Source organism: Anoplolepis gracilipes, chromosome 10 (genome assembly GCF_047496725.1).
Source record: "Anoplolepis gracilipes chromosome 10, ASM4749672v1, whole genome shotgun sequence".
Classification (NCBI taxonomy): domain Eukaryota; kingdom Metazoa; phylum Arthropoda; class Insecta; order Hymenoptera; family Formicidae; genus Anoplolepis; species Anoplolepis gracilipes.
The window spans coordinates 8,773,428-8,840,000 of NC_132979.1; the positions used below are offsets into that span (position 1 = coordinate 8,773,428).

Genomic DNA, 66,573 nt, shown 5'->3' on the forward strand with positions numbered 1-66,573 from the left:
AAAAACGATAGGATCATTTTAAAACACTAACTTTTCTCTTGAAATTGCTTTTTTAATGATTATTGTACCATCATTTTTTTCACTAGTTATAAGCGTTTAAAGTCAATAGCTCAATTTTGCTTTAATAATGAATATCTTGGCGAGAAAAAATCATAGGCCGGTATTCATAGTCCGTTCTTATATTCAAGCTCGTCTTAAGTAAAATCTTAAAATTCTATTCGGCCATCTGATTGGCTGAACGTAGTCTTAAGTCGACCAAAAACATGTCTTAAGAATGGACTATAAATACTGGCCATAGAGCATTCATTAGAAAGAGAAATTAAAGCTAAAACTCTTTAACATCAAATAAATAAAATCGTAGGATTTTTTTTTAATTCGATGTTCTTATTGTTGGACAAACTTTTGAAAAATTTGTTCAATCGATGAACGTCGTTTTCTTACAATGTAATTTTGTAACAAATAGAAAGAATTAAAATTCATTTAAAGATTCTAAAACTAGAAACATCAAGTCTCGAAAAGCCTTTTTATTGATTTTATTCTGATTATTTTTAAGGAAGTTGCACCTATTTGAAAATTGGCCTTTTTTATATGAAAGAAAATAGCGCTTAAATCTTTTTACGTAGTGCATGTAAGTATACTTCAGATACCTGAGTGTTTAACAAAATTTCATCCAATCTCCATCAGAACCTTTCGTCGGCCGAGCCGCTCTATATGAAGGAGAAAAAAAAATAAAAATTGCGCAGATACAATTGGTTTTGTGTGACATCGATCAAGTCCCTGGATTTGCTTTCATCCTACGATTGTGGGCGGTCACGCGACGTTGTTTTGATATTGATCTCGAGGATAGGAGGACAGCGTCGTCGTCTAAGCATTCTAATGGTAAGGGATCGGGATTCTGCGCGCTGCGAGGCGCACGTGCTCCTAATGATTTTAGTGTGTACCCTCGTGGTACAGTATACCCTCTCCGGCGACGTATATAGTCATGTATAGTCATAGGCGGGCATATATAGCCGCGTATCGTATCCGCATTACCGGGACGCGATGTGTAATATGTCCCGGAGAGAAGCCCGAGGGAGAACGAGGGTGGCCAAAGAATGGGGGGAGGACCCCTTTCCACCTCCTCCCCCTCTTTCTCTTGCGGGATTCTTAATGGCGAAGGGCCTCTGAGGTAACACTACGGCTATTAAACGCAGACTCTACCACTTCGTCTTCTCTTCTAACGTCACCATCCCTCCTCTTTCCTCTCCTCATGTAGATATCCTTCTTCGCCCTTTTCAGCAACACCCGATAGTTTCGCTGTGCGATCGAAATTTTAGTAAGAAACTTGTGAAAGAATATCTGTGTGTATTCGCCGAGAGAATTTAATTTCGAAACACACGATTTCGCAAATCTATTCGCCCCTGATTATAATCTGATTTTATGTTAATCCAAATTATGTGCGATACAAGATTATGTTGAATTAAATTATATGGACGCACGGTTAATAGTGTGATATATGAAAAATTGTGATCTTGATGATTTATATCTGCTCTTTATTATTACGTGATATATGTATGTAATGTAATTATAAATACTAAAATATAATAAATAATATATAATTATACTAGCAACATCCCAGACAGCACACAATATTTATGATAATATATATTTTGAAATATTATATATAAATATTTTATAAAAATCTTTATTTGACATATTTTTAAAATATAGATGAAACATTTTATATTACGATAAATATAAAATAAATATTTATAGTAATTATTTTGTAAATATTGCTCAAATATTTGCTAAAATATTTATGGTAAATATTTATGATCTATTTAATCTAAAATCTTAAAAATATTTATAAAATATTTAAATAACTATTATAAATTAAGAACGATAAATAACAAACGGCCTTAGAAAGCAAACCTGTGTACTGATAAACGAGTTAGGTGATAATTAACAAACCATATAATTAATCGACAAAGTAAAATGTATTATAATTAATATCAAAAACTTCAACTTTATCATACATATGTCGTGAAATCACCAATAATAAATCTATAATATCACAAATATATATCGCACTATCGCATCATTACCTAATCTTATATTAAACGATAAATGTTTAGAGATTAAATTAACAATTAAATATAATTCGAGTGCGTACGTTTCGAGCTCATTTTCGAGTCTTCTTCAGCACAATAGTAAAAATACAAATTTACAATTTTAATAGAACGAGAATTATTAGTAATAATTTATAAATGTAAGTGTAATAAAGTTGTTAACTTAGTTGTTAAGACCGTCTCCGATGTGTTTTTTAAAAAATTTTTTTGGTAGACAACAGAGTCAACATTACAAAAATCACTGATCTTATAATATTGTATGTGAATAGCAATGATCGTTGAAATTCGTTAACAATATATAGTGACGGTTGATATTAAATTGTTGACTCGTGTACTGTGGAGTTCACTCGGATAATGACTATTATAAATATTTTGTGCTCTCTGGGATATAATATATAATAGTATAATGATAAATTATGTATAATTATATATTATAATTTTAAGATATATGGAAAAAAATAAAAGTAATTTAAAACAAAATACACATCTAGACTGTTTTATATTCTTGTATTAAAATATTTTTAGTGTTTTTCTAAATCTTATCATGCGTGGTAGATAAGATAAGTATATATCATAGATATAAAGAGATAGCTATAATTATTAAAGTAAGAAATAAAAAATTATTTTTATAAAGTTGTCTGTAATCTATACAACTTTCTATTAAACAAAAATTTCATAAGACAGATTACATCAAATGAATCATTTTTACAAATAAGTCGTAAGATTAATTGTAAATATTATAGGCCAAATTCATGAAAAAATTACCAAAAGGAAGAAATTATGAGTAATAAGACGCGAATAAAATTAAAATCACACGTGAAGTACCGTTTGTAAAGGAACGGAGGATTAGAGAGTGTAGTCCCGCTACCGGGAGTGAGTATAAGGAAAATGTAAGCCCGGATCAACCGCGCTCATCCTCTTTAGCGTCGGCGTTTGACGCGACCGCTGAAATTTTTACTTGCTTCGATTTGGCCTTTCGGTGAGATTCTCTCCCCGTCCTCTGATTGGTGGACCCTGACCACGCCCTGCACGTAAGGGTGACTCGTTCGCTCGAGCACTATCAACCCTTATGTATATGCCCGATGCGAGCACACATTTATATATATATGTCGATACGCGTTTGTTTGCGTATACTCGTATGTGTACAGAATACCACAGATACATAGATGAATATATACGGCCAATACATAGACACATATATATATATATATATATAGGGACGTGTGGTATATACCGGGTGGGGTTCCGTTCAGGAGACGCTCAGTGGGCTTTCGATACGACACGGTCGATCGAACGGCTCGCATTTTCGATATCGGGGGTGTTATCTCGCGGGAAGATAAGCGCGCACCGCAGGATGCCTGAAAAATATTTCGACACCGTTTTGCCGGTGGCTGTATGTACTTAAATACATATACGCAATGTTGCACGCGAAAAAAACTATGTGTTTATGTCACAAGGATTTTCGATAAAACAGAATTTCGCGACAAATGTGATTGCATTTTTTTTCTACTATTAGTTTATTCAGATCCATTTGAATTTAAAAATTTCTATATATATAGCTAAAAAAGAATCATTTCTCTCGCGCATGTAACGATTACATTATATTTATATTGTAGAATTAAATAAATCATAATATGACAAATTAATTATTCTATTAAGAATTTAATTTGTCTTGCGCATGATAAAAATAAATTTAAGTGTTTAACACATATTATATCCTTAAAAAATTACCTTCTTAAAGAAAGATAAAAAAAAATTGCTTTTTGTATAATATTATTTTTTGTGGTAATAGTTTTTGATAACCGGTGTATAAATTTGGCGCCTTTTTTTATCTTTTTCATGAAAATACGAGGATCGTATCTTTGCTTATTACATATATCCAGGGTTTTCAAACTTATTTGCTATTCTTATTATAAAACTAACTACAAATCAATATGCCAGAAATATATATAAATTAATATCAACAATATATTCTTTTAATTTTCTTAGTACACATTGAACGTTATAATAACTTTATAAATTTAATATTTGGTGAAAACAATTAAAACGTAGAGCTCTCTTTTTCATTATTCTTCTAGAGTATAATAAAAATTAATATAAATGATGATAAATTAATATAAATAATAATTTCTTTTGTATAATATGGATATGTAATCCATTAATGAACTATTGTTGCTGCTTCTTTAATTTATCATTAAATATAAATAAAACGGAAAGAATAAGTTATATAATTCTACTTTTAATAGTAAAGATCAAAAGACAAATTATTAAAGACGATTTAAAAAACGATTTATCTAATTGTAAGTATTTTTTTCACACTTCACAAAATAGCTTGCAAAATTGCTGATTTATTACGAAACAGTTTTTTATATGAAACTGATTAAAATACAATTATTAAATATTAATCACAAGTTTGACATTACAAAAATATATAAGAACTTTTTTAACTAACTTTATTTTATAACATCCAATATATATTGTCTTTTATTTCTTATTAGATACTTATTCACATACACGCACGCACACACACACACACATACACACGCAATATATATAGGAATCTGACAAAAATACTTAATAGTTTTCAAATAAATACCGTGAAACAAATTTTCGCATATTAACAAATTTCTTTATATAACTGCATATATGTGTGTCATTTATAACATAAGTAAAACGCAGTTTAATAGTAAGTAACCGTTTATTTAATTTGAAAATTAGTTTATGCAATTTGTCAGGATTATTAGCAATTTCTTTCGATTAAATAAAGCAAAAAATATATAGTAAAAAAACGAAAAATTTTTTTAGGAAGATTATTATTTTGAGAGATTATTATTCTCTAGATATAGCATCTAAAAGTAAATAGAATATAATATAATAATATCTTAATCAATATAATCGAAGTCATTTTATAAGCACTCAGAAAAAACTTTTGCATTTATAATTCTAATAATAATTAAGAAATATATTAAATATAAATATTATATCCATACTTGTAGAATATTTCTTGATTATATCAATGTGAAATAACGTAAGACTACCGCTTGTTAAATCTATAAGAATTTCGTTGTATATTTATTTAGAGACTCATTTGGTGACATTGACAATGAAATATATGTATTTGAAGACTTTTTCTTTTTTTCCCGCTATTAAGGATGTCATGTATAATAAAAAAATGATATTAAAATATTTGACAAAAAATTATATTGTAATTTGTATTGTAAGTGTAAGTTTTCGTTTATCTATTCACCTATGTAAGATATTTCGATATTTGTGTCTCTTTGCGAAAGAAACCCTCATATTTTTATATAAATTGCCCGCTGTATTTTCTTCTAAAATAATATCGAATTTAGACGATACTTTTCCGTTATTTTCTAGTGCTTTTTATCTTAATACTCAGGAAGATCTCGCCAGAATGTCCATTTCGGAATTTCTTTCATCGCTTTCAACATTGTTGACCACTCAATAATTTACTTTTCGCTTCTAAAAAATATTATATATACAACTTTTTTTTATAGACATAAACACTTTCGCTTTTATCTGTCAATAGCTTTGTTTAGCAAAAGGTTATTTGTCAAAAGACAATATAATTAACTGTCAGTATATCACAGAGTATCATTAGCATACTCTTATGTTGAATACCTCAACCGTACACTTTTCTGTGTAAATGCTTTGGAGTTGATAACGTTTCTTAAATATATGCATAGTAAAAGTAAAGATCTTTTAATATAAAACAAACTTATGTATACACAATGTTGCGTACGAAAACTAGGTCACAAAAATTTTTGATAGAACAAAATTTCATGACAAGTTCTCTCTTTTATGTCTATTATTATAAATTCAGATCTATTTTAATTTAAAAAAATTCTATAAATATAAAAGAAAATTGTCTCTCTCCCGTATGTAACAATTATATTACATTTATATTATAGAATAATTAAAATAAGTCACAACATTAATTAATATGGCATATTAATTATGCTAAGAATTTAATTTGTCTTGTGCATGATAAATAAAATTATATTATGTTTAATACTTACTATATCTATTACACAATTATAATTTTTTACGTACACAAAGGCAAATAAATTAAAAATGGGATATAATGATAAAAATAGACATGTGTAATACAAATATAAAAATAGACAGAATATATGTGATGTTTTTCTAAAAAAATATCAAATTTAAAAGAGAGATGGACAGCAAGTCTTTGAAATATCTTATTGTTATCTCAAATAAAATAGAAGATTCATGTAATGCAAACAAAATAAATTTTATTATTTAATTTTCGATTACACTAAAGTAGGAAACAACTAATAATTCGTACATATAACGTCATAAATGGCAATAATAACGATGATAACATACAAGCAATGGTAATAGACATATTGAGCGGATGCGTGATGACACCGCGTTGTGTTGGCATATGTATTTCGAGACAAATACCAGACGCAAATGAATTCCGCATGCAAGAATGGGAAGCCGTGGATCCAGATCGCATGACTGAATTTTCAAGTATTTCCTCTCGATGTTTGTTACGCTAAATTTAGTCTCTCTCTCTCTCTCTCTCTCTCTCTCTCTCTCTCTCTCTCTACATTTAATAACGTCACATATGCTGTCTCATTCATAGCCATTATCTCGTGTCACATGAGAACCGTATGATATACTTAATATTGTTTCCATATCTCTCCTATCTATATTCGTCCGGTTCACAGATCTATTTATACTTCCCAAAATTAAATATATAAGGACAATGTTGAGTACAAAGCAAAAAATCAAGAACCTACATTATTGATAATAGTATAAAAGTATAGTATAATTATTTTTATATTATTTTTATTAAAATAATTAATTTTTAAATAATAATGATGAACAAGTGAGTGTAATACTATCATATTTTACAATTTTATAAGATTTTACAACAATAAACTATGTTTAAAAAATTATTTATCTTATTTTCTAGTTATTTCAAAATTGTTTTATAATTAAAAAATATTTATAATTATTAATTTTTTAAATTAATTTTTGCAATTCGTATTGTTAATGCAAGTAACAGTTTCTGTTCTTTCTCGGAATAATTTTTTAGGCAAAACACTACGATCTAATATTATAACTGCTCATTTATAGTTAGTGAGTCTTGTTATTTTATTAAATGATATTTTAATATTAACATTGATCTTATTGATATATTACATATTAACAATTATTGATATATTATATATTAACATATAAATATTATTTTTACAAATGTCATTCTATGCTTTGATTGTGTAAGAACGAACATCAATTACTGTTTATAAATCTACTGTAAAAAAAAGCGCTATCACCAAAAGATAAAAGTAATAAAAGTTCTCGCGGAACTAACTGATTATGTCAAAGATATATAACATCACTTCGTTAAACTGCGCACAATTAGCACTACGCATGCGTAACAGTAAGTGAATGAATTAGCGAGTATTCGAGAAAGAGAAAAAAAGCAAAACCTTGTGATAGCTAAAATTTCAACTAAATAAAATAGGTCACGGCTAAGATGTTTATAGAGAAAAAAATTAAGTGTCAAATTAAAACTTATACACTCATATGAACGCGTTTATTGTTTTATATATACGCAACAATTTATAATCTTTTTAGAAACCCTAAATTTCAACAATATTATAATCTTTTTTCAATATTACAATTGTCATTTCAAGAATAAAATAATTATTTTAACTTTAAGAAAATTATAATCTCCGATTTGAACATGTGTTATTTTCTATCCAACATTTTTCCTCTCCATCCAACGATTCCCCTTATATATTGTCGTTAAAATATCAAAGCTTAAGGGGCAAATAATAAATCAATCAATTAATGTAAATCAATATTAATTATTCAAGAAAATTATTCTTAAATAATGAGAATATATTTTTCTTGGTTGAACTATATAAAATGTCTTCATCCAAGCAAATTTTCTTTGTTTGACGCAATATAATCTCATTTCAAGATTTATATTTTGAAACTAAAGATATTGTCAAAATAAGAATATTCTTTTTTTCTATGTACACATTACAACGGAAGTTTAGTTACCATACGCAATTTTTAACTACGGCAGCTAATTTTATTTCCGTGATATATTTTTTTGCAGTACTTTTCAGTTAAAACGAATTTAGATTTCTGTAAAAACAATTAGCACAATTTTTGTAAATCTTGTAAAACTTATGTGTTTTGATAAATTGAACAAAAAATTAATCTCAATACATTTTTTCTCACGATCAGTAGAGAATGTATAAGAATTATTTCATTTCAATAGCAGTCAAATATATTAAAGTATAACCATTGTATCAAATGTACAACTTATTTGTACGGCTGCATGCTGTGCATTCAAAAACTAGGGCGACGACTACGAGGACGTTTCTTTTAGTGAAAAGTGTTCATATTTTGACTTTTGATCACAATAAACTTTAAACGCGTTTTTCTCAAAACCATGTTTTCTGAGTTTGGGTACACGATAGAGAAAAATCTAATTGATCGATCGAATTATTTCTAGGCTTGTTTTGTAGATAATTAGTGCCTCTTCTATATGAACTAAAAAAATTTTGGAAAAAGTTAAATTAAACTAATTTTTTGTTAAAAAAGATCAAAATTTTTTCGCAAAAATTGTAATTTTTTATAAAATCGTATACAAATTTTTCAATTTTTGCTTTTCTTTGAATTTTTTTAGTTCAAATAGAAGGTAATTATATACAATTAAAGAAAATATTTGGTTTTTTCGTTTCAGATAAAAATTACGACCGCCAGAGTGTACCCAAAAATCATTTGGCGCTACAAACACGGCTCCATCTTTCAATTAAAAAATTAATATTTTTTAATGAAAAAATATTTTTTATTATGTTGAAATATGTAATAAAGCACCCTTAAAATTTTGAAATGATTGATTGTATAGTTATTTAGAAAAAAATTACGCAAAATAGAGCCTTCCAAATCAGGTTCCTCCTTAAGCCTTGCCGATGTTTTGTTTATTTTCATCGAAGTCTTTTGTTTTATTATTATTATTTTCTTCGTAATCTGCTGAAAAAATTACATAATAATTTCATGCACCGACAAATAGTGTTTATAAAGTTAATGTGTGAAAATTTTATTTATAATACACTTTTTTATATAAAAAATTGTTATAAACAATATATACTTATTATATATATATATATATACTTATTATATATATATATACACCCTCCATAAGTTTGAAAACACTCTAAATATTTTTAATATAAAGAAAATACATAATAAAATCAATTAATTTTTGTTTGTAAATGTTTATTTACTAATTATATTAATTATCTTGACTCGTGATTTATACGGAATCTGACGCGTCGGAGTCATTTTCAGTAATTGTGATTAATTTTATCAATTTTACAAAAACTTAAATTAAATTACATTTACAAATGACTTCTTATCACTCTGACGTGTAGTTATAATTCGTGCACACATTACAGGCGCCACTACATCTAATACGCTGCACTAGCTGTAATTATAGCAGAGTACGTGCTATAACAGATCAACACGCAAAATTCAACTTTCAGCGCTTTGGTATTATGAAATAATAACCGATATATTTTTGGCATGTAAAAGTGTTACAAGTGTCCTAGATGGAATTATTTGTTGTCGTATGATATGTTTATATCAAAAACCTGCATAGATCACTGCCGTACACCTGTTTATCTGTAAAATATAGGATGTTTCCACACTTATGGAGGATAGTGTATAATAGATTTCTTTACATCATCATCTGCTACTATTCAGTTTTTTTACAATTGATTCGGTAACAGATCTTGCAATCAATTTGTAATCAGATAAATCATAAGCAATTCATGCAATCAATGCATCAATATCTTTTGTCCTTGACGCATTTAATTGCAGCAGATTTATAGAAAGGGATTATAAGGTTTTTCTCTCTCAGAAAGATAAAAAGGAAAAGAGTCAATGTGCCGTCAGCCAAAAACAGTATACTCATCGTTTAGACGTTTATTTAATAAGCTTGCCTATTATCGATCTATTATAAATACGAGAAATTACAATTTACATACGCGAGAGAAGTGTGCTATACTCTATATCCTGTGAATCATTTTCAATACAGCTTATGTAAGTCCAATTAAAACAATTTTAACGTGTTTAGTGCTCAATAACAAATAAAAGTGTCTTATTGTTAGATCTCTTTTAAATCATACAAGTGTTTCGACATGTAATAATCTCAAACGTTATTTCACATTAGATACTGATCGTCCAGATTACAAATCGTGTAAAGTGAAACATTACACAATGGAATGCATTATATACATTGTGCAGATTGTGGTTTCAATTATTCACGCATGGATGTGTTTTTGGTTTAATAAAAGCATAAAAAGCCTGTCACATTATCTTGGTTTAGGTAAGACATTTTCAGACAAATAATCTTTACATAATTCTTGCTCTTCGTGTCTAGAATAATAATACAATTTAGCAGTCTCATACAAATTGATTGTTAATTTTGAGATAATCGACTTAACGAAGAATTTGTATATATATCTTTAAAAATTAGAAATTATGTTTTTTTAGATGTACTGTTTGTTCTAAAACGATGGTGGGCTCTTTGGTACATCTCAAAACAGAACAAAACTCAAAACAAAAATAAGGAAGTTTTCGATATAGAAGAAATTTTAAAACTATGCACAGATAATCCAAAGATTATTATGAATGAAAATGTGAGTAATAGTGCGTAATACTTTGCTTTAATCATATGTTAAAAATTTTTTATTATTTATTTATCTTATACAAAGTTGCGATAGCATATCTTTCTATGATACTGACCAGAAAGGCAATTCATTATCCATTAAAATGAGTCACAGAGAATGTCACATAGTGGAATTAATCTTGCAATTAATCTTATCGGATGGTCGAGCTTATGTGCTGCCTAGTGAAATTTAATTAATATCATATGTATAATATAATTAATAATAATAGAGAATAAACTGACACATATGTGTATGTGTGTAGATTATCCTGATAAATCTATGACAAAAAATACAAATAAAAAATGGTCGGCATTGGGTCTAAAAATTGAATCGTTACAACCACGACGTTGGAGAATCACTTAAAATGGTCTTCTCTGGAAACAATGTCAAGAAGACACATGCAACGAAGACAATGAGGAATAAAAATATATAAATAAGTAAATACACAAATTATGTGTTTTCTTTACACCAATTGATTCGTCTCATTATTCTGTGCATAAAAGTATTAGAATAAGATAATCAAAAAATGAATATTTTACGAGATATCTTGTATTTTATGTCAAAATACTGCAACTTTGAAGCCTTATAACTCAAAAAATACTTAATGAAAAATACTTTGTCATAAGTGTTTTAGGAAGCTTTCGAGATGAGCTACAAGAATATGTAAAAATATATAGGGTGTTCCATTTAAAAAACTTGAAGTGACCTTTAAGTGACCTTCAAATGACTTTTCAAGGTCAAACCAATAGTATCATCTTATGGCCCCCTCGAAATTATACAACTTTTGTCTGAAACATTTTTCTCTCCCGGGCTTGGTTTTCGAGATATTCGACTGGATGGATTAAAATGGTCTACCCTGTATATATGTGTGTGTGTGTGTGTATATATATATATAGGGTGTCCCGAAAATTTTGGTAAATATTTTAATGGCAGGTTCTTTAGAACATTAAAGGCGAAAAATTTAATACAAAAATGTCGAGGCTACAATAGTTTTCAAATTAGAAAGATTTAAAGATTACGAATGACAGGACTAGAATTTCGCGCGCTCAGGTATATATATATATATATATATATATATATATATATATATATATATATATATATATATATATATATAAGGGTGTCTCATAACTAACGAGCCAACGCTCGTGAACGGATAGAGTACAGTGAACTGAACAAAAAAGTATTAGGTCATTTTGCGATTTTCGCAATAATTATTAAAATATTAATTAAAAACGCTTAGCAAACAATATTCTACATATGTACGAGATGTCCGGTAATAATCGCCCCACCTCTTTAGGGCTGATAGAGCAGGTCAAACTGAACATAAAAGTCCTGTATCATTTTGCGATTTTCGCAATAATTATTAAAATATTAATTAAAAACGCTTAGCAAACAATATTCTACATATGTACGAGATGTCCGGTAATAATCGCCCCACTTCTTTAGGGCTGATAGAGCAGGTCAAACTGAACATAAAAGTCCTGTATCATTTTGCGATTTTCGCAATAATTATTAAAATATTAATTTAAAACGCTCAGCGTAGGAGCGCGCGCCGCATATAGCGTACCCTCAGCATACCCTGAGCGTTTTTAATTAATAGTTCAATAATTATTGCGCTAATCGCAAAATGATACAGGACTTTTATGTTCAGTTGGACCTGCTCTATCTGCCCTAGAGAGTTAAGACGATTATTACCAGACATCTTGTAGATATGTATAATATTATTCGCTAAGCGTTTTTAATTAATATTTTAATAATTATTATAAAAATCGCAAAATGACAATACTTTTTTGTTTAGTTCACTGTACTCTACCCACTCACGAGCGTTGGCTCATTAATTATGAGACACCCTGTATACGTACGTATACAGGATGAAGAAAAGTATCGAAACCTTGAAAAATCTCAAAAAAAATAAATTTTAGAGAAAAATGTTTCAGAAAAAGTTGTATGGTTTCAAGAGCGTCATAAGATGATACCATTGGTTTGACTTTGGATAGTCATTTGAAGGTCATGTGAAGGTTATCTTTAATTTCTTAAATGAAATGACTTATTTTAATTGCATATTCTTGTAGCTTATCTCAAGAGCTCTTTCCAAAATTATACCAAAATATTTTTTTATTAAGAACTTTTCGAGTTATAAGACTTGAAAGTTCCAGTACTTTGATATAAAATGTAACATATCTTTCCGTTCTCAACAACTGATTTTGAGTAACCGTGAAAACAAATGATTTAAGATAGCTGTGAAAACAACTGATTTTGAGTAGCCGTGAAACCCTTGAAACCATACACTTTTGTCTAAACCATTTTCCTATAAAATTTATATTTTTCGAGATTTTTCAGGGTTTCAATACTTTTTCCTCACTCTTTATGAACTATTTACAACTTCTTGTATTTAAATAATATGAAATAAAGTGTCCTAATATTTCTTACAGACAGTAGTATCAGGAATGGTTGAGCCTAACCTAACCTGATACTCTGACTACACGTAGGAAATTGAACAACACTTTAGCTATAGGCGCCTCTGTGATAGGGAGTAAGCAACAGAAGATATCGCTGAAAGATGATGTTGTGACTAGGTGCACTCTGAACGAATAGAAAAGTAAGAGGATATCGATATCTAATACTATCGCTCTGAAATTAACTAAAATAGGATTGCATTTGGAATGATTTTTTGGATCCGCTCGAGATATGGAATGGGCGGTTGTCGGTGAGCAAATTTTCCTTTTGCAAGCATGACCCATCACTACTATTAACGCATGGACAGACTTTGAGCTAATGCACGAGTTAGACTCGGAGGTTCCTTCCGATGTTGACTTAATAACTTTTGCCAACATCGAGGAAGTGCTTCCACATCCCATTAGTCCTTTGTCGAACTCTACCATTGTAAAAATAATAAACTTGTCAGTTGGCGCTAGATATAATCTTGATTACACGGTTATTCATATGGTCAATATGAGAGGTGCAATAAATTACTCGGCGTAAGTATTTGCATCTATCACATTTGTGAGATGAGTAAACTGATTGATAGTTCTTTTTCTTTTTATTAAGTGTGTTTTACGAGAGCTTGACAAAGAGATAACTCTATTGAATAAAATGATAGAGCCATGGCCGGACGCATAGTAATTACGCCTGAAATATACCAGTCCGCGGTAGAAAAATATGGTACCACAAGTAGATGGCGGAAAATGTATTTAATGTATGAATTGTTTAAAAAACAGGATGGGTAATGCTATAATAAAAGTAGCGACCGACGTATTTAAGAAATTTGTTTGGAACGCCAGCAAATTTGATACATCTCGTAATCTGTACAATGTCCTAGATAAGAAATATAAAGAAATCTTCTTAGTAAGATATTTCATTAAATTAAAAAAATAATAAATGTCTTCATTGAGAAGAAATGTTGAATTTAACATCCCTTAAATTGTTAACGGATTACAAAAAGTATCTTTATTATTATTAAAACATTTATATATTTCAGTTAGCACAGTGCCACAACATAGTATCTATGACGAGCATCTCTTACCAGATGATAGCAATGTCGTTTCTAATAAAGAGAAGTGACAATATTACATCCGATCATCTTGCGGATATCCCTGTTTTGATAAGTTTGTGTACCAATGTCATCAGCACCGAAGTACCCATAATCCTGGCTAAAATAGCATCGTGCATCAGAAAAACCGGCAAAGCGAAAAAGTTTAGTAAAATCGAACTCGCGAAAGCTATAGATTGGTTGAAATGCAGAAGAACTGCGTGCCTTCTTTGACAAGCACGGTCACAGAGGCTTTCATGAATTAGATTTAATCTCCGAACCTTGGATATTTAAGTACGATTATATTATTAGCACGATTCAGGTATGAAATACATATTTCAAAGAAATATCACATCGAAAAATGATTAAGAAATATTTTAATAAAATTTCTGTGTATATGTATAATATATATTCCATCCACACTGTTTTCAGACACAAGCAATGTCTGTCGAAAAGAATTATGAGAGCAAAACGCTTAATATACAGGAAACTTTTGCAGCTTTGAGGACGCCCATGTCATCGTTCACCAAATGGCTTCTGCAACAAGTGACACCTCTTTGCCGAAAAGCGGTTACACGCAGAGAAATGTCAAAAAACATACTTGTATCTACTGTACATACATTGAGATTAGCATACAAACGTCTCGGTACCTTAATGATTGCAGAAAGTTGCATACCTGATGAAAATCTTATATTTTTTTTTACGCACGAAGAGATCGGGCAACTTTTGAATGATCACAATTTGTCACTCGTGCGAAAGTGAGTCTAAATTTGATCGTTTACTTATTATATTATGCTCGTAGAATATCATATTACAATACTCATTACTGCATGAGTTTATTTGAAATCTTTCAGAACACTACGTAGAAGAAAGATTTATCAGCAAGCAGCAAAATTAAAATTTCCAGAATTCAGTAATGGCATGCCTATACCAGTACAGGTATGTATAATTGTTGTATAATTATTTCCATTGTATGTGTTATCTAGATTGAATAATTTGTCAATCTATTTTCTTGTGTCTATGTTTGTTATTAATATTTCTAAGATTATAACATGTACAATATCTCTCATTGCAGAAGACGCTCGACACCTCACTTTATGAAGGATGTACAAAGATTGAGGGTACTTCAATTTGTAACGGTTCTGTGGAAGGGCGTGCGTGATAACCGATCTGTCCGAGGCGAAAAATATACAAGATGGAGATATTTTGATCACACATTGCATCGACATTGGTTGGAGTCCATACTTCCCATTATTAGGTGGAATCGTGACAGAATTGGGCGGTCTTATAAGTCATGGTGCCGTCGTGGCGAGAGAATACGGTCTTCCTTGTATTGTTGGTGCTAAAAACGCAACTCAAATTTTTCACATAGGTTTGTACATATTTCTTATTATGTCACGCAGTGAACTCTACACTATACTGGAATGTTTACTCGAATGGGAAAAAAGCGCTGATTGTGAGCAAGAGGAAAAATGAATACTATATGTACATTTCTATCTTTCCTATTCTTGACCTTTTCTGTCCAATAGTAGAAAAATGTGCTATGTGTGCATGGAAAAAAAATAAGAAAAATAGAAAATCGTTGGTCAATCAGAAAACAATTTGACAGAAAAAAATAGTACTTATCTATATCTACCTTTGTGGTAGACAGACTCTTTTAACACGATACCATTCCAATATAATATAAAGTTTACTGATGTCATCTGATAAAAGCAATACACATAACTTGAGATTATTTATTATTATTACTATTATTTATCAACTTTAATTAATGTGAATTCCTCTATTTAGGCGACACTGTATTATTAGCTGGAGATGTTGGTGTATTACAATTAATTGAAAAAGCCTAATCGAGTAATAATAAAATATAAATAGATTTCCATTATTGTATTGAAACACTTAACATTCTCTCTCTCCCTCGTGAAACTTTGCACTTTTTTTGGAGAGAAAAAAAGAGAAAATAATCAATGATCATTTTTATGTAACACATACAAAAGAGAGTTCAAAGGAAAATGAAATAAATGACTTATTGTAGATGAAACCTTATTTTACAATGCAATAAAGCAAGGATTGCAAATTTTTGCGTTTCACCTTCACTGTATGATTATAGCTTATATATACATATTTATTACGATTATAATCTGACTAACAATAAGTTCTATCGTTCTTTATTTTAAATATGTACATCAGAGAGACTGTGCATTGACTAGAACAAGTGATAATCACTTAGCACAATATCTTAAAAATACTGGATGAAGAAAGATTTCGGTTTGTTGGAGCAAACTGACTTCACATCGTGTAAAGACACGCCCGCAATCATATTTTCTTTAAGTGCTTATTTCAAACGGTTTAATTGATGCATGTGTAGCATTGTGACTGTTTGATCAGGTGAGGAGCTCATAATAAAGTATTTGTTCATCTATGATAAGGTCCTTTTCTGTATCTGCTGGAATTCATTTATATATATGCTAGTATTTTAACAAAATTTAAAACATTGGACAAAATATACATATATATATATATATATGACTCCCCCTCCTCTCTCTCCCCCCTCTCTCTCTCCCCCCTCTTTCTCTCCCCCCTCTCTCTCTCTCTCTCTCTCTCTCTCTTTTATATTAAGCAAATATATTGTTATGTTAGGTTAAATTTTGTCAATAATATAGAACAACTTTTGGATCTCTTTAAAAGCGGAGGAAACATCCATAAAAGATTCTTTGAATATCCTAGGCCTTCTTATTTCATAGATAGATCTCGATTTTTCCTTCTAAGAGGAAGGAATATTTTAGGGATTTTTATTAGTGATTTTTAGCAGCACAGTTTATCATAAAACTTTTATGGTACCCGCAACTAATTTCAAATGTATGCAAACTCTTGAATTTAATGATTAATTAAATAATAATTAATAATAAGAAGATGTGGTACAAAAGCGTGAATGATCCATACACGTATGATCTAAATTATATAAATTATTTAATGCAAAGTCAAAAAAAATGCCATAAATTAAAAGTCGGAGCACAATGTAAACGTGGTTGTAATCGTGACGGTAGTAACCAAGAAGTATAAATTAAAATTGAACGTAACTAATAAATTAAAATACAGTAACATAAAAATTATAATAAAATACATAATAAGAAATAAAAGATAAAAACAAAAAAAAATTATGAAATACATAATACAAAATAAAAATTAATAAAATAATAACATGTATCGAACGTTATGGATTGATTTTTCGAGCCTTCTTCAGCGCAAGTATTCAAATATTAAAAATTAGTTATTGTATAATAAGAGTAATGCAAAAAATATGAAGTCAAAGTTTAAGATATTTATAGTCTACCGTCTTGAATCAACAAATAGAGGGGACTAGTTTCTCGGAGTGTTCTGCAGTAACGTACCTCTCTAGTTAGTCGATTAAGAGGAATATACTGTGAATATTACTTTGTTTATATGACGTTTCTTAGTGAAAATTGTTCATATTTTAACTTTTGATCATAATATTACCGTTTACGATATTGTATGATCGAAAGTCAAAATATGAACAATTTTCACTAAGACGTATAGAGTGAGTATAAAAATTTTCTTTATAATCAAACACAAGCTTTCAATTAAGCCTAGTTAGAACTTGACATCTTAAATTCCTTTCATCCTAGGCTAAAATTCACCATAGAAATCAATTTGAATAACACTCTCAATTTTTTAGACTTAAGAATAATAATTAATAATGATGGTCACCTTATTTTTGATTGGTTTCAAAAACCTACATTTTCAAGGAGATACTTAAACTTTCACTCCCAACATCCGATGTGCCAAAAGAAAGGCATTAGTATTGGTTTAGTGTTTAGTGGACAAAGTGTTCCGTCTATCGCATCCATTCTTCCACCAAAAAAATCTATGTTACATCATTGACATTTTATAGCAGAATGGGTATCTCATTAGTTTTATTTTTGACACAATCAATCATACATTAAAGTTTTTATTTTTTAACGCAGAAAATAATCCCATAATAAGCAACCATAATCCCATAATATAAGCAACATCTCAGAAAAATTTTTACCTCTCATAAAAAAAATTTTATTAAAGCACACAAACACCCGCTTCCCAAAGATAACATTAAATACAAAGTTGTCTACAAAATAGAATGCACATCATGTGACGCATCGTATGAGACAAACAAAAAGATTATTAAAAACACGCATTAACGAACATAAAAGACAAATTAACTCAGTTTCACAAGAAGCATCGGTAATCACGGAGCACAGAATCTTAAATGACCATGATTTTAGGTGGGATAATATACACATACTTGACAGGGAGCCGGATTACATAAAAAGACTAACATCTGAAATGATCAATATCAAGAAACAAAAAAATAGCCTTAATCTACAGAGCGACACTGAAACATTAAGCCTTGCCGATGTTTTGTTGATTTTTATCAAAGTTTTTTGTTTTATTATTATCACTTTCTTCTCGGTTTGCTGAAAAAATTACATAATAATTTCATGCACCGATAAATAGTGTTTATAAAGTTAATGTGTAAAAATTTTATTTATAATATACTTTTTTATATAAAAAAATTGTTATAAAAGATATATATTTATATATATTTATATATATATATATTTATATATATATATATATATATATATATATATATTCATTTATTATTAAAGTTTTTGTTAAAAATATATATAAAATACATTTCTTTATATCAACATCTGCTACCATTCAGTTTTCTTACAAATGATTCGGTAACAGATTTTGTAATAAATTTGTAATCAGATAAATCATAAGCAACTCATGCAATCAATGCATCAATATCTCTTGTCCTTGACGCATTTAATAGCAGCAGATTTATAGAAGGGGATTATATAACAGGTTTCCCTCTCTCGGGGAGATAACAGGAAAAGAGTCAATTTGCCGTCAGACAAAAACAGTATACTCGTCGTTTGGACGTTTATTTAACAAGCTCGCCTATTATCGGTCTATTCTAAATACGAGTGATTACAATTTACATACGCGAGAGAGGTGTGCTATGTTTTATATCCTGTGAATCATTTACAATATAGCTTATGTAAATCCAATAAAAACAATTTTAACGTGTTAGTGCTTGATAACAGACAAAAGTGTCTTAGATATCTTTTAAATCATATTAGTGTTTCGACATGTAATAATCTCAAACGTTATTTCACATTAGATACTGATCGTCCAGATTACAAATCGTGTAAAGTGAAACATTACACAATGGAATGCGTTATATATATTGTGCAGATTGTGGTTTCAATTATTCTCGCTACATGGATATATTTTTGGTTTAATAAACGTATAAAAGGACAACTGTCACATTATCTTGGTTTAGGTAAGACATTTTCAGACAAATAATCTTTACATAATTTTTGTTCTGCGTGTCTAGAGTAATAATAAAATTTAGCAGTCTCATAAAAATTGATTCTGTTAATTTTGAGATAATCGACTTAACGAAGAATTTGTATATATATATCTTTAAAAATTAAAAATCATGTTTTTTTAGATGTACTGTTTGTTCTAAAACGATGGTGGGTTCTTTGGTGTATCTCGAAACAGAACAGAGCTCAAAACAAAAATAGAGAAGTTTTCGATATAGAAGAAATTTTAAAATCATGCATGGATAATCCAAAGATTACTGTGAATGAAAATGTAAGTAATAGTGCGTAATGCTTTGCTTTAATCATATGTTAAAAATTTTTTATTATTTATTTTATTATTTATTTATTTTATACAGAGTTGCGATAGCATATCTTTCTATGGTACTGACCAAAAAGGCAATTCATTATTTATTAAAATGAGTCACAGAGGATGTCACATAGTGGAATTAATCTTGCAATTAATCTTATCGGATGGTCGAGTTTATGTGCTGCCTAGTAAGATTCAATTAATATCATATGTATAATATAATTAATAATAATAGAGAATAAACTCACACTTATGTGTATGTGTGTAGATTATCCTGATAAATCTATGACAAAAAATACAAATCAAAAATGGTCGGCATTGGGTCTAAAAATTGAATCGTTACAACCACGACGTTGGAGAATCACTTATAATGGTCTTCTCTGGAAACAATGTCAAGAAGACACATGTAACGAAGACAATGTGGAACATATTCGTTTAAATTTCATGTGAGTAAAAGTAAACAGTTATGTGAAAAATACGAATTACCTATATGAAAAGATCACCTCATTTTTCAGATTTATAGGAAAGTCTCAATCATCAGAATGGCCAGGTGACTGGAGTACTTATTTGCATGCAGACGCTTTGGCACGTGAACCATGGAAAAATCCCAATTGGATACATAAAATGTAAAATTTTATTAATATAATAATGTGAATTACTATTTTAACAATATGTTAACAATAAATCTTCTTTTTCTTTTTTTTTTTTCTTTTTCCGATATTACAGTAAATTAATGGACCATACAGGTTTTGATCATTGGGGATCCACTATTGGGCAGATAACATTTAAAAATTCAAAAACGGATGCATTTTATTTACGAGGGCTGTACCAGCGACGCTGGGGTAAACACGAATCTTATCAATTTCGGCAAACCATAACATTTTTTGGTGTAACAAGGCATGGAGCGATGTACTATCTTGGTGTGAGCGAGACCAAACATAGTTTCTCACAGTAAGATGAACAAACTATAACACGTTATAATAAAATATATATTTGTATATCTGAATGCAGTGGAGTAGCCAGACTTAGGTTTTTTGGGGGCGGAGGGGGGGGTGGCTAAAAATATTTCTATGGCTGTAATTCATAGACTTTTCTCAAGAAAAGTCACTGAGACTTAAAATCTTTGGGGGGAAGGGGGGGGGGCTCGAGCCCCTATAGCCCCCCCTGGCTACGCCACTGTCTGAATGTATGTGTGTGTGCGTATGTGTTTGTGTCGGTGTATGTGCGTACGCACGCGAGTGTACAGATACATATACATACTATATGTGTATACATATATAGAGTAGTCATTTTAATGTGTATATATATATATATATATATATATATATATATATATATATTTAGTAAATAAAATGAAATAGTTTAAAAAGGCATAAAGAACTGTACAATTATAAGAAAGTAAAAATGAAAAGTAAGAAAAAAAGGTTATTTAAAAAGTATAATAATTTAATAATTGTAAATAAAGTAACGTGTTACATCGAGAATTTGACAGTTTAATTGTGAGTGTGGGCGGACATTTCGACTGATTTTTATGTCATCCTCAGCGCCTACTATTGTATATTCCAGTTAAAATTACGAAATAAAGTACGCAAAAGAACGCAAAAAAATTTTTTAGTAGAAAATTATGCATCTACATGTTACAGTTAAGTAGGAGTGATATCAACGCAATAAGATAATTAAAATCTATATATGATGGTCGCAACAGTTATATCTAAAGCTATTTTTAGCCATCCTTGAATTTTGAACATTGTCGTTGACAAAGTTCAAATTGTGGACAAGCTTGATTGTTGCCTGTAAACGTATAACAGTTATGCGCAGATGTAGGCGTGGTTGAATTAACGCAGTTATGTCACAATGAAATAATTTAGACAAAAATTTTAAGTTAAATGAATTAGCATGGAATAAGCAATCAAGCAAAGTATTGAACGATTAAAACGAAGTTAATGAAACGTTAATGTGAGTCAATAGTATAAAATTTAAATAAAGAAGTCAACGAAAAATACATCAATATATAAAAGAAATTTTAAATCAAATATGAAAAATAGAATAAAAATATATAAATAAGTAAATACACAAATTTATATATGGTTTCAAAAAATAAAAAGTATAAATTAAAAATAGATAAGAGAAAGAAATAAAAATATATAAATGTAGTAATTTAAAATAAATAACTGTATACTATAACTGTATACTATATATACAAGAAAGAGTAAGAATAGTAGGCGCTGAGCACGACTTAAAAATGAGTCGAAACGTCCGCCCACACTCACAGTTAAACTGTCAAATTTATTTAAAATTCTCCATGTAACATGTTACTTTATTTACGATTATTAAATTATTATACTTTTTAAATAACTTTTTATTCTTACTTTTCATTTTCACTTTCTTATAGTTGTACAGCTCCTTATGCCTTTTTAAACTATTTCATTTTATTTAATTAAAGAAGGCTTTCCTACTTGATTAATATAGATTTTATATATATTTCTTAAAATACGAGATTTTATCAGAGAACAAATTTTACATGAATATAACAATGAATTTTTTCTAATTAAAACAACATAAAGCGAGAAATAAAATATTAATGCTACAAAATTTGTTACAGCATGCAGTTTGGCCATCTTGAGGAAGCGAATGGAACGTTATCTAAAATTGATTGGACTGATTTAAAATTGAGCGACTTTGAAAAAGGAGATACTGTTCCTATGAATTACAAGATTGCGTTTACAGGTATATTTTCAAATACAATATTATTTTGTCATATTATTATATAAGTATCACATACGTACTGGCAAATTATACGTATAGAGCGTCTATAAAAAAAAATCTCAAAATCTTAAAATATCGTGAAAAATAAAGATTTTTCGAAAAAAATGTTTAATATAAAAGTTGTAAGATTTTAAGTAACGTAAAAAATTTGTATATATAATCAGACAAAATTATACAATCTAATTATACAAATTTATATACGAAATTTGTCCATTTTATACATAATTTTATATATAATTATATATAATTGCAGCATTGTGTATAAGTATGTATAAGCTTACATATACATAATTCTAATTGCAGCTATCAATCCATTTATATATAAATATACGTAACATTTTATATGACATTTATTCGGTGTCATCTATAATTATACATATTTTTACACAATTGTGTAGAATCCTGTATAATTATATTCAATTCTGCATAACTATACATAAAAATTTTTATCGGGATTATATCACAATATTAGTATGATCTTGGATAACATTGTCAAGAGAGAGAGAAGTCATTTAAAACCCTACTTTTAAAATAAATATTTTTTTCAAAAATACTTAATTTTCAAAATATTCAAGGATTCCGGAACTTTTTACACACTTTGTATATTTATACATAAAAGAATTATATATATAATATGATATAATATAACATAATATGATACTTTATTTATTTCTTTAAAAATTACAATTAAATTTCACAAAAATTAATTTTTCTATGAAACTGACACACGACTATCCTATATCTGACTTTTTTAATCTTCGAGATTTAAATTTATTGTTTCTATAATTATCAACCAGTACCTTACAAACTAACTTTTACAGAAAATATATTTATATATATATTTATATTATAATTAAATATATTTTTATATCTTGTATGATATATATATATATATATATAATGCAACATTATTAATATTTATGCGACTGTTTTAGCGGCTGGAAAAAATTATAACGCAATTATCAATTACACAGTAAGCGATGCAATTACCTATTACGATGATCAATCCTGGGCGTATACAACCCGTAATCTGCATGTAGAACTAAACGGAAGCAGAGGTATATTAACGTAATGATTCAGAAGCCCTGTAACTGTGCTAAATTGAGACTTACATTTCTCGAAAGAACAATCTTAAATCTATCTTGTTTAAGAAATTATACGAATGTATAGGTACTGGATTAATGATTGTATGCTGTCCATATACTGGATCGAAGCAAATCAAGAACTCAGTAACCAAAGTTCAATATTTGACACAACCTAACACATTTGAACAAAAGGATAAATATATTTTACATTTTGCTGATAAACAATGTCAAAATGAGAACATTGTCGGAGGAAAGGCATATTCCCTTGCAGTTCTGACATCTATTATCACTGATGATGTACGAATATATATTTATAATGCACTTGAAAAGCGACAAATTCATCATAATGAAAATATAAACTTTTATTTTCTTTTCTAGTTTATAGTACCCCAAGGTTTCTGTGTAACGAGCCTCGCTCTGGAGCGACAATTGCAACATCACAAACAATTGCAGGATTTGATCAATGATATAATAGATATCAGTCGTGGCAAAAAGAAGGAGGATCTTAAAACTTATTGTGAAAAGTATGCGTTTAATGTTTCTACTTTTGAAAGTGTATTGTGGCTGTAAATCTTCTTTGTTTCTCAGGACAGTGTCCGTTATTCAAACTACTCCGGTTGAAGAACAAATTAAGCAAGCAATATTAGAGGGCTTAGAGGAATTAGAAATGTCTGTAAATGAAAAAGATGTATGCAACCTGTACGCTGTAAGATCGAGCGCTGTTGGAGAAGATAGCGAGGAAACTTCGGCCGCTGGTCAAAACTCGACATATTTAGGTGTGAAGGATGCAAATGACATTATCAAATGCGTTGCTAAATGTTGGGCAAGCTTATTCTCATATCAAAGCGTCGAATACAGGTAATTTACTTTTCTATCCTGCCCAGAGAATGAGAGAACGAGCAGATTTATTTTTTTGATGATGATGATTGCATATACAGACGGCAGAATGGACTACCTATAAAAGTATCTATGGGTGTTTGCATTCAGAAAATGATCGACGCGGAAACAGCTGGCGTTATGTTTACTAGACATCCTACAACCGGTGATCCATCTAGCATCATTATCACAGCTAATTATGGTTTAGGAGAGGTATGTCCAATTGATGTCAAATAGATATACTACTCTGCATAGTTATAATATATATATATATATATATATATATATATATATATAATTTGTGTTTACATCTTATGATTCCGGCATACTGGATTTTTCTTAAATATTAAATTGCAGAATGAGCAATATCCAATGAGAGCTCTGTTTTCGAATGTAATACCTAAAAAAACAAAGCTCTCGTTGAATATCGCTTATTGCGTCCAATGTGCAGAGAACCATTAATTTGCTTATTCTGCTATTTACTACTGAAATTTTATAGCACTGGTCTAATTTGTTAACTGTGAGATGCGCGACTCCAGGAAAAAAGTTTTTCTTCTATTCCTTTGTGCTCTTTTTCTCATTCCACAATTAACGAATAAGGTGGACCCAGTGTGTATGTAATAGTATAGATTGTCAATACTGGCAGTGAATATTGGAATATCTTTAATAACGGCAAAAAACTAACAAAAAAGTAACGAAAAAGTAACGAATCGTTACTTTCTTAGTAACGGTAACGGTAACGCGTTACTTTTTAGAATTATAGTAACAAGTAACGGTAACAGTAACGCTTTACTTTTATGAAGTAACGTTCCCAAGTCTGCTCTGTATGTACTATTTATAATTTCTCGTATTTAAATAATATGAAATAAAGTGTCCTAATATTTCTTACAGACAGTAGTATCAGGGACGGTTGAGCCTGATACTCTAACTATTCATAGGAAGTTGAACAACACTTTAGCTATAGGCGCCTCTGTGATAGGGAGTAAGGAACAGAAGATATCGCTGAAGGATGATGTTGTGACTAGGTACACTCTGAACGAACAGGAAAGTAAGAGGATATCGATATCTAATGCCATCGCTCTGAAATTAGCTAAAATAGGGTTGCATTTGGAATCGTTTTTTGGATCCGCTCGAGATGTAGAATGGGCGGTTATCGGCGAGCAAATTTTCCTTTTGCAAGCACGACCCATCACTACTATTAACGCATGGACAGACTTTGAGCTAATGCACGAGTTAGACTCGGAAGTTCCGTCCGATGTCGACTTAATGACTTTTGCCAACATCGAGGAAGTGCTTCCACATCCCATTAGTCCTTTGTCGAACTCTACCATTATAAAAATAATAAACTTGTCAGTTGGCATTAGATATAATCTTGATTGCACGTTTATTCATGTGGTCAATATGAGAGGTGCAATAAATTACTCCAGCGTAAGTATTTGCATCTATCACATTTGTGAGATGAGTAAACTGATTGATAATTCTTTTTCTTTTTTTTAAGTGTGTTTTACGAGAGCTTGACAAAGAGATAACGCTATCAAATAAAATGACAGACCTAGCCATGTCCGGACGCGTAGTAATGACGCCCGAAATACACCGGTCCGCGGTAGAAAAATACGGTACCACAAGCAGATGGCGGAAAATGTATTTGATGTATGAATTGTTTAAAACAGCATGGATGAGTGATGCGATAATAAAAGTAGCGACCGACGCATTTAAGAAATTTGTTTGGAACGCCAACGAATTTGATACATCTCGTAATCTGTACAATGTTCTAAATAAAAAATATAAAGAAATCTTCTTAGTAAGTTATCTCAGCAAATTTAAAAAAATAATAAATGTCTTCATCTAGAAGAAATGTTGAATTTAACATCCCTTAAATTGTTAACGGATTACAAAAAATATTTGTATTATTATTAAAACATTTATATATTTTAGATAGTACAGTGCCACAACATAACATCTATGACGAGCATCTCTTACCAGATGATAGCGATGTCGCTTCTAACAAAGGGTAGTGACAATATTACATCCGATCATCTTGCGGATATCGCTGTTTTGCTAAGTTCGTGTACCAATGTCATCAGCACCGAAGTACCCATAATCCTGGGTAAAATAGCATCGTGCATCAGAAAAACCGGCAAAGCGGAAGAGTTTAGTAAAATCGAACCCGCGAAAGCTATAGATTGGTTGAAATCGAATTGTTTACCGGCTGCAGAAGAACTGCGTGCCTTCTTTGACAAGCACGGTCACAGAGGCATTCATGAATTAGATTTAATCTCCGAACCTTGGATATTTAAGTACGATTATATTATTAACACGATTCAGGTATGAAATACATATTTCAAAGGAATATCGCATCGAAAAATATTTAAGAAATATTTTAATAAAATTTCTGTGTATATGTATAATATATATTCCATCCACACTGTTTTCAGACACAAGCAATGTCTGTCGAAAAGAATTATGAGAGCAAAACGCTTAATATACAGGAAACTATCGCAGCTTTGAGAACGCCCATGTCATCGTCCACCAAATGGCTTCTGCAACAAGTGACACCTCTTTGCCGAAAAGCGGTTACACGCAGAGAAATGTCAAAAAACATATTTGTATCTACTGTACATACATTGAGATTAGCATACAAACGTCTCGCTACCTTAATGGTTGCAGAAAGTTACATACCTGATGAAAATCTTATATTTTTTTTTACGCACGAAGAGATCGGGCAACTTTTGAATGATCACAATTTGTCACTCGTACGAAAGTGAGTTTAAATTTGATCGTTTACGTATTATATTATGCTCGTAGAATATTATATTACAATACTCATTACTGCATGAATTTATTTAAAATCTTTCAGAACACTACGTAGAAGAAAGATTTATCAGCAAGCAGCAAAATTAAAATTTCCAGAATTCAGTAATGGCATGCCTATACCAGTACAGGTATGTATAATTGTTGTATAATTATTTCCATTGTATGTGTTATCTAGATTGAATAATTTGTCAATATATTTTCTTGTGTCTATGTTTGTTATTAATATTTCTAATGATTATAACATGTACAATATCTCTCATTGCAGAAGACGCTCGACACCTCACTTTATGAAGGATGTACAAAGATTGAGGGTACTTCAATTTGTAACGGTTCTGTGGAAGGCAGAGCGTGCGTGATAACTGATCTGTCCGAGGCGAAAAATATACAAGATGGAGATATTTTGATCACACATTGCACCGACATTGGTTGGAGTCCATACTTCCCATTATTAGGTGGAATCGTGACAGAATTGGGCGGTCTTATAAGTCATGGTGCCGTCGTGGCGAGAGAATACGGTCTTCCTTGTATTGTTGGTGCTAAAAACGCAACTCAAATTTTTCAGACAGGTTTGTACATATTTCTATGTCACGCAGTGAACTCTACGCTATACTGGAATGTTTACTCGAATGGGAAAAAAGCGCTGATTGTGAGCAAGAAGAAAAATGAGTACTATATGTACATTTTTATCTTTCCTATTTTTGGCCTTTTCTGTCCAATAGTAGAAAAATGTGCTATATGTGCATGGATCAAAAATAAGAAAGATAGAAAATCGTTGATCAATCAGAAAACAATTTGACAGAAAAAAATAGTACTTATCTATGTCTACCTCTGTGGTAGACAGACTCTTTTAACACGATACCATTCCAATATAATATAAAGTTTACTGATGTCATCTGATAAAAGCAATACACATAACTTGAGATTATTTATTATTATTACTATTATTTATCAACTTTAATTAATGTGAATTCCTCTATTTAGGCGACACTGTATTATTAGCTGGAGATGTTGGTGTATTACAATTAATTGAAAAAGCCTAATCGAGTAATAATAAAATATAAATAGATTTCCATTATTGTATTGAAACACTTAACATTCTCTCTCTCCCTCGTGAAACTTTGCACTTTTTTTGGAGAGAAAAAAAGAGAAAATAATCAATGATCATTTTTATGTAACACATACAAAAGAGAGTTCAAAGGAAAATGAAATAAATGACTTACTGTAGATGAAACCTTATTTTACAATGCAATAAAGCAAGGATTGCAAATTTTTGCGTTTCACCTTCACTATATGATTATAGCTTATATATACATATTTATTACGATTATAAACTGACTAACAATAAGTTCTATCGTTCTTTATTTTAAATATGTACATCAGAGAGACTGTGCATTGACTAGAACAAGTGATAATCACTTAGCACAATATCTTAAAAATACTGGATGAAGAAAGATTTCGGTTTGTTGGAGCAAACTGACTTCACATCGTTTAAAGACACGCCCGCAATCATATTTTCTTAAAGTGTTTAGTTCAAACGATTTAATTGGTGTAGGTATGTAGTGTTCCATTGTGACTGTTTGATCAGGTAAGGAGCTCATAATGAAGTATTTGTTCATCTGATGATAAGGTCCTTTTCTGTATCTGCTGGAATTAATTTATGCTCGTATTTTAGCAAAATTTAAAACTGGACAAAATATATATACATATATATGACTCTCTCTCTCTATATATATATGTATATATATTTATATATATATATATATATATATATATATATATATATATATATATATATATATATATATATATTGTTAGAGAAATATGTATATTATTCATCATAAGAATTAATAATAATAATATCATAATTTAACGATAATTTAGAATAACTTTTATTCTGATTGCTTTAATTTTTATTTGCAATAATAATCGTGTTTGGATAATTTATCGTTGCGATATAGTTTTATGTCGTTTATTAAAAGATAATTAATTATTAACTGTAGTCATATAGTGAATTTTAATTTTGATATATGTCACAATCGCGTTTAGGAAAAAATTCAACAGAAGCGTTCATATCTTTACTAATATTTTACTACTAATTGTAAGTACGAACAATAACAAGACAAACGATATAATAAAGTCTTTTATATTCCGCCAAGAATCAAACAATATTAATTCATCGCTAAAACATTTTATTACGACACACACACACACACACACACACACACACATATATATATATATATATATATATATATATATATATATATATATATACAGTGTTGCGCTTAGATAATTTAAAATAATGTAGATATAGATAAGATAAAATATATGCATCTGTATTTGAAATAAGATAAAGATAATCTTAATTTATATATATCTAGATGAAAGATAAATTAGTTGAATGTTTTATCTAGATACCTTTAAGATAATATTCAAAATTACAATTTATATAAAAATAATACACTTCAGAAAACTATAAAAAATATAAGCATATATTTCAGTATTAATACATTAAAGGTTTAGAGTTAAATTACAAGTTTTTATTTTTTAAGAACAATAGTTTTTCGAACGATCGTTGGATAAACGATTTCTCCGAGGTACAAATCTCTATTACCCATAACTGAAAAGACGCTCCACTGGCGCGAATGATGATGGTAATGTTGTGTTATACTTTAAGAAAATGTTTTTCACATTTGGATATTGATTAAGAGAATCTAAATTCTTGGATTTAGTTATATGAGATATGATTGAACGCAGAATGAGAAAAATGGCACTGATTACATTACCTTAGATATTTTGTAAAAAATACTACTTTTTTTAATCTGAGATACAGATAAAGATGTCATATACTTTAATTATATAAATAAAAGATAAAATAAACAATAAAGACATTTAGATAATTTTATTTAGATAACGAAAAACACTGTATATATATATATATATTGTATATATGTTTCTATAATATTAAATTATACAAATGATCAAAGAAGTAAAGATTTGTCTTCTAGAAATAAAATTTTATTTCATGAATTTTTATATAATTACTATAATTTTTGTTAATTATACTAAATTTTCATGACATAGTCACTATATAAAAAAGTTAATTTAATATAAGATAATATTTATGATATTTTAATAATTTAATTTAAGATAATATATATGATATACAGTCGGACCTCTTATCCTACGACATTTTCGGTCCGGAATCTTCCCTTTAAACCTCTGATCCTACGACAAAAAGTTGAGAGTGGGGGTATAATTCCCCTTTCGCGGTCGTAGCATGAGAGGATTTTTTGTCGTAGGATAAGAGGTTTCGTAGCATAAGAAGGTCGTAGGATAAGAGGTCCGACTCTAATTCATAAATAATCTCACGACCGTCTTGGATAGGCTTCTATTCTAATAGAAGTCTGTGGTCTGTGGTAGATAGGTAGGAGGGGGCTGGAAGGAGGATGTTATGCAATAAAAAAAAACAGATCGCTGCCAGCGCCTCTAGCAGATTAATCAGCGTGACATCAGGTCAGGCTTCTCTCTGATAATATAAATGATAGTCTGTTGAAAGTAGCAGTTAATAGCAGTTCATAGCAGTGTCAAATCATAAAAAAATATCAATTCTACTGAATTCTACATTCCGTGAGACAACATGGAACATGTGGCCGTAGTGCGTATAATTAGGCATAAATAGTAAAATAAAGAATAAAACTTTCTTGCATGTCTATTATTAATTATTTTTAATAGAGAAATTTTCATAAACTGCAAGTAATTGTTATCTCATTATTAGGTAACAGGTGGGAACAAAGGTATCGGTTATGCCATTGTCAAGTCCCTCTGTCAAAAATACAATGGGCATGTTTACTTAACGGCTCGTGATGTCACTCGCGGTTTGAATGCTGTCAGTGAATTGGAGAAGCAAGGTTTGAAACCGAAATTCCATCAATTGGATATTACCGATGACGAGAGCGTCACGAAATTGCGGGATTACTTGAAAAACACATATGGTGGTTTGGATGTATTAATTAACAATGCAGCCATAGCATTTAGAGTAATTAAAATATTAAAATTTATTATAATTTTTAAAATCAATTTTAAAGAATAATTTGCTTATTTTATCTTTTTTTTTTGGCTAAACATACATGTGGATCTTTTATATACTTTTATCTTATCAAAGATTTTATCTTATCTTATGAAAGATTAGGATTGATATCTTATGAAAATTTATACGTTGAGCAATACTGCTAAACTAAAATAAAATATCGCAAAATTGATATTTTTTTCAATTTTAAATTGCAAGAGATTTCAAAGTTATTTTTGTTGCATCAAACTTATGTATGCAAAAATTCAATAGTTTCCAAGATATTTTATAATTTTGGCAAATTAAGATGTATGTGAAATATATTTTATAAAAGTATTTACTCTTTCACTAAAGTTCGTTAAGTTTGTCATAGAATATAAAATAATCAGTTATAAACTCGATTAATGGCCTTATTTTTATAACAAATATGGCATTGCATCTGCAATATGTAATTATATATTTCTTTGAGTGTAATTGATTTTTTCAATTCATATTATTCTTTTTATAAAAGAGATAAAAAAACAGTACAAAATTATTTAAAAATTAATATTTTATATTACATACTTTATATTATAAAATGTCAATTATGTCATAAGACATCTCATAAGATATAGATTTTTTTATTTTTTTTTGTAATATTTTTATATACAGAAGCAATATAAGAGAATTTATGTAAATAAAATATGGAATTCTATTTAGAAAAGAACACTTGTAGAACTAAAACTAGTCAATAACAAGTATATTAACATTCGATTATATATTACAGAGTAATGCTACGGAACCTTTCGGGATTCAAGCTGAAGAAACAATACGAGTAAATTATTTCAGTTTACTTAGAGTGTGTACTGCACTATATCCATTACTTAGACCACATGCTCGAGTAGTTCATGTTTCTAGTAGTAACGGACGCCTTTGCAACATTACTGGCAATGCATTGAAACAGAAATTATCTGATCCAAATCTAACTGAAGCAGAATTAAATGAAATTATGCACGAATTTGTCAAGTAAGTAATTATATAATTTTAATTATTTGTGTAGAGGCTCATACGTTAGTAAAAAAAATCTTTTAAAATATATTCGCACGCATACGTATACCTTCGTTTCTAGTGCTGCAAAATCTGGTACTCATCTACAAGCTGGTTGGTCAAACTCAGCATATACTGCAAGTAAAATTGCAGTATCTGCTTTGGCTGGGATTCATCAATCTATATTTAATAAGGATTCCCGAAAAGATATTGCAGTGAATGCAGTACATCCTGGTTACGTAGACACAGATATGACCAGCCATAAAGGATCTTTGACACCAGATGAAGGAGCTGTTGCACCTGTTTATTGTGCTTTATTACCAGAAAATACAGAAATAAAAGGAAAGTATATCTGGTATGATACAACTTTATCAGACTGGAAATAATATGATGAACAGATAAATCCTGATTATGTGATTTCTAATTATTTTTATAAAGTATAACAAATGAACAAATAAATGTGATTAATTGTACAATTTATCTTCATTATATTACATACTAATTTTTCAAAGATTTTTAATATAGCTATTCGTTAGCTATTCGTAACTTAATTTTGAATATAGTTGAATAAAGATTCATATATATATATTAAAGTTATATAGAAAGGTAATACATTATTCACATTTTCCACAATTGTAAAAAAAGCAAAATAATTTTATATCTTATTTTTACATAGAATGTAAATGTATGTATTAAAGAGAAGAAAAAAAAATCTTCATATAAATGATACTTAATATAACTATAAACTATCTTGCTTGAGCATTCATTGCTTCTCTGCGTGCCGCTTCAGTTAAGAGGTGGATATCTACTTCGTCTACTGGAAGTTGTACGTATCGTACCACAGATCCACGAATAAAACAGTTTTTTACCGATAACTGAAATTAACATACGATTCAGTTATATTTGGTTATATATATTATATAGTTTTTAATAACCATATTTGAATGGTATATTAAAAATAGAAAATTCTGTACGTACCATATGAGGATACTTTTCGGAATCTGTTACGCTAATGTCGGCCAATTTTATGTTCAGGTACTGATCGACGGAATATAATGTGCCACAAATACTAAAACAAAAAATATCAAGTTAATGATTTCTACTGTCATTTGAAGTTATATTTTACTATTGCATAATATACTTTACCTAAGGTCATTTTTTAACTCAACAACTACGTCCTTTCCGATCAAGGATTTGAAGAAGGAATAGAATAACTGAAATTAAAAATATATTTGATTAGGTTTAACGTAATCAAAACACAGAGAAAAAGCCGGGGATGTGGTATATACTTGCTATATCATATGATGGACTTTTATACTAAACCTTACCATGGCTAATTCGTGGAAATCGCTATATGTAATCGTATATTTAATATATTTAATATATCTATGTTAATTTATAATTATTTACAATGAAATACACGTTAGAATAAATCTCATAACGTAGAATTACAATGATTACAAAGCATCAAAATTGACGACTCGTTAGAAACAATTTAGAGACTCCAATCAGTGCTGCCAGATCACCACAGGTACTAAACAGTAGTACCAACTCAGAAAAATAATCGCATCAAAGGTATGTTCGTAAAATTTATGTAAACTAGTATTTGATTGACCAGTCGTAGAACGAAAACATTTTTGTCTTTTGTCCTATTGGTCAATTGAACGAGTTTTCAGTAACTTTTTCTAGTAACTTTTTCTAAAGCTCCTAAAGCGTTTGAAAACCAAAGTACTTCTGTTCTGTCTTCTGTAAACTGTACTTATAACCTGTACACGTGAGTACGTTGAGTTACATGTGATTACAAGAAATTGTTTTTCATGGATATTGTCAAGTCAATTTTAAATGAAGAAGAAAAAGCAGATCCAAGTAAATCTACATCAGTACATAAAGATGAAGAGCTTGACATTGATTTGGGAACCTTACTTGCATCTGATTATAATACTTTGCATGTGAAGGCTATCAAGTAATTAAACAATTTATATATTAATTTTTAATAATCAATAATAAAACAAATTTATAATTCATTTATAATAACTTATAATACTGTTGTTGTTCAATCTATACTTGCATTTCACAGATCGGAACGAAATTCATATTTGAAAGATTTGACGAGAGACAATGTACAATTACTGATTAACAAAATCTGGGAACTGCCGATAGAACGAGTTGATGAAGCTATAATAGCTGTATTACCCAAACCCCAATTTGTGTTGCCACGCTCACGTATTATTCCAAAACCCAAACCTTTAACAAAATGGCAACAGTTTGCCAAACAGAAGGGAATACAGACCAAGAAGAAGGGTAAATCTAAACTAAAATGGGATGAGGAATTAAAAGTAAGAGATTTAGTCTTATTTAAAATTTCTTTATATTTAATAATTTAATTTATATATATATATATATTAATTAGTTTAAAATAATTAAATATAAAGTTTACAATACAATATATAGTTTTCAATTTATCTAATCTTTAACTCTTTGAGGAATGGATACCTACCTATGGTTATAAACGAACAAAAGCTCAGGAACAGAAGGAATGGTTGATAGAAGCTAAAGATGATGCTGATCCAACCACTGATCCGTTTAGTAAAGCCAAACTAGATAAAAAGGAAAGACAGTCCAAAAACGAATTACAAAGGCTTCACAACATAGCCAAATCAAAAAATATAAAACTGCCAAGAGTCGGTCTACCTACTAGAGACCACTTTTCAAATTCTCAACAGCTTTCTGAAGCTCTGACCATAGCACGTACATCGACCGCATCTGTTGGAAAATTCCAATCTAAGTATGCTCTTCATGTCTTATAACTTATTTTCTCTGATTTTTTTCCCCAAAACAATAATGTAAAATTGTTACAGACTACCAAAGGAGAAGGATGCAAAGGGAATTGCCAAGGAAGTGTCTGGGATGAAAAGGAAGAGAAAAGCACCTCCATTAAATGTTGTTGAGGAAAAATCTCAAAATAAAAACTTAGTAGATAGCATTTTAGAAAAGAAGGCAAAAATTCTCCATGAAAGTTATTCAACAGGGACTGCAGAGTAAGTTTCTATTTGTGATTTAATTATAATACATATTGTTTTACATATATATTGTTATGCCCTGCTAACTTTAACTGGCTCCGTAAAATGTAAAGTTTTGATAGTTTCATTGAATTCTCCAAAACTCTCTAACTATTTTTCTACAGTTAAGACAGTAAAAACTCCAGGTTGTTAATTATAGCTTGGTTTTTTGTTGGTATAGATGATAATTAAAGAATACACTAATGTTGAAATTAAATTTAAACACTTAGCGTAGTAAAGTAATGACACTATACTTTGCTGATATAATTTAATTGCTCTCTCTGTTTTATTCTATTTACCATGAAATTTTGTGTGTTTCTATATATTTGTTAGGTAATAAAGTAATAAAAATGTGATATGTCAAATTTAAAAGAATAGGTTCCATAAAAGTTCCAAATAATTCTAGGAGACTTTTAAATGTATGTTTAATATAATATAAAAAAATATAATTTTTTTATGTAAGCAATTATTTCCTCTTGTCTTCAACAAGTCGATTATTAAAGTCTGTATTAAAACATCAATTGGAAAAAAATTTAGTGTTTTTTTTTTTTTTTTTTTTTTTTTTTTTTTTAAGAATTATAGAATGTGTTCGTAGAAAGTTATACCTTAAAAGATTATTTAAAGTGCATTTGAATAAAAGATTTTATTGAAGACAAGAGGAAATAATTGCTTACATAAAAAAATTCTATTTTTTTTCATATTATATTAGACATATATTTGAAAGTGGCAGGAAGTGTGGGACACGACAGTACGTATATGTATACATACTTGTATACTAACATTTGTAATAATTAATTTTTTTTATATTACAGAATAAAACAATCTGCAACTAAGAACAACAAAAAGAAGAAAGATTCATTAAAACATAGCAAAAATGCTAAAAAACCAAAAGCAGGAAAAGGCAAACGAGACTTACACAAAAAAGTTGGTGGTAGAAAACGAAGATAAATTGAGATATTTGTAATGTTTATAATGAATCAAATTAAATTGTATCAATAAAAAACTAATAAAATGTCAATAAAATTATGTTAAAATATTAAAAAAGTATCGCACTTACAGTTTACACCTCTAATAATTAGAGGATAATATAAGGAAATTGTAGGATTTTCTTTTCTCATTGTAATATTTCATTTTTAAATTACTAAAATACATGTATATTTTGACTTCCATTGCTTAACAAATTAAAATGTAATTTATATTTTTATTATTTAAAAGAGAAGAAGTGTAATTATTGATATTTAAATCAGTGTACATAATTATAAATAGTTGAAATAGTTCTCGCAAATAGAGATTTTCAAGTTGAAATGAAATAAATACATATTTATTATCAAAAAAATAGCTTAATAAAGTATGCTTGAATAAAACTAAAATATTTTTTTTTGATGTTCGGAAATTGTTCATGCAAATTAATCGACGCCAATATTGCAGAAAAGATTATTTTAAAAAATGTATTAATTTTATATTTAAAAATCGATAATAATATAATGGTAATATTCTTAATTTATATGAATAAAATTCTATTAATGAGCGTATATGATTATTAAATTTTTAATAAATTAAAAAAATTAATTTTGCCATTTTTGATCGAAAACAATCAACCAATTAATAAAAATACAAATAGTCAATTCAGTTTAGGTTGACCAATCAAAGGTCATTTCAACTGGCCAATAAGCATTGTGTCCAAATAATATGAAAAAGGTCTTATGATATTTATATATATTAGCTGCAAATAAATATCAAACACAATAAATACACAGTTCTTTCAAATACATATTGTCTGAATTATATGTTTTTAATATATACGTATTTCCCTTAAATCTATCATACCTACGTAAATCCCCCACCCCCCACTTGATTGATATCTCTGATCTCTGCTGTTAGAACTTTGGACCTTCCGTCACCGTCATAAAGCATTATTTTTCTAGTACGTGCATTAAAATCGAGAAAAGAAATTAAATTTTCATAATGTTTTTCACCTGTGCCAGAACATTACGAGCTGCTAGGAAAGTAAGCATGTTTTTTTTGAATGTATTCTCGTTATTCATTTGTTCCATTCGTTATTCATTTGTTCCATTCGTTATTCATTTGTTCCATTCGTTATTCATTTGTATTTTGTTCCAAATTCGTATCTCTTGCATTATAACTTAAAGATTCATTCTAATTCTGATATTCATTACATTAAATTTATGCAAGAAACATAAAATATTTTGCTAATATTTATATTTGTAGCTTAGTATTATTAATTATTCCAAAAGTGTATTATGTGTCATAACTACATATATTTATATTTTACTTACATTTATATTGAGCTATATTGTTAATTGTTAACATATTATCGATAAATATGAACTTGTGCAATTATCTTTCAATTTTTAAGATGCTTATTGATGAATTTTTTTGTACGTAAAAGTAGATTTTTAAATGGCAATCTTTTTAATTTTATTTATTGATATATGAAATATGTCTGATATAAAAATTTAAATATTTTAAACATGTGTATAATTTACTTGCAGTTTGGCTCAGCAATACGTTATGAGTCTACTTTGGTCATTGCGGAACATAACAATGAAAATTTACTACCAATCACCTGTAATGCGTTAACAGCTGCCAAGAAAATCGGTGGCGATGTAACTGTATTGATTGCTGGCACAAAATGTGACACAGTTGCACAGAATGCATGTAAGGCCAAAGGTGTATCCAAAATCCTCCTTGCAGATAGTGATGCATTTAAAGGATTTACTGCAGAGTCATTGACACCGCTTATACTCAAACTGTGTAATGAACACAAATTCACACACATATTAACTGGTGCGAGTGCCTTTGGCAAAGCATTGCTTCCTAGGGTTAGTGCACTATATTTCCAAGAGTATCTTTATATATTATTTGTATTTATATATCACAACTACATATATTTTATTTATGTTATATAATCTTATTATATTTATTATATTTTATTAATCCATATAAACATATTTAATTTAAGGTTGCGGCTAAGTTAGATGTATCTCCAATAAGTGATATCGTCGACATAAAAACATCTGATACTTTTGTACGCACCATATATGCTGGTAATGCTATTCAGACTCTTAAATCTAAGGACAACGTGAAAGTGATAACTGTAAGAGGCACCTCTTTCGAACCACTACCCTTGGAAGGTGGTGATGCTAAGTGCGAAAATCTTCCTACTGGCGATTATACCTCAAATCAAGTGCAATACATCAAGCAGGAGCTCAGTAAATCAGACAGACCGGAATTGACATCTGCTAAAGTTGTAATTTCTGGCGGACGTGGAATGAAATCTGGTGAAAATTTCAAATTATTATACACACTGGCAGACAAGCTCAATGCAGCAGTTGGAGCCTCTCGTGCTGCGGTTGATGCAGGATATGTTCCAAATGATCTGCAAGTAGGACAAACAGGGAAAATTGTTGCACCCGTGAGTAAAATTAATAATTGTGTAGATAATTTCATCTCAGACAGCACAATGTTTATAAAATATATACAAAATTTTATTTAGAGTAATTTAAATATTTTATAAATATTAGATTGAATGAAATTATAAAGATTTATCATAAATATTTTAGCAAATATTTGAGAAATATTTATCAAAATATTGCTATAAATATTTATTTTTTTTATTATAAATATTATATAAAATATATATTTTAGTAATATGTCAAGTACAGTTTTTATAATTTTTTTTCTTTTAATATACATGTATAAAATATTTTAAATTAGTAAATAGTAAAAAGATTTATGAATATTTATCGTAAATTTCTGGTGTGCTGTTCTAGGATTTTAGAATAAATTTATCTCTCAATCTTTTTGTATACACATGTAAATCTCATATAATTATAATTTTAGAATCTATATATAGCAGTTGGAATTTCGGGTGCAATTCAACATCTTGCCGGCATGAAAGATTCTAAGACAATTGTAGCAATCAATAAAGATCCAGAAGCTCCCATCTTTCAAGTAGCAGATTATGGATTAGTCGCAGACTTATTTAAGGCTGTACCCGAACTTACAGAAAAATTGTAAATACAGTAGAAATTATAAATTGTTTATGTCAATATTTTGATATTTCATATAAATTAAATTGTATTACATTACTATTATAAATTGTCTATATATAAATATTTGTATTTATATATAATTTTATGGTACTGTTTTATTACTGTATAAAAAAATATGTAATTAAATTTTTTATAGAAAGCTTTATCAAAAATGTAATGTTCGTTTATTTTCCAATAACAATAAATATTTTCTATTTTTCAATATTTATTGTTTTTGTCGAAATAAAAGTTCAAAATGAATGCAATTGGTGAAGAAAACGAAAGAAAATGTATGCAGCGCGCATGCGCACATATATACCGGGTGTATATGTATGTATAGTGTATCACGAATCGAAATCAAGTATTATTTATCTTCGTAAAAATAAAGTGAATTGATATCCGATTGATATATTCAAATTGTGAACAAACTAAAAGTTTTCTTTCTAAGAATATTTTCATCTGTATATGTGTGTGCGTATAGTAAAAAATAATATAATTATTATTATTAGGTTATGTTTTATGAGCACTTTCAAGAGAGAACGTTATTTTTTACCAAAGAGTTATAAAATTTTCTGGAATGATTGTTATATTTTATTTATTGGTATATTGGAGTATTTGTTATATTTTTATTACTAATAGATTATAATTTTCTTGTCATGTGGTATATTTTACATCTTTCTCTCTCTTGTTTTATAAATAAATTAAGTACAAGCCAAGTGTAAAAAATAAAAATAATATTTCTAAAAAATTATTTGATAAAATTTATCTTAATTAGTTTTACTTCTTAATTGTCAAAATTTATTTGATGTATTTAAATTTATAAATTTTAATGATTAATTTTTTAAAAAGTATGTTATTTTTTATACTTGGTTTTTATAGTTCTCTCTATTTAATTTACTTGTAATACTTACCGATTTCTATTGTTATACAGGTTTATATTTATAGAAAATGCAAAGTATTCGTCAATGCATGAAACATCTAGCGTTTTATGGTAGACTTGCCATAAATAGAGTGGATGTTTCACCAAGCACAGTAAAGACAATAAATCTTATACCAACGTGCAGTTTCCATCTTTCTTCGATATGTAGGACTAACTTATCAAAATACCAGAGTCCAACACATTTTCTTGATTATAACAAGACTATTTTTCCACCTCAAAAGCCAGATGAAGAAAGAAGACCCGCTGTAAGTCTATTTTGTATAATTTTAAATAATTGTTTATTTGTCATTCTTATTGTATATTTATTTTCCAGTATGTATGCCATATGAAAGCCAATATAAAATATAGTCCAAAAAAAATGTGGTACGTTGCCAGCTTCGTGCGAGGAATGTCTGTGGACGAAGCTGTAAAACAGTTGAGCTTTCTGCATATGAAAGGTGCTGAAATTGCTAAAGAAGTTATACTGGAAGCTCAACGTTTAGCTGTAGAAAACCACAACGTCGAATTTAAAAGTAACTTGTGGGTTGGTAAGTATATACAAATAATATTAATCAATGATTGATTAATTTTGTTATACACTTATATATATGTTGCAAATCTTTTAACAATTTGAAAATAAATTAATTAATACTTTTACAGCAGAATCATTTAGTAATAAAGGTGTAGTAATAAAAGGTTTACGACGCCATGCTAAAGGTCGCAAGGGAACAATTCATTATAGGCATGTCCATTATTTTGTACGTTTGGAGGAAGGACCACCACCTAAGCATTACTATTTGCCACATCCCAAGACTGGTGAAGAATTATTAGAAGATTGGTTAAAGCAGATGCATAAACGTAAAGTTCCCAATTCTTTGTAAATGTTCTTTGATGAAATCTAATATGCAAATATATAAATTAAAAAATATTTTGTTTTATAAACAGTTTAATTTTATTTGCACTGTCGCAGATACTGAAGATTATGACAAATATTTAATTTTCTTGAGGTTTTAATATATCCATGATTATTCTTAAATCATACATTATATTGTTATAATAATCATATGATGCATGTAGTTTCATCATGGTTTTACAGCTTCAATTTAGTTCTCCTCCAGTGACGCCTCTTGGCATTGTATCTGAAAATAAATTATATATGAAAAAACAGCCTATAAAAATTTTTTAATTTATAAAAAAAAGAAAATTGATATAATATCAAATCCGAGATTAGAGAAAAAAATAGCTTTAAAAAAATTGATTTATATCAGAATTGTAATATTAACAATTTTGCATCAAAAACAAAGGAGAAAACCAATATAATCTATGCAAAGATAACATCAAATAAAAAAAACATGATCCAAAATTTTATCAAAACATCTTGTTAATTTATTCGCAAGTATAGAAGAGTTTATTATTTCATCAATTGATCAATCACATGATATGCAAATGCAGCATATATTGTATTTATACTTTATGCGATTGATCAATCGAATTAAAAAACTTACCTTATTTCTATGATTAAAATACAATTATGATACAATACAAATGAGCCAAATACAATTAGACTATTATAATTGAGATACAATTTCATTCATACGCAAAACAATATTTGTACAATTAAAGTATGAAATAAACAAAATTTAAAAATCAATAATTATAAACATGGCTAAATTAAAATATGTTGGATATTAATGTGCAGATTAAATATCTAGCAAGAAAATCTTTCAATTTACATGTGCAGTTAAGCTGTGACGAATTTTTAAATTAAGAATTGAAATTTACCGGATAGTATTTCCAGTCCGCATTCTCACCCATTGTGGAATTGGCCTGTTTTGCTTCAGCTTTTTGGCAAGCTTTCGCTTGATGATAAATGTCTTATGCGCCGACTGAAACACATAGGAAACGAAATCAAATCCTGAAGATTTATTTTTTAAGTACTCTCACGTATAAAATAACACGATGTCCAACGAAATAAATGGATACATCGAAGAAACGCAAGACTCACCATCGTCTTTCTCTGGCAGAGCACGCGAAGTGAAAGATCAACTTGGTTAGTTTTTACTATACGTAAGCACATGTTACATGCGGCGATACGTGACAGCCAATCGCGAGAGGCTATGCATCGAAGATCGGAATACGACCAATCAGGATAAAAAGTTTTAGTTTCTTTTGTTCTGATTAGTCGAATTCCAACTCTTTAATTTGCAATTCCTTCAAGGAAAGAACTTTCCAGGTAGAAAAAAAACACAAGTAGACATATAAGTAGAGAGAAGCCTGAGAGGCGCCATGGCCCGGTTTTACATAATCCCCATAAACATATAAAATGAACTGCATTGCGATAGCCAAGCGCGCGCCCGGTTTAGAGAGAGAGATACTACACCTGAGGCCTATGTCTGTCTCTTTTGCTAATATCTCATTGGTTATTTTGTCCCCTTTGAATTATGGAAGAAGACAAAATAACCAATGAGATACTAGCAAAAGAGACAAACATAGACCTCAGGTATAGTATCTCTCTCTCTAACAAGGAAACCATCAGACTTGGTAATACATAATATAAATCACGAGATAAATGCATGTATTAATTAAAGACAAAAGTTGATAACTGTTTTAATCAAATAACATATTCTGATTTTGTTAGTGTGTGATTTTAATTGACAAACATTTTATGATATTGACATTATAACGTAATTGTTATTATCATTTTTGACATTTATATAATATTTAAGAGGTCATCGGTAAAATGATAGTCTCAATTATTTTTTACATTAATATTTGATACAATTTTCACCTAAAAACCTTCTTCTTTTTTTTTTTTTATCTTTATAAAAATATATGTATCTCCTTCTTGGCATGTATGTACAATTTTATTATCACACGCTTCATAGAAATAATATATATGGATTTAAAAATTCGAAAGTCATTGTGGAAAACATACGTCACAGATATTATGATTAGCAGCGCTCTCTGTGATAATTTTGATTGGCCAATGGAACACGGTTCAACATGGAGTACGTTGGTACGTTTGCTAAATCCTGTTTATTTTTCATGTGCTTTGCTCAGAACAATTTTTCATCTTTTACCCTTTCTTGCCCTCTAATCGTGTAAGAAAGAAAATCAGCTGATTAGACAGTTCGCGATGTTCCGTCAAAACGCATTATCGTGTATTTGTGTATATCAGATAATTTTATGACCTGTTTCTTTCTCTTTCTCTTTCTCTATCTCTAGCTCTATCTCTATCTCTATCTCTATCTGTCTCTTTCTCTCTATATTTTTATCGAAAATTTCTTAGATTTGTAGCATTTGTAGATTATCATCGATAAAATATATATTTTATATATTTTTTTTCAAGAGTTAGATGTAACTCAAAAAACGTTAACCTTTTACGCTTTTCGTCAAAAAAAAATGTGTGCAGCGAATATCATATTATTTCAAATTTGATTCGTACAAATTAACCGATCTGAAAAATAATTGAATTATAATAATAATTAAAATATAATAATAAAGAATAATACAATGCAATTGCACGAGGAGAGTTCTTGTGAGAAGACAAAGATGTGTAATTTTGAAGAATCTCTTTTATCTTTCTAGATACGGTAAAGAATGATGACAATGACAGCTGTTGCAACTCGTCCACGTGTTCAGAGCTTGCATCGAATCCGAAGTCAATGGAAAATTTGGGAACAGACACAAAGGAACTCACAACAGAACAGGAGAATAATATCGACGAACCACAGGATACAACAGCGACTGCCTTGCAAGAACCGCCCACAGAGAATATAAATTTTACAGTGATTTACAACAAACAGAAGATTAGCGTGAATTTTGCTTTAGACGGTACGGTTGCCGAATTAAAGACACATTTGCAGAAAATTATCTCAGTGCCGCAGGCAATGCAGAAAGTCATGTTTAAAGGATTAGCCAAAGATGAGCAGACTCTTAGGAATTTGGGAATAACAAAAGGTAATCTCACGGCTATATATATCTTAGAGTTATACAAAGCATTTATTTTTTTGTTGCATTAAATTTGTTTCTTTAATCTTGTCTTATAATATTTAAGGTGCCAAAGTTATGATAGTAGGATCAAAGTTAGATGATGTACTAGCTGTTTCAATTCCAACAAAACAAGATCTTATTGATGAAGCTGTTTCTTCAGTGAATAAAGAACCTCTTTCACAACAGAAAGTGCATAGGAAAGTCTTAGATAAAGGTATTCCAGAGGATGTGATGCCAGGAATACTAGATAGCAAGGTTGTATAATTTATATAAATTTTATATATTTATGATAAAAGTACAACTGATGACATATGTATATATAGGAACCTTTGCCCGAATTTCCATTAGCTGGAATGTTAAACAAATCTGGAGGAAAAGTTAGATTAACATTTAAATTGGAACAAGATCAACTTTGGATCGGCACGAAAGAAAGAACAGACAAAATACCTATGAATTCAATAAAAGGTGTTCACAGTGAACCTATTCACGATCATCCCGAGTATCACATTATGGTACATATTATGCTTGTATTAGATTTATTATTATGCTGCAAATTTAAAATAACATTATTTCATGACTAATCTAATAATAATCTTTAAAATTTATAGGCAATACAATTAGGCACTACGGAAGCATCAAGATATTGGATATATTGGGTCCCTGCACAGTACATATCTGCTATTAAAGACGCTATTCTTGGCAAATGGTGTTACTTCTGATTGATTCGCGGAAATTCAGTTTCTGTGAAAGCAAAATTAAATCAGGTATAAACATTGATACAAACACTGCTGTTCCATTGACACAAAAACTGTCAGCTAGTCACACACATTTTTAACAGTAAGTAATAATTTATTTTGAGTTGCATTATATTCATCGAGAATACCCAATAAATATAGTCTATCTTGCTAAGAAAATAATTTAGGTGACAGTAAGTCTTGATTTATTGGGAAAAAAGATGTAATTGCACTATATATACCAATGTTTTATATTTTCATAGAAAAGATTTAAGTGTACTCTGAATTTTCTACACAGCTGAATGTAAGTTGGACAGTCTTTTACATGAGAACTGTGATTAGTGGAACTTCCATAACAATGTGTTGTGATAATATTATATGCGTCTTTGAATATATGATTAAATTCTTTGTTTTTATTTTATCAAAATGTCGTATCTATAGATTTTTTAATATTTGCAAATTTTATTCAAAATTTGTAAAAATTATTAATATGTGTGTACGCGTGCGTGAATGTGTGAGATTCTATTGATAAAACTTTTTTGAAATAAAAATGTTATTTTAATGTGTATATCATGATACAAGAGTTATAATTCACTAAACTATTAATTGGAGTAAAATATTAATTATACTGACGTATTATTTATTCATTCAATAAAGGATTTTTATAAAATTCTATCTTATAGATCAGTTAACTTTTTTGTTACGAAGGATATATAATATATATATATATATATATATATATATATATTTCCAGTAAATATGCAATTATTTTCCTGAAGAACAAATACTCTACATAATTTATAATAAATATAATAAAGAAACAATACTTTTTTTTTATTTGTGCCGAGAAATTACATAGAAATGACCCATTAGACCATTTTTGTATAGTGTTTTCTGTTATGAAGATGCTGCAACAAAAGAAATGAAATAATACTACATTTACCAGTAAACTTTTGAAGCAATTATTATTTATGCAACCTATATTATTCATTTCAACCTATAATTCACTCGTTATTATTCGTTTTGTTTTTGTATAATATTTTATATAACTCGTTCAGTTTATGTGCGTATGTGCGTGTGTATGAGTTAATAGTTTAATACGATGATATTTGTATATATAACTTCTATATAATATAACTTAAAGACTGTATGAGGTCTACTTTTGATACACGTTGAGCTTTAATAACTTTATTTATTTTTTTTTTTTTTTATACAGGTTCTGCAACAATATATATAATTTTTTTAAAGATTTTATATACAGGGTAATATAAAAAAATCATGATATATGCATCGTGATATACGCAAGCGAAATAAAGATAATTTTTTCTGCAAATGTAAATTGGAAATTTAGAATAAAATTTCTTTATATAAAGCTTTGCATGATAAATTATTTCTATTTCGTTTGTACTACGATTTCCGATACACCCTGTATATACAAGGTGTAATGGAAAAATCTGTACAAATTTTGAGAGAGGCCGAGTTCCGTGTACTAAAACAATAAAAAGAAAAAAAAACAGATTACCTATACGCAAACAAAGGTTCTGAAAGACATTTTTTCTTTTTGTTATAGAAATGACAGTCATTTAAAAGTCCGAAAAATTACATAACTTTTTTATTATTAACACAAACTCACAGTAACAGATTTTTGTTATCGTGACTAAAATTGCGAATGTTGAATAATCCAATTGATCAACTTTAAACGCTTGCTATTTAATAATTAATATAATTTCGATATTTTAATATTGGAATTTTCACCTCCAAATGACCTCAACAAATCTGCGAGATGGTGCACATCCAAGACACCCTGTATATATACTTCTTTTTTTTCATAACAGCAACACATATTTTCATCATCAATAAAAACAGTTCTCGTGAATAAAAAAGTGATTACAAAGTTTACATGTCGTTTATTATTAACTTAACAACGAATATTTTACGCTTATAACAAAAAATCCAGAGCTATTTTATGATTGATCTAGTAGCAAAAAGTAACAAGTGTCAAAAAAAAAAAAAAAAAAAAAAAAAAGACAGAGATTACTATACCACGATCTGTGAGAACTATATATATATGAAAAAAATTATGTACGCTCTTTTAATGTTGTAAGTTAGGTTTTATAACCGGTTGTGTAAGAAAATAATGATCGCGTGAATAAGATCAAAATCAAAATTTTTAATTCATATAGCAGTTAATAACTGTTTAAGAGAGATTTGCGTCGAAGAAAGATTTACTTCAGAAGGTGAAGTTTGAGTGGGATTTGTACATTACGTTGTGTGTGATTTGATAAAATAAATACGTCTGAGACTTTGTTTTTTAATGCTTCTCCATCTTTTTAATCGTAATTCTAGATCTGACTAGATACAAGAATTATAACAATAATTTTAAATCGCATATATTATCTTGTTGATGCTATGAAGAGTTCAAAGGAAGAACATATCGAAGTCTTTCGTCTTTTCGAGATAACTGCAATGTTGTAGCTCTGATGAAGTAGTTTTAGATTATTCTATTAAAAAAAAAAACCTGTTCAAGTTGAAAAGAAAACGGATGGAAAAATGTACAAAGAAAGAATATGTTTATAGTCACACTAAAATAGAGAAATTTTTATTTATTTTTTTTTTTTTTCATAAAAATAAACACGCTAAGTGAGTTATCAAGATTATTTCAAGAGCTCCAAAACAACATTATCAGGAGTCACTTAAAAAAAGGTATGCAAATTTAAAAAACGTTTTACTCTAAAAGTGGTACAAAGTAACTTTATACGTTCTTCCCCTGTATTCTTCACATGAAAAACATTTTTAAACGTGTGCGTGCACCACATGCTATTTTTCTACTAGAGGCGGAAGAGCACATCTGTTGAACATGCTACGCAGGAAACGTCTTGTTAAAGTACTTAGCTGCACACAGCTTCCATTCGTAAGACAGATGTGAATGTGCCGTTGGAAGGAGAGAAATCCCCACCAACCGGGTGATGAAAGTCTTCTACTGTATAATCAATAGAGTAGTTTTGCAGCTCTCGCAGTCGCGTGTATGTAGCTCAAGGTCGAGCAAAATGTTGCGCCCAACTGTCAGCTGTATTATATCATATATATCATTCGATAGTGTTTTATGAATCACATATATGATACGCCTTCGCATATATGTACAGGGTGTTCCTAAAGTGACTATCATTTTGGTGAAATTAGAAATATTTTTAAAAAATTGTTATACACTGACATAATGTTTATTATTAAATTTTTGTATTGATAAAAGTTTAATTGCTTGTGCGTTTCGCGAAACAGTTGATCGGTTTGAGATCTGTGGAGACACGATGATGATTGTCACGTGATGATTGATGATTAATTAAGTCCAAGTATGTATTTTTGTTTATTTATATTTTTTTATGCGTCTTACAGGTGGTTTTTATCATTCTTATTATTTCATTCAAAGATAGATATAGGAACACCCGATATATATATATGTAATATGAATAATAATAATAATTATTATTATTATTTGATAAAGTTTTATGAATCACATGATTTGTTTCCCTGATAAGAGTCTGTGTTGTGACAAATAACGCGGCAAAATATTGCTCGGGGAGAATCTTGAATTACTTATAATTCAGATTGGTTCCACAATCTTCTAAATGCAATGTAAATAGACAGTTTATTCAAGTTCTAAATAAAGCAATGATTCATGTACAATACAAATATACATCAGTATTTGTGCCAAGGAATAAATGATAATATGATAAGCGTAAGTACAGACAGACGCAATGTTAACAGTACGAAGAACGACTATAGTAATCGATCGTAATATTATTATTAATACCGTCAAACACTCGATTCAAATTTTATAACAAAAAACTATGTAATACAAGTGCAAGAGTGTGTGGGATATTGAAAATTTGATTTATTTCACAGTACGAAAAGGGGAAATAAATTCGGCTTGTAAGAAGCCACAGAAATGAAGCTAACACCATGAATAATTTCTTATAAGAAGTGAAAAAAAAGTTCCACAATCAAGCATTAATTATATTTAAATTAAAGGATGGCAGTGACAGAGAATAATGCAGAATTTGTACGAAAAACGTTTCTTAAATTAACCAAAAATTATATCCAACGAGGGGCCACGATGAACGATTTAAAATCCATCACTATGACACTCGAAAGTACGAAGAAAAGTTATAGCTTCACGAAGAAGATACTGATGGTGATGTTATTCGTGCTCTTCCTGTACGGCATATTTAATAGATATCTAAATACGAATATAATCAAGACATTTCAAGAGACCCGATGCCTGCTACCGAATAATTATCTCGTCTGGGAATTCACGAGATCGATATCGAATTGCGATTATTGCCGCGACGTTGAAGCGCCGTTAATTTTGCCCAACTTGACCAGGGAAGAATTTCGCACTTACTCCTACTCGTCCCGACCTATGGTAATAAAAAACGCGGCCTGCGACTGGCCCGCGCGTGATGTTTACACCCTAGAGTTTTTTCGGGATTTGTACGAGGGTGTCGAGGGCGCGTACGAATCGGTGGAAGAGGAGTGCCAGTTTTTGCGCTTCAAGAGCGACTTTGCGAATTTGCGCGAGGTGTTCGCGATGAGCGAGACGCGGGCGCTTTATCGGGAGGGCGAGAATCCTTGGTACGTCGGCTGGAAAAACTGTCATCCGCGTGTTCTGGATGCTATGAAGCGGTTTTACAGCGTGCCCCATTTCCTGCCGGACGACGCGGAAATTCCACGCAGCAACTATATCTTCATGGGTTATGAAGAGGGTGCCGTCATGCACGTAAGTTTTTTTTATTCTTCTGTTTCTTCTCTTTTTTTAATAATAATTAATAAAAAGGCTCCATAATCTGGCCATCAACTGGTGAAAGAATAGATCTGTTCTTTATAGCTGAACTGACTGCACTTCACTAGTTCAGAGTTTATCTTCTTCCCTTTACATTGAAAAAAAAAGCTAAAACTCAACTAGTGCAACCAGTTTAGCTATAAAGAACTGATCGGTGACTGATGAGTTGAACTCTTCCTTTATGATACCGTTAGACTTACAATTTATCTTGGAATCCTCTGGAAGAAAGTTTATGAAATAAATGGCTCTCACTAATCAGGTTTGATCGGTCGAATTTGGCCGGCCATCAACAGGTGAAATAATAAGTCTATTCCAATCTGAACTGGCTGCACTTCAGTAGTTCTTCACTAGTTCAGAGTTTATCTTCACTAAAAAGAAAACTATGAAATTCCAGTGTAACCAGTTTAGCTATAAAACAGACCTGATGGGTTGAACTCTTCCTTTATGATACCGTTAGTCTTACAATTAGTCTTGGAATCTTCTCGAAGAGATCTTGTTCTATTTTCACTTGTTTCCTTTTATCTCCTTTTTTATTCTCTTTTCCTTTCCCGAGTTTTTTATTCGAAGAGAGAGAAAGAAAGAGCGATATGAACTCTCTTAAAATTGCTTGTAAATATTTTCAATTTTTTTTTTTAGTTGGATTATATATCGAGGCTCATGTGGCAAGCTCAGGTAATAGGCAGTAAAACGTGGAGTGTGGCTCCGACGCCGGAATGCGACAGCGAATGCACGTCTTTTAAATTCATCGTCAACGCGGCGGACGTTGTATTGTTGGATACGAGGATTTGGTATCACAGTACTCACATTGAAAATGGAAATTTTAGTTTGACAATCACTTCCGAGTATGGGTAAACTTGGAAGAAGCCTTTTTACACGCCCTTTTTACATGCCATTATTCTTATCATATATATGTATGTGTATATTATATACACATATAATGTACAAGCTGCTTGGATAGGACTCTAAGCAGTTATTTTTTTTTTTTTTTTTTATCATTTCGCAAACACAGAGAATGAGACTGAATATGATATATTAATATCATTTCCTATCCAGCATTTCATTATTTAATGCTGCAATTTTTTGCCATTTTGCTATTTGAATAAGTAAAATAATATTGTTGAAGAGAAAAATATTTAAACATATTTTAAGTGATTTGTTATACAGAAAAAAAAACAAAAATAATATAGTTTTTTAATAAGCTATTGTAAATAAATCAGCTTCCCTCTTTTTCTCTCCAGTTATGACAGAGAAATAATTTTGTATAAAAATATATTTCAAACATCGATATTGATCTTTGTTTTTATATTCGACTACAATCGTTTGTAGTATCATGTTGTCAATATTATATGCATTTTTTGTAATTTTTAATAAAGGTTTGGAAAAAGAGATACGTGTGTTTATGTATGCGAATTCATAATTGTACTAATAGTTTACATATTTACATGCGTGTTAAACATTTATTCTGTAATTATATAGACTCGCGTGAAACATAACAATACACAATCGTTTTCAAGGAATAACGTGTACAGAAGAAATTATTTTAAATACTCGCGTTAATACATGGTGGTATTGTTGCAAATACCTTACAGTATAATGCCTGTGCTTTAACATTGCATAGTGTTGTAAAGAAAAAAAAACGCATTCATCTTCAGCTTTCGTTTTTGAATCTAGTTTCGATTCAAGAATTGCTTACACATAACGAACATAGGTATGTAAAACATTAAATACGCGACAACATACAATTTTGCAGTACTCGCTTAAGGTGGAATGCATATCGATTGCATTTTATAATTTACTTATGCAACATACATATATATTCACTGATACTTCTTAGCATAAGCCGGCGGACTTTCCTGAAATGACGAAAAAATTTATTACATACGCCGAAATTGAGAGATTTTAAGTATATACTGCTCTTTAGTACAGTATGAAATCTTCCTAATTTAGGAAAAATATTCTTGTATATGACTGTAGATAATTACGATAGAAATAAGGTGATGACTTTGATTTTTTCTGATAATTTTATAAATTAAAAAAAAATTTTAATTGAAAATAATCTCTCTCGCGATAAAAAAACATCGAAAATTATGACATAATAGAATAAGATATTTCGTTTTATGTATTAAAGGAACAAAGCAAAAATAATTTATATGCATTTAAAAAAAAAAATAATTTTTGTAAGAGGAGTCCGTGTTTCAAAAAATTAAAATTTTAAAATTATTTGCCAACAATACAAAAATACCTTATAATGTTATATCTTATATCTAAAAAAAAAAAATATAATGCTTACATAATATTCTGGTGGTGGAACGTAAGCGCATTGAGGTCTATTAGGATCGTAATATGCGCTCTGCGCAGCTTCAGCGGCCTTTGCATCTGATAAGTAAAAAAAAGGTAATATCGAATAATGTGTGTACTTGAATATAAATTAACAATACATATTATATTTTGTTGTCGCATTAAATTTCAATGACAAGTTTTTTGCAGAACTAAAAAGCGATTTCAGAAATGCTTGTTATATCTTTTCAAAATTATAAAGAAAGCAGATAGTTTTTTATATTAAATTCTAAAATTTAAATTTTTTATATTACATTTTTAAAATGCAAATAGATATGATAATAATAAATCTACATTTATTTTAACAATTTTATAAATTATGTACAGAGATTTAAAATATGAATTTGAAAAATTCTGACGATTACCATTTAATAAAACATTTTTATTAAAAAAGAAGTGACAATTTGTCATTAAAATTTGGTGCGATGACGATAAATTATTTCGCATAATCCGTATATTTTTAGTATTATTAATATCGAGATATTAATGAAATACATACAAGCATTATTTCTATTTGATGCACCGAATTTATTTTTTTCTGGCATGATTTTAAGCGGTATTGTTGGAAGTTCTAACTGCTGTTCTTGTTATGCAATTGTTTATCAAAAATTAATATAGTTAACGTACATAAAAACGTGTTAAATAATTATCAAAAATCGTATCAATGTATTATATAATAATATAATTTTAATGACGGCAAATTTTGAATAAAGGATTTTTAAATTTGTTTTGTTATTCGCCGTTATTTTTTATTTAATGCATTTATCAGATTATAGATGTAATCATTTATCAATAACAAAAAACCTTTGTCTATACACTCATTTGTATACAAAAAAAAAATGTTTAAAAAGTTCACAATATATCATAATAAGAAGCAATTGATTAAGGCACAGAAAGTATTAGATCTATTGGTCCAAGTCGTTTCGCACTATCAACTGACAACTATGAGATATTAACTGAGCAAAGTGAAAGCCAATCCTATTTTAGATCGAGTAAGGACAAGTTAGGCAATCGCGTTACTTAATATTCACAAGTTTGCTATTGTGGAATTAATTTTTTTAGCTATTTGATTTTTTGTTTTTTGAAATAAAGAGAAGTCTCTCAAATATTGATAGGTTTGAATAAAAACAGCAAATTATCTTTAATCAATATTTAATATTGTATATATAATAAACTAATTTTATGTACATATATACAATTTTATATACATATATAATTATATATAAAATTATATATATCTATATATTTCAATAATATGTCTAACTATAATTTCGTGAAATTAATACATATAAATATAATTATTTGTTATATTTAATGAAATTGTGAAAGATATAGTGTAACTAAAAAAAAATCTGTTTTGCAAATACAAATATTTAATTCTCGAAAGAATATCTAATATATTCTTTCATAATTCTTCCAAATGCTATTGCACGTTTGTACACAAAATATTCGAAAATAATTCGTTGTTTAGATTCGACGTAATATTTCTTTAGCATCTCTGAGAAAAGTGTAGTAATATATTTTATAAATTTATATATTAATTGAATTTATAATATTCTTCTCATAAAACTGTCATAATTTTAACGAGAAGCACATAATTTTTTATAGATATACAGATGTACAATTTTGTTACAATTCGTTAGTATTGAGGTGAGTACGGATAAAGTCCCGGCTGTTGATAAGATCCAGGATGTGCATAGCTGCTTTTACGCCGAGTACGGTGGTGGGTTAGGTGAATAACCACTATAAGGCGGTTGTCCATAACCGCCGGGATACGCACCTGCTTGAGACATCGGCTGGCCATTGTAATTCGGATTAGCCCATCCGGGAGCTCCTGGCTGTCCCATGCCTGCACCTCCTTGATGCGGTGGCCCACTTGCATATCCATATCCCGGCTGTATACCGGGATACGGTGGCGGACTATCCGTCATGAAGACTGTATTTCCTAGAAAAGAAAAGGAGCAGTTTAAATATTTTTTATATATTCAAATATCATATATATATATATATATATATATATATATATATATTTATTTATTATATAATATGAGATAAAAAGTGCATTTATATAATATATAAGAAATAGTTATTTCTACTGAAAGCAAGCATTTTGATTTTGAGTACTGATTGTATGTTATATATAAAATGCAAATATCTAAATACATCTACTTTTATGCTTGCAAAATAAATATAAAATATCTTTTATGCTTGCGAGATAAATATAAAAAATTTATCAGGAAAAAATTCAATTGTTTAATAAAATAAAGTTTGTTTATTTTTTTATATTAGTTGTACAAAAGAACTGTCTTTTTCTCTTTCTTTCTATCAAACCCATTCTGGTTTTATATTATAAAAATCTATTATACAAAGTGTCCCAGACTTACCGTATCACCTGTTAATGGTGGATTCCCGAGGCTGTTTGGAGACGAAAATTCTAGTAACATTTTGATATTAAGATTTTCGTCTCCAAACGGCTTCAGGAATCAACCATTAATAGGTGATAAGTCTGGGACACCCTGTATATTATAAAAATCTTATATATATATTATAAAAATTTATTACTATCTTTTATAATATGCACATGTTTAAAAATCAGAATGTTAAAGAAAGATTGTTACAGATTACTATTTTGAAAAATTAACCAAAATTTGGCCATTTAAAATAATGGTAGTGTGGCTATCAAGGAGGCGTATTTAAGATCATGTAGAATATTTTTTTATAAAAAAATGAATATAAATAGTCGATATTAAACCTGGTGGAACATCGGGAAATACATTGGTCGGAGGCATCCATCCATAATATCCAGTTGGAGGGGGCTGATAAGCTGAAGGTTGTGCCGGATACCAATCAGATAATGGAGGTGTATATGGTGGTGGCGCGTCATGAGCAGGACCATTGCGTTGAGCTAAAAATCACATGAAATATAATTAACACATTTAATATTTTACAAAAGACTTGAAGATAAATTCTTATCAGTACACTTGATAATACTATTGATAATTCTATTGTTATCTGATACAAAGAATACATATGGATATTCTGGATATATACAAAATCATAAATATAGTTTAATTTCACATACATATTATTAATTGTGAAAAATATATTTACCCATTGACGCAGCTCTCAGCAGAGCTTGTGCAAATTCCACTGCTCCTCCGCTCTTAAATCGTAATTTAAATTTGCATTCCCCGATCCAGTTACCATTCGGTTGGGCGCGGCACTTGCCCCCTATATAATTTGCGCCAAAGACTGGCTGTTCCAGTCCAACTTCGCTCAGTGTAACAAATGGAAAGCTGAATGATTGCATCTTTTCCTTTTGATCTTTAGCATTGAAAATCATTCTATGTGTCGTCAGGTATAATCTGCCTTGCTTCTTCCCAATGAATTCTGGCTGCTCCTGTCCGTGAAATTCCATAGTGACATTGTCACAGAAGAGTATTATGCTGAAAATAATTACATATTACATGATAAATTATTTATACAAAAATAATTACATATTAAAAGTTAATTATATAAAAATTGTGCAATTTTATACTGATTATCCAAACATAAATTCACAAAATACAAAATATATATTTTTTTTGTATAAATAAACATATAGATAAATAGCTTAAACATTCTGAATTATTTGATTGTGTAATTAAGGCTGATTCAACAAGGACATTGGCGATAAACTAATCGTCGCTAAAAGTTATGACGTATTGCGTATTGCAAAAATTATGTCATGTTAAGAATGTTCGAGACAAATAATATATGGTTTTACAATTTAAGTAATATAAATTTATAAAATGCGACTCACCATTCGCCAGCGTGGAGAAGAACTCCACCGTTGGTATGTGCCGTATTTAACGACATGTTTCTTTATTATATCAAACGTACGACAGTTTATAACAAACTCTTCGACAAACGTCGTCAGACCCTTTTTTAGGAACTGACAATGACAAGGCCATAACACATGAAAAAGTTTAGTCGTAACTATAAGGCCGTAAATGAATCAACCAATCACAATTAAATATTCCTACTATGCTGTCAGAGTACTTGACTGTGATTGGCTTATAGCTTTTACAGTGATTAAAACTTTTCATGTATCACGATCTTTAAGAACTGTCAAAGAGAGAGAAAAGGAGAGAGAGAGGAACAAGAATAAAAGAGAAAGAAAGAGAGAGAGAGAAGAATGACTCATTGTCAGATTGACCGTTACTTAAGGCAGAGAGGCGCCATGAAGCCGTTTTTGAGGGAACCCATTTTCATCGCGGTACAGTGGCGCTAACTGGATCGATTTTAGAGCCGGTAAAACTACGTAGCAGGATCGACTTTCCAGCGGTTCGCGTCCGTGCTAGATCCACAAATTATGATTCGTGTCCGTGCTAGATCCATAACTGTGGATCTCAAAAGTACGAAACATATACATACATTAATATTTTATTACATATTATTAATTGCAACTGCGCGTAATCTTTTTCCACTTTAACATATATTATGAAGTAATATATATATATATATATATATATATATATATATATATATATATGTGTATGTATATATATATATATATATATATATGTGTATGTATATATATATATGTATATATATGTGTGTATGTATATATATATGTATATATATATATGTACAATATATGTATAAAAAATGCTCATTTTATTTCACATAAAATTTAATGTTTTAATGATTTCAATGAAAGTATTTGGTAAATATTCACATAAGGTCACCCCTTTCAGAAGTCAATGACCTTGACATATGTTGTCAAGATCATCATCCTCAGTAACGCTTAAAAGGTTTTAGCCGTCGCTCGTTGTTTACTAAAAAGTTACATACAAAAATTGACGTTTTTTCCAATTATTTTATCAAATACTGGAAATTAAAAAAAATGTTTCAAATAAAAGTTGTAATTCTCTTTAAAATACACGTTTTATATCCTATTCATTTTTATTATATGAGTGATAGTTTTCGAGAAAAACAAAAATAAGACTACAAACTTCATACAATATTAATTATAATATCATATATAATATAGTCCCACTGTATTCGCATATATATATATATATATGTATGTATGTATATATATATAGTATAAATTTTAAGTTTAACGATCGATAAGCATAAGTACAGAGCTGATGTTTTGCATAATATAAATTAATTGTATTATGATGATATTATTGATTAAGTTTCCTATTATTGAAACTGCTAATAAACGATAAGTAATCGTCAACTAATTTTTCAAACACAAAATGTTTTCATTATTGTCTGATATATTTGCAATCTCTTTCATCTTCATTTTCCAACATTGCAAATAAAATGACGTAAAAAGTAGCAAGGATAAAGATTGATGTTCAGTGAAGGTTAAATATTTGTTCTTAATAATTTTTCGTAGACGTTTCATATTATCTATGCTACATACAATATGAAGAGCATTGCATGAAATATACAAAGCGCACTTTATTTATGATTATTATGATTGATTGATTTATGTATGATATGTGTAAGGATTTTACACGACGCTCGTTTATTAATCTTCCTATAGCCAATCAGCTATACAGCTTTGAGATGCAAATATTGCTTAAGACGTTACAAAACTCCTTAAGAATGTTACATGTATCGAGAGGTATCGTAACACATATCGTCACGAATATATTTTATTAGAATAAAGAAAATATATATTTTAATAGATTTTCAATGTTTCAAAGTTTTTTTATCTTACATCGAAAATTTAAGTAACATTTGCTGCATTTTAATTGCTTTTATACTTGTATAACAATAAATGTTGTGAGTGGATATAAAAATTATAAAGATGCGATGAGAACATAATGGTTGAACTATTTCGTTGCTATTAATTATTCAGTTGAATTAGTTAAACAATATTAGTTTTGCACGTGCTTCTTAATTTTTTGTTCATTTCAATTGTAATATTACTTTTTTTGTTTTGAAAATTTTTTTAAATATCTCATTTTTCAAAACATTAATGTTTCGATATGTGTAAGATATCTTTTTTTCATTAAAATAATCAGTCTTGCAACGCTTAATGATTATTTTTAGCTATAGAACTTTTCTTTTGCATTAATATAATTATGTTTTTATTTATAAGCTAAAATTTATTATACACATTAAGATTCCATTGGAAAATTTGATTATCGATTATTAAGTATTATAATTTGACAGATTTATTTAATTAAGATATTGCACACTTTATCATAAACTAGAAATTAATTTAAAAAATCTGTCTCACACATAAACATCTTCTTTTTAAAACTGTTTGGTTCTATATAGTCTTTGAATATTTATTATAATGTCATTTTATTATAATGATATCTGTAAAATATTTTATTTTATTTTCTAAATTTCTAAATTTATTCTGTGTTTATTTTCGTTAATCGCATAAACCTATAATTAGGCAGATTTTACATTTGAAATACATTTTGTGTTATATTTATTTAAGACACGTTGTTGAATTTTACAATTAGAAACTTTATTAATTACTGTTAATTAATGCCAATTGATACTTATGCACGATTAGTAATAAGTGTCTTCAAATATCCTCGAAAGTTCAATTTTTATTAATAAAATATTTTACCTAAATATCGGCAATGTAGGTACTTCACGAGCAGTAATGTATCTTAAAACGCTCGAAAATCCGCTTCTGAATGATTAGAAAAACATATTTCGCAAAGAAAGTATCGCTAAAATTCGTGGGAAGAGCGATACCTTTTTTGCGAAATATGTTTTCTTATTCATTCGGAAGCAAATTTTCGAGCGTTTTAAGATACATTATTGCTCGTGAAGTACATTGCCGATATTTATGTAAAATATTTTATTAATAAAAATTGATATTTTAATCGAATAAATTAAATAGTATAAGCTATAATAAAAACAGGCACATCTAATAAAAAACTTTTTTATAATAAACAAATATTAAAATATTAATAAATTGTATTTAATACATTAATTTTTAGTGATAGAATATCTGTTCTTTTCTCTCTTTCTTTTTCTTTTTCTGATAGAAAAAAAACAAACATACGTAATATATATATATATATATATATATATATATATATAAATGAATAATTATATAGTTACGATGAAAGAGAGAACATTTATTTAATATGATATGACAAATTTCTATAATTACAGAGAGTTATACATATTTAGTAAATGTAATAAGTACAGGCAGTAAATTTGTGCATATTTTTTATTATTAATTTATATTTAATTATTATACGTTTATAAATATATGTGTATCTATAATATAAATTTCTATCTCTTTTACAAATAATTGTTTACACACACACACACACACACACACACACACACGCACACGCACACGCGCACGCAAACGCACACGCACACGCACACATCATTGATATAATTTTTTACGAATATAATAAATAAATCGTGCAATTATAATAGTCATACAGTAAGTCATAAGATTGCTTTCGTTAAAGTATTTTACAAATTTCGTAATCGCGTTTCATGTATTTTAAATATATCGCATTAAATCGAATAATAATATTATTTTAGTTAAGGTATTTTATATGTATTTTAGAATCATTTGATTGTACATATTTCAACGCGTTAAATTATATTACGTAGTATAGTGCGTATTTGTTATTGTCTGGCGCGAGGAGAAAGAGAGAGAGAGAATGAGCATACTCGACCTTGTCTTTGACGTCACGCATTCCATAGTAAGGGAGGGGAGCCCAGCGCGTACGGCGTACGTGACTAGTGACAGCCATGAGTCATTCATTCTTACTCCAGCCGTCGTAGTGTGCGCACGTGTTTTTACTCCGATGTCGGCGCCGGCGCCAGAACGTGCGCCTTGCGTTCGGTCACCTCGAGGTCGAGCGCACCGTACACGTTTCTCGCGACGATAATATACGTAATAATAATACGAATAATATGCAATATTACGATAAATCTTAACGTGTTAAAATACGTCTAAAATGATTTCGAAATAAAATAATAACATTCGACCTCGGTGACATATAGCGCGCTATTGTTTTTGACATTCGTCTCGGTTCTCGGCTTCATCGCGATCGCGGTCGTGTTTTCGTTCATATTTCCTGATTTCGATCACAAAATTATGTTGTCGGGGATCGTATTTGATGCCGACTAACTGGGATTCTCTCAGCGTTGCTTTCCAGTGAAAAATGATTGATTGAGGAAGATGTTGTCAAATGGATGTCGATTATCGGCATTTAATTTGCATTTTTTCAATCGTCATTTCTTACTGGGCAACAACGTTTATACGCCTCAGTATCGCGGCTGAGACGAATGTCGGCCGCGTAAGACGTATGTTCAGTATAGAGAGATACTTGAACGCGCGGTTAATATTGAGCTAACGCTCGATAATCGGTTGTTGAGAGCATGGTCTGTGCTTCGGCAACTAAAGGGTTTCGGTCCTAGTCGATTAGAGGTCGGTCGATTATTGGAATAAATTGTTGATGGGCCCCTTTTCTTGTACCGGCAATACGATGTATCGCATTGAGAACGTCGACTGGAGGATTTAGGTCATGATTTACGCTCAGTAAAGAGATCCGATCCAGTTGATAAATGTTCAGATTGTTGAACATTCATGAAATGGGTGTTCCTCTTGATCCGTCTACCAGCCCTATGACGTATCATGTGGACTGTCTATATGATAGACACATATGCTCATCCGAAATCGTGCCTAATGAGTTTGAGTCGGTTTGAGATGCGGAACTGCACGAACGAGAATCGAGCGTACCCCATTCGCGATCGATTCCCTCGATCTTCCGTCCTCTTCCGATTCGGACTTAACTCTTGGTCGGAGTTTGATTGCGCCCGACTTGTCGACTTCAAGTATGATTTTCGTGCGTGATGAAATGAGATTTTCGATCGTTTCGAAATTCGGGAGTGCCGTCAAAGTATCGCGCGTAAAAGTGCGGAAGTGCCGTCCAAACTTTCGCGCGTTTTTACTTTCGTAAGGTTTAAAATATTGCGCGATTTTATTTTTGTGCCGTTTCAACAAATTAAAAAAAGTATATCGCGCGTATAAAACAATAGTTCCTAACGTCCCTTACAATCTGAGAGGAGGAGGAGATCTAAGAGAGGCATCCTGCATCGGCGGAGCAACCCCAGGGTAAATATAATTTATATATTATTATTTGTAGATTAATTATTATAAATCACGTATATGATTTAATTCAGTTTATTTAGTTGATTGATTTCAACAAGAGAAACTCAGAGATAAAGATTTTTACATAAATCTTATAAAAGTCTATTTATTTAAAAAATAGTTCTTTTTTTTAATTATATAATTATTCGATATTTATATATCTGTTTATTATTGTACGCATTGAATATAAAATTTGATGAGTACATAATAATAATTTGATGAGTATATATAATAATAAATTCTTAAATATTAATTATTTTAAGCGCTGCTATAATTTATATTTTATATTTGTATGTTACAGACAACGTATAGATTCAATATCAACAACTCCGCTGTTGCACATCAGTGTCGGTGAGTGGTAAAAAGCTTTTATTATATTTTAAAGCAATGGATTTGTGTAGAGATTTGTAGATGTAGATTAATAAACTTGTAGATAAAGATGTAGATTGTAGATAAATTTGTTGCTTTAACCCTCGGACGGCGGAATGCATGCATGCCGTACTCTGGGTCAATTTTAAATTATAAAAAAATATCTTTTTGTACGTATTCCAAAAGAAAATTTTATATTACATTTTTCATTTACTTTTTTTTTTAACTTTTGTTAAAATAGATATACCATTTGTATATTAAAATTGGAAGAAAAAGAAAAATATTAAAAAAAATAAAAATATATGATTTATTCCAGTTTTATGCAAGACATACATGAAATATTTATTTTAATTATATATATTAGATTTTTATAAAACAATTTTAAAGATACAAATGTTTAATGACCTGCCGACAGAGGGATTGATATGCATCCTAATATATTTTACATACACCGAAAAAATTATATTCTCAGCTTAAGAATATTTCATTTAACTTTATAATATATTTCTTTAAAATAAACATTAAGAAGTTCTTCTTACAATTAGTTTAAGAAAGAAATCTTCTAAAGAGTATTCAGATATTCTTAGCAAGTAAGAATATACTTATATACTGAATAGAATATTTTCTTATCATTATTTAATATTTGAGATTATGAATTCCAATAACAAAAAAAAAAAAGCAATTTTACAAATGGACATTTGCTATTTATTAAAATTTTGACAAGTTAAATATATATAATATATTAATATATACAATAGTTTTAATTTCATTATAAATAAGGTGTTTTAAAATATATCACGGTAAAAAATTATTCTTATTTATTAAGAATATCTATTAAGAAGGCTTATAAAGTCTACATTTAGAGTACAATTTTTTCGGTGTATACATGATTATATTTGTTATATATCTTTTGTAACTTTCGACGACTAACGATACGCATTTACAAAACGATTGTATTATAATATCATACGATCCTAAATGAATATAAGTCGTCTTATTTGCCGGTGATAATTATTACCGGCAGTAGAAGAAGTTATTTTTCTTCCTCAATTCTTGGCTCGTAGAAATCGAGTTAAAATAACTATAGCCAGGAGTAACAAAGGTAGGTCCAACTGGCTGGAAAAATATAATACGTGGTCAAAATGGTAAACTGGCGAAAAGGCGTAAAAAATATATATGATCGTGATTTCCTAAATCTTACTGCGAATTCCCAATTAGGATCCCCAAATCGCTTTATCATGTATTTTTGCTAGTGTAACCAGCAAGTAGAGTTTACTTGGTCTGCTATAGCTATTAGGATATTGGAAAAGAAAATAAAATTTAATAAAATTAAATCTAAAGCTATAAAATTGAAGCTCTAAAATTAAATTTAAATTTAAGGGAAAAAATATAAAAATAATGTAATATTTTTTCAGAGAAATAAAAAGAAATCATTAAATATAAATTATATATAAATCATAAAATATAATAAAATATAATATATAAAAAAAGAAAAAGAAAAACAATTATAAAAAAGATTATTGGATAAAAATTAAATTTATATTTATAATAAAATTTAATTTACTTATGTACACATTATATATTTATTAAGATTGTATAAGATATTATTGTATAAAATCACGTTTGCATTATATTTATGTATATCTATTGTAAAAAAATTCAATTGTAAATTACACGAAATTGAAAGACCACGTATAATAATACAAAATTTCATTAAAATTCCAGATTCTCTTAATTGAGAGAGACGTAATCGAAATTTATTAATAATTCTTTTGGTCGTGATAGACTATCAGCTACGTTTGATCTAAAAACTTCTAATAAATTTTATATCATACTTTGTAATATATATTTATAACATAATTAATTCTATGTGTAACACACATATTTGTACATTATTATAATACATATTTGTGTATATAAATGTATTACAAAATGTAAAGTTTCTCCTCAGAAAATGCACTTTGAGAAACATAAGGGTTTTTAGTAAGTATACTACTTTTTATAGACGGGGGGGGAGTCTCACACTCCCTCGCTAGATCGATCGACGAAGAGTGTGTAATGCATTTTCTTCTTAAAAAGAAACCAAACTGCAATAAAATATAAATAATAATCTAATAATAATTTTATAATAATCTGAGAACTCAAAGAAAAATGTGTTGAACATATAAACGTCTAAATACATTTAATATGCTGCTATGAAAACTGTAGTAAAAAATTTATGACTAGAATGGAACATAAATTTTTCTTATTTTATAATGCTAATTATATATTATTTATAGATATAAAGAAAATTATCTACATTAATAAAATCTTTTTCTATGATTTTTTCTGCTGTGAAAAATTAACTTCGCAATGAGAATTGTCCTCTCTGTGATAAATTCGGTTTTCCCTTTCTCTGACTTATTTTTTTTGTTTTAGGATATATCTTTGTCTTTGTGTTATTTAAGCTTAAGTATCATTCATGGTACTGACTGTTTAAAAACATTATTACATCATTACATTCACAATTTTTTTTCGGTCGCTTCTTTTCATAAAACTATTATGACGCTAAGTATCTAATATCTACTTTTATAAAAATGTAGAAATGGATTATTCATTCGACTTAAGGTTTTTGATACTGATGAAAGTCCAAACAAAGACGTTTGTTATTTGCTCTTTTTCAAAATTTTTATAAAATCTGATGTCTTTTACTACTTTTATATAATAATTAAAGTTGTTGCACATTAAAAATTTTTAAAATACTAACTCCATTTTTTTGTTCCTTAAGTCTTTTCTTTATATTTAATTAAATATTTTATTAAACTATAACCAAAATCAAATTATAATTTTATATTAAAGACCGATGGATCTTACAGAATGTAGCGTGACTGAAAAAAATCTCGCTGCGCGCTATTGTAAATAAGTAAATCTCATCCAACTATTGTTTTATTTTAAAAAATATATAGATCTTTTATGTAGTAAGAACAACAAAATAATTGTTTTATTGTACTAATATTTGTCTTACATTGTTGATAACAAACCTGTAATTTGATATAATAAAACATTTATTATTTTTTTGAGCATTTTTTTATTTTACGTTTGTAATTTATTAATTTTTGTACATCCGATTTTATTTTATGTGTGATTGTCTTATTTCATTTCTAACTATTCATTATTTTTAATTTTTGACATTGATGAGAGTCCAAACAAAGACAACGTTTGTTATTTGCTCTTTTTAAAAATTTTTCTAAAATCTTATCTCTCCTACTACTTGACAGTCATGAAATTTACCTAAGATTAACGATCTTTAATAATATCTTATCGATGCTAAGAATAAGTTGCCCGTATAATTATAGCCTCAGGCTTCTTTCTGTTCTAATATTGCTATACGATTCCGTCATGGAAAAAGGGAAGACAATAGGAGCACAGAATGTAAAGAACGCAAATAATTCAAATTTTTTTAAATAAAAAAACGCATTTATTTGAATGTTTCAGTCCATCTTCAACAACTCAACGTAAGAATATATAACACATTAAAACACTTAAAAGTACGTAGACACACAAAATGTAATAAGTTTCTTACCAAACATACAAAATACTGTACAAAAATGCACTTTCCAATATAACGCCGGGACAAAATTGCTGTACTATTATTATCTGATCAGCTTTTCCCAAAAGTTATTAACATGAATCGCATATTAGTAAACGCAAATAAATGCATTTACAGTGCAAATAAGGTATCGCTCTTCCCACGAATTTTAGCGATACCTTCTTTGCGAAATATGTTTTTCTAATCATTCAGGAGCAGATTTTCGAGCGTTTTAGGATACATTACTGCTTGTGAAGTGACCTAACCTACATTGCCGATATTTATGTAAAATATTTTATTAATAAAAATTGAACTTTCGAGGATATTTAAAGACACTTATTACTAATCGTGCACGAGTATGTCAATCGGCATTAATTAACAGTAATTAATAAAGTTTCTAATTGCGAAATTCAACAACGTGTCTTAAATAAATATAACACAAAATGTATTTCAAATGTAAAATCTGCCTAATTATAGGTTTATGCGATTAACGAAAATAAACACAGAATAAATTTAGAAATTTAGAAAATAAGATAAAATATTTTACAGATATTATTATAATAAAATGACATTGTAATAAATATTCAAAGACTATATAGAACCAAACAGTTTTAAAAAGAAGATGTTTATTCGTGAGACAGATTTTTTAAATTAATTTCTAGTTTATGATAAAGTATGCGATATTTTAATTAAATAAATCTGTTTGTTACAAAGCAATTTTTTATTCTTTGTCTAGCAATTAAAATATGCTTATAGATTTAATATATAATACATACGCACACGCACACGTACAAATTTGTACATAGAATTCAACTATAAACGGACAGT

The 66,573-nt window shown here is 29.1% G+C and overlaps 10 protein-coding genes, 1 long non-coding RNA gene and 2 pseudogenes across 15 annotated transcripts; 10 read left to right on the plus strand and 3 right to left on the minus strand.

Moving 5' to 3' along the window:
• The first annotated feature begins 9,916 nt into the window (after positions 1-9,916).
• On the plus strand, positions 9,917-10,813 carry LOC140670157 (uncharacterized). The gene is made up of 3 exons (XR_012047477.1): positions 9,917-10,220; positions 10,351-10,506; positions 10,674-10,813. It is a non-coding gene; the product is annotated as an uncharacterized lncRNA (long non-coding RNA).
• Positions 10,814-12,821: 2,008 nt separating this feature from the next.
• Positions 12,822-14,338, plus strand: LOC140670343 (uncharacterized phosphotransferase YvkC-like; annotated as a pseudogene).
• On the plus strand, positions 13,957-16,693 carry LOC140670344 (rifampicin phosphotransferase-like; annotated as a pseudogene).
• A 1,124-nt stretch (positions 16,694-17,817) lies between these two features.
• Positions 17,818-29,313, plus strand: LOC140670187 (rifampicin phosphotransferase-like). Its single transcript, XM_072900757.1, has 21 exons — positions 17,818-17,940; positions 19,254-19,403; positions 19,573-19,734; positions 19,906-20,051; positions 20,137-20,275; positions 20,356-20,533; positions 20,603-20,713; positions 20,814-21,038; positions 22,690-22,814; positions 23,789-23,911; positions 24,024-24,235; positions 24,317-24,462; positions 24,527-24,796; positions 24,877-25,027; positions 25,706-26,242; positions 26,313-26,615; positions 26,750-27,139; positions 27,250-27,575; positions 27,672-27,756; positions 27,894-28,194; positions 28,610-29,313. The coding sequence occupies exons 3-21, from the start codon at positions 19,620-19,622 to the stop codon at positions 28,666-28,668; spliced, it is 3,942 nt and encodes a 1,313-aa protein (XP_072756858.1). The 5' UTR covers positions 17,818-17,940; positions 19,254-19,403; positions 19,573-19,619; the 3' UTR covers positions 28,669-29,313.
• A 1,792-nt stretch (positions 29,314-31,105) lies between these two features.
• Positions 31,106-33,196, plus strand: LOC140670594 (carbonyl reductase [NADPH] 1). The gene is made up of 4 exons (XM_072901283.1): positions 31,106-31,286; positions 31,407-31,667; positions 32,464-32,702; positions 32,806-33,196. The coding sequence occupies exons 1-4, from the start codon at positions 31,269-31,271 to the stop codon at positions 33,107-33,109; spliced, it is 822 nt and encodes a 273-aa protein (XP_072757384.1). The 5' UTR covers positions 31,106-31,268; the 3' UTR covers positions 33,110-33,196.
• Positions 33,197-33,343: 147 nt separating this feature from the next.
• LOC140670596 (U6 snRNA-associated Sm-like protein LSm2) lies at positions 33,344-34,238 on the minus strand. Its single transcript, XM_072901284.1, has 4 exons — positions 34,052-34,238; positions 33,870-33,937; positions 33,702-33,792; positions 33,344-33,598 (listed from the first exon to the last, which is right to left on the minus strand). The coding sequence occupies exons 1-4, from the start codon at positions 34,052-34,054 to the stop codon at positions 33,470-33,472; spliced, it is 291 nt and encodes a 96-aa protein (XP_072757385.1). The 5' UTR covers positions 34,055-34,238; the 3' UTR covers positions 33,344-33,469.
• Positions 34,239-34,464: 226 nt separating this feature from the next.
• Positions 34,465-36,746, plus strand: LOC140670131 (ribosome biogenesis regulatory protein homolog). Its single transcript, XM_072900678.1, has 5 exons — positions 34,465-34,686; positions 34,801-35,059; positions 35,207-35,508; positions 35,582-35,761; positions 36,595-36,746. Exons 1-5 carry the CDS (start codon positions 34,541-34,543, stop codon positions 36,728-36,730), a joined length of 1,023 nt encoding a protein of 340 aa, XP_072756779.1. The 5' UTR covers positions 34,465-34,540; the 3' UTR covers positions 36,731-36,746.
• An 872-nt stretch (positions 36,747-37,618) lies between these two features.
• Positions 37,619-39,919, plus strand: Wal (electron transfer flavoprotein subunit alpha wal). The gene is made up of 4 exons (XM_072900847.1): positions 37,619-37,789; positions 38,296-38,625; positions 38,766-39,218; positions 39,647-39,919. The coding sequence occupies exons 1-4, from the start codon at positions 37,748-37,750 to the stop codon at positions 39,821-39,823; spliced, it is 1,002 nt and encodes a 333-aa protein (XP_072756948.1). The 5' UTR covers positions 37,619-37,747; the 3' UTR covers positions 39,824-39,919.
• A 243-nt stretch (positions 39,920-40,162) lies between these two features.
• On the plus strand, positions 40,163-41,923 carry Mrpl22 (mitochondrial ribosomal protein L22). Of its 2 annotated transcripts, none has more exons than XM_072900848.1 (4): positions 40,163-40,308; positions 40,769-41,022; positions 41,091-41,304; positions 41,417-41,923. In XM_072900848.1, exons 2-4 carry the CDS (start codon positions 40,786-40,788, stop codon positions 41,635-41,637), a joined length of 672 nt encoding a protein of 223 aa, XP_072756949.1. In that variant the 5' UTR covers positions 40,163-40,308; positions 40,769-40,785; the 3' UTR covers positions 41,638-41,923. The 2 variants fall into 2 exon arrangements, with proteins under 2 accessions (XP_072756949.1, XP_072756950.1); XM_072900849.1 differs by lacking the exon at positions 40,163-40,308 and adding an exon at positions 40,375-40,438.
• Rpl39 (ribosomal protein L39) lies at positions 41,685-42,849 on the minus strand. Its single transcript, XM_072900850.1, has 3 exons — positions 42,762-42,849; positions 42,539-42,642; positions 41,685-41,895 (listed from the first exon to the last, which is right to left on the minus strand). The coding sequence occupies exons 1-3, from the start codon at positions 42,831-42,833 to the stop codon at positions 41,847-41,849; spliced, it is 225 nt and encodes a 74-aa protein (XP_072756951.1). The 5' UTR covers positions 42,834-42,849; the 3' UTR covers positions 41,685-41,846.
• A 778-nt stretch (positions 42,850-43,627) lies between these two features.
• On the plus strand, positions 43,628-45,910 carry LOC140670591 (ubiquitin domain-containing protein UBFD1). Of its 3 annotated transcripts, none has more exons than XM_072901280.1 (5): positions 43,628-43,772; positions 44,345-44,716; positions 44,814-45,004; positions 45,073-45,261; positions 45,358-45,910. In XM_072901280.1, exons 1-5 carry the CDS (start codon positions 43,760-43,762, stop codon positions 45,466-45,468), a joined length of 876 nt encoding a protein of 291 aa, XP_072757381.1. In that variant the 5' UTR covers positions 43,628-43,759; the 3' UTR covers positions 45,469-45,910. The 3 variants fall into 3 exon arrangements, with proteins under 3 accessions (XP_072757381.1, XP_072757382.1, XP_072757380.1); XM_072901281.1 differs by having other exon boundaries at positions 43,770-43,857; XM_072901279.1 differs by lacking the exon at positions 43,628-43,772 and adding an exon at positions 43,878-43,917.
• A 326-nt stretch (positions 45,911-46,236) lies between these two features.
• Positions 46,237-51,172, plus strand: LOC140670590 (uncharacterized). Of its 2 annotated transcripts, none has more exons than XM_072901277.1 (3): positions 46,237-49,216; positions 49,510-50,257; positions 50,957-51,172. In XM_072901277.1, exons 2-3 carry the CDS (start codon positions 49,511-49,513, stop codon positions 51,170-51,172), a joined length of 963 nt encoding a protein of 320 aa, XP_072757378.1. In that variant the 5' UTR covers positions 46,237-49,216; position 49,510. The 2 variants fall into 2 exon arrangements, with proteins under 2 accessions (XP_072757378.1, XP_072757379.1); XM_072901278.1 differs by having other exon boundaries at positions 46,237-48,830.
• Wbp2 (WW domain binding protein 2) lies at positions 48,832-56,618 on the minus strand. The gene is made up of 6 exons (XM_072901282.1): positions 56,460-56,618; positions 55,769-56,103; positions 55,410-55,562; positions 54,438-54,602; positions 52,611-52,696; positions 48,832-52,173 (listed from the first exon to the last, which is right to left on the minus strand). Exons 1-6 carry the CDS (start codon positions 56,513-56,515, stop codon positions 52,138-52,140), a joined length of 831 nt encoding a protein of 276 aa, XP_072757383.1. The 5' UTR covers positions 56,516-56,618; the 3' UTR covers positions 48,832-52,137.
• Positions 56,619-66,573: the final 9,955 nt, after the last annotated feature.

What these genes read in the sequence shown, in the direction of transcription:
- LOC140670594 (XM_072901283.1), top strand. An exon ending in ATGCAGCCATAGCATTTAGA is followed by an intron (nt 31,668 to 32,463) that starts GTAATTAAAATA and finishes TATATATTACAG; the next exon opens with AGTAATGCTACGGAACCTTT. An exon ending in ATTATGCACGAATTTGTCAA is followed by an intron (nt 32,703 to 32,805) that starts GTAAGTAATTAT and finishes CTTCGTTTCTAG; the next exon opens with TGCTGCAAAATCTGGTACTC.
- Wal (XM_072900847.1), top strand. Translation starts at nt 37,748, where the DNA reads ATGTTTTTCACCTGTGCCAGAACATTACGAGCTGCTAGGAAA. An exon ending in CATTACGAGCTGCTAGGAAA is followed by an intron (nt 37,790 to 38,295) that starts GTAAGCATGTTT and finishes ATTTACTTGCAG; the next exon opens with TTTGGCTCAGCAATACGTTA. An exon ending in GCAAAGCATTGCTTCCTAGG is followed by an intron (nt 38,626 to 38,765) that starts GTTAGTGCACTA and finishes ATTTAATTTAAG; the next exon opens with GTTGCGGCTAAGTTAGATGT.
- LOC140670591 (XM_072901279.1), top strand. Translation starts at nt 43,893, where the DNA reads ATGTTCCGTCAAAACGCATTATCGT. An exon ending in CCGTCAAAACGCATTATCGT is followed by an intron (nt 43,918 to 44,344) that starts GTATTTGTGTAT and finishes TTATCTTTCTAG; the next exon opens with ATACGGTAAAGAATGATGAC. An exon ending in GAATTTGGGAATAACAAAAG is followed by an intron (nt 44,717 to 44,813) that starts GTAATCTCACGG and finishes ATAATATTTAAG; the next exon opens with GTGCCAAAGTTATGATAGTA.
- Rpl39 (XM_072900850.1), bottom strand. Translation starts at nt 42,833, where the DNA reads ATGTGCTTACGTATAGTAAAAACTAACCAAGTTGATCTTTCACTTCGC. An exon ending in TCTGCCAGAGAAAGACGATG is followed by an intron (nt 42,643 to 42,761) that starts GTGAGTCTTGCG and finishes TATGTGTTTCAG; the next exon opens with TCGGCGCATAAGACATTTAT. An exon ending in CGGACTGGAAATACTATCCG is followed by an intron (nt 41,896 to 42,538) that starts GTAAATTTCAAT and finishes ATTTATTTTCAG; the next exon opens with ATACAATGCCAAGAGGCGTC.
- LOC140670187 (XM_072900757.1), top strand. Translation starts at nt 19,620, where the DNA reads ATGGAATGCGTTATATATATTGTGCAGATTGTGGTTTCAATTATTCTC. An exon ending in CCCAATTGGATACATAAAAT is followed by an intron (nt 20,714 to 20,813) that starts GTAAAATTTTAT and finishes CCGATATTACAG; the next exon opens with TAAATTAATGGACCATACAG. An exon ending in CTAATTATGGTTTAGGAGAG is followed by an intron (nt 25,028 to 25,705) that starts GTATGTCCAATT and finishes TATTTCTTACAG; the next exon opens with ACAGTAGTATCAGGGACGGT.
- LOC140670131 (XM_072900678.1), top strand. Translation starts at nt 34,541, where the DNA reads ATGGATATTGTCAAGTCAATTTTAAATGAAGAAGAAAAAGCAGATCCA. An exon ending in TTGCATGTGAAGGCTATCAA is followed by an intron (nt 34,687 to 34,800) that starts GTAATTAAACAA and finishes TGCATTTCACAG; the next exon opens with ATCGGAACGAAATTCATATT. An exon ending in GTTGGAAAATTCCAATCTAA is followed by an intron (nt 35,509 to 35,581) that starts GTATGCTCTTCA and finishes AAATTGTTACAG; the next exon opens with ACTACCAAAGGAGAAGGATG.
- Mrpl22 (XM_072900848.1), top strand. Translation starts at nt 40,786, where the DNA reads ATGCAAAGTATTCGTCAATGCATGAAACATCTAGCGTTTTATGGTAGA. An exon ending in ATGAAGAAAGAAGACCCGCT is followed by an intron (nt 41,023 to 41,090) that starts GTAAGTCTATTT and finishes TTTATTTTCCAG; the next exon opens with TATGTATGCCATATGAAAGC. An exon ending in TAAAAGTAACTTGTGGGTTG is followed by an intron (nt 41,305 to 41,416) that starts GTAAGTATATAC and finishes ATACTTTTACAG; the next exon opens with CAGAATCATTTAGTAATAAA.
- LOC140670590 (XM_072901277.1), top strand. Translation starts at nt 49,511, where the DNA reads ATGGCAGTGACAGAGAATAATGCAGAATTTGTACGAAAAACGTTTCTT. An exon ending in AAGAGGGTGCCGTCATGCAC is followed by an intron (nt 50,258 to 50,956) that starts GTAAGTTTTTTT and finishes TTTTTTTTTTAG; the next exon opens with TTGGATTATATATCGAGGCT.
- LOC140670596 (XM_072901284.1), bottom strand. An exon ending in GAGTTAAAAAATGACCTTAG is followed by an intron (nt 33,793 to 33,869) that starts GTAAAGTATATT and finishes TTTTTGTTTTAG; the next exon opens with TATTTGTGGCACATTATATT. An exon ending in CCGAAAAGTATCCTCATATG is followed by an intron (nt 33,599 to 33,701) that starts GTACGTACAGAA and finishes TGTTAATTTCAG; the next exon opens with TTATCGGTAAAAAACTGTTT.
- Wbp2 (XM_072901282.1), bottom strand. Translation starts at nt 56,515, where the DNA reads ATGTCGTTAAATACGGCACATACCAACGGTGGAGTTCTTCTCCACGCT. An exon ending in CCAGCCGATGTCTCAAGCAG is followed by an intron (nt 52,697 to 54,437) that starts GTGCGTATCCCG and finishes TTTACTTATCAG; the next exon opens with ATGCAAAGGCCGCTGAAGCT. An exon ending in TTCCACCACCAGAATATTAT is followed by an intron (nt 52,174 to 52,610) that starts GTAAGCATTATA and finishes TCGTCATTTCAG; the next exon opens with GAAAGTCCGCCGGCTTATGC.